This window comes from Zingiber officinale, chromosome 7B (genome assembly GCF_018446385.1).
Source record: "Zingiber officinale cultivar Zhangliang chromosome 7B, Zo_v1.1, whole genome shotgun sequence".
NCBI classification, from domain to species: domain Eukaryota; kingdom Viridiplantae; phylum Streptophyta; class Magnoliopsida; order Zingiberales; family Zingiberaceae; genus Zingiber; species Zingiber officinale.
Window position 1 is genome coordinate 77,234,944 of NC_055999.1, and position 67,758 is coordinate 77,302,701.

General features: G+C 41.8%; 1 protein-coding gene and 1 long non-coding RNA gene across 2 annotated transcripts; both read right to left on the reverse strand.

Annotated features, from left to right (window-relative positions):
- Positions 1-15,483: 15,483 nt before the first annotated feature.
- LOC122006060 (DNA topoisomerase 3-alpha-like) lies at positions 15,484-44,268 on the reverse strand. Its single transcript, XM_042561389.1, has 15 exons — positions 43,859-44,268; positions 42,006-42,184; positions 38,701-38,773; positions 38,326-38,448; positions 38,083-38,204; positions 37,938-38,010; positions 37,744-37,860; positions 36,773-36,856; positions 35,891-36,070; positions 35,671-35,799; positions 33,840-33,914; positions 32,549-32,638; positions 32,333-32,437; positions 18,366-18,400; positions 15,484-16,761 (listed from the first exon to the last, which is right to left on the reverse strand). Exons 1-15 carry the CDS (start codon positions 44,168-44,170, stop codon positions 16,599-16,601), a joined length of 1,860 nt encoding a protein of 619 aa, XP_042417323.1. The 5' UTR covers positions 44,171-44,268; the 3' UTR covers positions 15,484-16,598.
- A 1,502-nt stretch (positions 44,269-45,770) lies between these two features.
- Positions 45,771-46,534, reverse strand: LOC122006062. The gene is made up of 2 exons (XR_006118610.1): positions 46,147-46,534; positions 45,771-46,055 (listed from the first exon to the last, which is right to left on the reverse strand). It is a non-coding gene; the product is annotated as an uncharacterized LOC122006062 (long non-coding RNA).
- Positions 46,535-67,758: the final 21,224 nt, after the last annotated feature.

The window sequence follows — 67,758 nt, forward strand, 5'->3', positions numbered from 1 at the left end:
GTAGACAATCTTACCTTGCTTTTTGCAAGAGGCTATTTCCAGGATTCGAACCCGTGACCTTTTGGTCACAAAGCAACAACTTTACCGTTGCGCCAAGGCTCCCTTCGAAGTAAAATTATTTTTTTAACAGGTGTCTTTAACAAGATATAGAAGTAAAACCACGTGATGTCTTATGCAAAACAAATCCTATCTACAAATAGCTTATTGTAAAATTTCTGTCAAACATGAGATATGTTGTCCAAGGTTTAAAATCTACAGCCATGCCAAAAATTTCAGTTTCTAACTGGAAAACTACAATTTTGGTACTATATTATACCGTATCAGTAAAGTTCTTATTTATCTATATATAAAAGTTTACAGCAATTAAAAGTGATTTGTATTAAAATTTAAGAGCAAACATCCCCTATAAAAAAATAGTAAGTTAAATATTTATATTGTTTACTAGACTTAGTATATCTTTATTTAAACAACTTTATGTAAGTTATAAATAATTATTTATTGTTAATTATGATTAATCATTTACTGATAAGTATTTACTTATAACTATTGTTAACTCATTATTAATTGTAAGACTATTTATATAAATAATACAATAGAAAAAAATAATATTTATGAAAACCATTACACCAATATGATACTAATTATTAATAACTATAAATAAAATTAATTAATATAATACATAAATTAACATATCATTAATATACAATTTAAATAGTACATCACAAATTTTTTATATTCTAGAAATATTTTAATTAGTTAATTATTTATATGTCATACCATTTGAATACAAATTATTTTGGGGTAGTGAATTATAGCAATTTAAACTAGCATGAGTTGTTGCTTGGGTGAACGTAGTGAGCGAGAGGGTGGGTGTTGTTATTTTACAACTTTAGACTTGGAAATTAAGGGTTTGGGAGGAGTTCTTGGTTAGTTTATATTTTAGGGCTTTGTGAAATGTTCCAATTAGTAATTGATCCTGTCCGAGCGCTGAGTCGACGGACGCTGGGGACGTGGCACGCTCCGCTGTCTCCGACTGGTGATGTAGCTCTCCGGCGAACCTGCAAAGAAGCCGAGCCGGGAGGGGTTTTCCGGCGACAACCCTCCGACGCTCAAGTCAGGCAACGAGAGAAGCAGCGTAATGTGGCTACAGTAGAGATGTGCGCATACCTTCGTCGACTTCTGAGGGTCCTTATATAGGACCCCGGGGAAACGCGGGCACGCTTCCTGATGCGTGCACGCTTCCCCAAACATACCTTAACGAGCCTGTGTCAGAAAAGTACCTCTGGCGCCATTCCGCAATCGCCCGAGCATATTCCGGATGTGACGGTGGAAGCTTCCACCATATGATCTTGTGTACGGCTCAGCCGCCAACTTTGCTGCTTGTTGGCGGCAGGCGTCTCTCCTTTGTCCTCTTGCTTCCCCTGTCTGTTCCAGGGCCAAGTGGGTCGGCCGCTCGGCAGGCATATAACTCCTGCCTCAGTCGTATACTCGGATGAGACTGCTCCCGCCTGTGTTGCCTTGTGTACCGGCCGAACGGACTGCCCGTTCGCCTTTGAAACCTTTTTACCTTGAGCATCGAAAACCCGACCCCTAGTCGGGTTGTCTTCCTTCAGTTCGGGAGATTCATGGCTGGTCGGTCTGCATCGCCCGGTCGTTCAGCCCGCTTCGCCGGGTCGTTCAGCCCGCTTCATCCGGTCGGCCGATCTCAAGATTGAATCTCTTGACCTTTGACCTCCACGTGTCGTTGACCCTCCGCCAATGAGGATCCCCCGTCTTTATCACCGGATCACATGCCTCCCCTTCAAGTCTAGTCGAAGGAGGCTCTAAGTCCGACTGACTGGACTATGAATTTGGTCGAGCGACATTCATTTTGCCGCTCCTGAAAGTGTATTTCCGACCGGCTTTAGGAAGCCCCTTAGGCCGCTCGGTGAGTTGATGGCTATGCCTTGGTAGTTTTGATCTCCATTCGTTGCTTGTTGCGCAACTGTTTTGGGGGCGGTCGGCGTTGTCGGGTCTCATCGGAATTCATGCCAATCCTCATTAAGCGGCCCACGCGCGAGTAATGGCGCTCATTAAATGCCGCCCAATCGCTGATTGCCACCTGGCAAGTCCGCCGTCATCGTACGGCGAGGGCACCAGCTTTGATTGGACAGGCGTTGGTTCAAATCTAACGGTCCGATGCTAAAGTGTGTTTCGATGACCTGGATCGAACAGTTGTGGTGGACCAAGCCCGGGGTTTATGAAGCGTCGACGCTGACCCCCCTTCCATCGTTCTTGCCTTCACGTTTTCGGTGATTCCTCTCGCGACCATCTTCTCGACGCTCGCTTGCCTCGGTGTTCCGACGAACTTTCGACCTTCTCCTTCACGCTTTGCTCTCAGTAAGCCTTCTCCTATCTCTATTTTCTTCTGTTTTCTCCCCTCAGGTAGTCTTTGCATTCAGTCGGTGTAGTTTCAGTCTCCTCCGTCAACCCTTTCATTTTCCTTTCCTCGGTTTTTCCTTCCTCGCCACTGTTCCGGCGATGGCTAGCACCTCGCAGCCTTCTGATCCTTCTCGGCCTGTGGTATATGACCTGGTTAGCCGGTTCGACGAGACCGACACGGGACGCTTTCTTAACGAATTTGAACTGCCTCGACCATAGGCTAGTTTTAGCCACCTCTTCCAATCGGCCCCATAATCCGCCGATCGGCACTGTTTGCTTCTTCCGCGACCAATTTGTGGCCGGTCTGCGCTTCCCTTTACACTCTTTTATCCGAGAGGTTTGTAATTATTTCCGCATCCCGCTAGGCCAGCTTGTCCCCAACTCTTTTAGGTTGTTGTGCGGCGTGGTAATCCTTTTCAAGCTGTACGGCATTCCCTTAGTCCCCCGAATATTCCATTACTTTTACTATCCCAAACAGTCCGAGTGGGGTACTTTCCTCTTCCAGTCGCGGATCGGCCTCGTCTTCTTCGATAAGATGCCGACCTCGAATAAGCACTGGAAGGAAAATTATTTTTTCCTTCGCTTTCCCGAACTGCCATCCTTTCGCACCCAGTGGCAGACCACCGTGCCGAGCCAGCCTAACCTCGGTAAATACAAGAGCCAGCCGGATTATCTTCATGTAGCCAATCTACTGGCCGGCCAGAGGTTTAGTATCGATAAACTACTTCATGAGGGGGTCATATTTGGTTTGAGCCCGATCCGAACGAAGCTTCCGAGCCGCATGGGTAAGCACTTTCCCTGTCCTTTTTCCTTTTGGTCATTTATTTTCCTGTTGTGCAGCTGACATCATGTGGCGCGCCAAGGTTGCCGATCGGCTGAAGTTGAAGGCTGCCGAGATTGAGGCGGTGGCAACCAAGGAGATGGCCGATCGAGGCATCGCGCCGGTCGGCTCGCATGAGGGCGAAAGCGGAGGAACTCCAATGGAGGCCCGAGAGTCTGCCGCTCAGGTCGCCGCAACTGGAACGGCAGGGGATGATATCTCTTCGGTCGGTCAGCAGCCTACGTCGGAAGACGCGGAGCGGTCGTCCGGCGATTCCCCATTGATAGTACGCAAGCGACGTCGGACGGTCATTGCGCACGCTGAGCCGGTGATTGGGTCAGTCGACGCCCCCTTAGAGACAATCGACCCGCTACCCGCCGCGCATGAGGTCATTTCGTCTGATCGGACTCCTTCCCAGATCGACCAACCAGCAGGTTCGACTGGAGCGCCACCCGTTAGTTCTGTGCCCCAGGTCCGCCTTCGGCTCAAGCGCTCGGACATTATTTCTGCACCGCTCGACGAGTCATCCAGCCGAGCCGTTTCTTCCCAATCCGATCCAAGCGGTCGCCAGATGATCCAGTTCGTCCTCCGTCTTCCCACCGAGGAATTTCTTTTAGCGACGGACCAGCCTACTGCTCTCGAGCATCAAGTTACCATCCGAGGGCCGCTCGCCAAGACGTGGGAGGATGTGAGGGCTCGAGTTGCTCTGATGACTCCCGGTCAGCTAGCGGACAGCCATATGCAGCAAGCTACCGGGGTATGTTTCTTAATATGCTATTATGACGACTTCACCAGGTTCCTGACATTATCCCCTCCGAACGCAGCAATGGGTAGAGAGCATTGCGGTCAGCAATCGTCTGGCCGAACTGAAGGATGAGTTGAAGAAACTCCAAATTTCTGGAGGGGCGCCGGCTGAAGGGCCCTCGTATGCTACGCTTAAGTCCGAGCTGACCCAGGTAGAAAAGCTGCTAGCGGCCGAGCGGCACAAGTCTTCTGGCCTGGAAACCAGGGTGGCTGGACTCGAAAACCAAATCAAGTCCCATGACCACCAGATCACTGTGGCCACCAACAGAAAAAATAGGGTCGTTGCTGATCTGGCCGCGATGAAGGTGCAGGTCCGAGCGCTGGATCAACGCGTTACAGAATTGACCGACCTGCTATCTGCTGAGAAAGAGAGTCGGTCTGCCGCTGAAGCTAAACTGCAGGCAGATAAGCAAGATCTCCAAGGAGCTCTCGACTCCTCCCGAGCGGCGCTCAAGAAATACCAGGACGGAGAAGCTGACCGCTTCGAGGCGATGAAACAGAACTACCTCCGATCGGACGCATTTGGTGACAAGCTCAGCGATCGGCTAGTTCTGTCCTTCGAAGGGGTCATTCGAGCGACCACTGTCTACCTGAAGGCCAACGGCCATCTCCCTGAGGAGACCTCTATTCCTCCTCGAGATATGGCCGGCCTGCTGGAAGCTGTACCGGAGTCCATCTTTGAGCCCATAGAGTGAGGAGCGTTTATGATTTCCTTCAACGTCTTTTTTGTAACCCTTCCGATCGGCTCTGAGGGCCTGAATTTCAATGGATATGCTATCTTTCTATTAGCCTACTCTGTCAATACTTGTGTCTTCCGCTCGGAGCGCGAATTACTGTCGTCTACGACTCCCCCTTTTCCTTCTCGTTAACCGCTTCTCATCTTGCCTTCCTAGTTTTCCGACGGAATTTTTCACGAAGTATTCTCGCTAACTGGGCCGCTCGTCTAAACACACCCACCTTTTTAAATGGCGTTCCCATTAGACTGTTCGTGAAGTACCTTTGGTAACTTGTCTGATCGGCCATTCACCTCACGAGTCGACCTTTTTATTATCTTTTTCCGGCCGGAAAGTTTATAGTCGCCGGTTCGACTCCAGGGTTTAACGTCGGAGCTTGACGGTCTTCAAGTCAGGGGGTTTATAGTCGTCGGTCCGACTTTAGAGTTTAACGTCGCCGCTCGACGGTCTTCAAGCCGGGGGGTTTATAGTCGCCGGTCCGACTCTAGAGTTTAACGTCACCGCTCGATGGTCTTCAAGCCGGGGGGTTTATAGTCGCCGGTCCGACTCTAGAGTTTAACGTCGCCGCTCGACGGTCTTCAGAAATGAGCTTTTAGCTCAAATAATATACGCCCGGCTGAACGGCACGGGGTCTTCACCATCGAGCATTTGGCTCGGATATTATACTCCCGGCCGAATAACACGGGGTCTTCATCATCGAGCATTTGGCTTGGATATTATACTCCCGGCCAAACGACACGGGGTCTTCATCATCGAGCATTTGGCTCGGATATTATACTCCCGGCCGAACGGCACGGGGTCTTCGCCACGCAATCTTGCAGCTACCCGCTCGATGCGCAATGCTCATGCCTTTGTTTTGTTTTTATAGCTTTGATTCCTGCAACCAAATGATACATTCGCACGGAATATTCATGAAATACATTACATCGGCGCACCTTTCATCCGGCCCGATAGGGCTGGAGGTGGTTTGCGCTCCAGGGTCTCTCTAGCCGTCGTCCATCCTCATCCTCCAAGTAGTAGGCTCCAGATCGAAGATTCTCGACGACCTTGAATGGTCCTGCCCAGGGAGCCTCCAGCTTGCCTACGTTCCCGACCGGCTTCACTTTCTTCCAGACCAAGTCGCCCACCTTGAATGCTCGAGGAATCACGCGGCGGTTGTAGTTCTGCTTCATTCTCTGCCTGTAGGCCATCAGCCGGACGGACGCTTTGGCTCGTTCCTCGTCAATCAAGTCCAATTCTAGCTTCCTCCGCTCGGCATTATCTTCGTCGTAGTTCTGGATCCGGACGGACTCTACGCCGACTTCGACTAGGACGACTGCCTCGCCTCCATACACCAGATGGAAAGGTGTTACTCTCGTTCCCTCTTTAGGGGTCGTGCGGATGGCCCATAAGACTCCTGGCAGCTCGTCCACCCAGCTTCCTCCCATGTGGTCAAACCGAGCCCGAAGAATTCGGAGTATCTCCCGATTGGCTACTTCGGCTTGACCATTGCTTTGGGGATACGCCACATACGTGAAGTGCTGCTCAATGCCGTATCCCTTGCACCATTCTTCGAGCTGATTTCCGACGAACTGTCGTCCATTGTCCGACACGAGCCGACGTGGAATGCCGAACCGGCAGATGATATTTTGCTAGATGAATTTCTTGACCATGTGCTCGGTTATCTTGGCCAATGGCTCCGCCTCCACCCACTTGGAGAAGTAATCTACTGCCACCAATAGAAACTTCCGTTGTCCGGTCGCCATGGGGAACAGTCTTACTATGTCCATGCCCCACTGGTCGAACGGACAAGACACTGCGGACGCTTTCATTTCTTCCGTCGGCTTATGTGAGAAGCTGTGGTACTTCTGACAGGAAAGACACGTTGCGACGGTCCGAGCGGTGTCCTCGTGTAGCGTTGGCCAGAAGTATCCGGCGGATCTTCCTAGCCAAAGATCGGCCGCCCGGATGACCTCCGCAAGATCCTTGGTGTACCTCCAGGAGAATGTATTCTGCGTCTTCTGAGCTGACGCATTTTAGCAGCGGTCGGGAGAAAGCCTTTTTGTAAAGCTGATCTCCGATGAGAGTGAACCGACCAGCTCTCCTCCTCAGCAACTGGGCTTCCTCCCGCTCGGAAGGCGTGGCACCCGAGCACAGAAACTCCGTGATGGTTGTTCTCCAATCGCTCGAGAATGTGAGGGCATCCATCCGGTCCACGTGCGCTACCAAACATACTTGTTCGATTGGTGGCTGGATGACGACCGGCGATATTGAGCTTGCTAGTTTGGCTAACTCATCTGCCGCCTGGTTCTCCGCTCGGGGTATCTTCTGGACCACTACCTTGGTGAAACTGGTCTTGAGTTTTTCAAAGGCGTCCGCGTACAACTTGAGTCTTGCATTGTTTATCTCGAAGGCACCCATGAGTTGTTGAGCGGCTAGTTGGGAATCTGAGTGACTCACCACCCGGCTAGCTCCAACATGCCGTGCGGCCTACAATCCGGCGATGAGGGTTTCGTACTCTGCCTCATTATTTGTTGCCCGACAGTCCAGCCGGACGGACAGATGCATCCGTTCTCCTTGAGGCGAAAGTAGCAGGATCCCAATTCCGCTTCCGAGCCGAGTGGACGATCCGTCCATATATATTTTCCATGTAGCTTCGGGCTCGGGCTTTTGTACCTCGGTCACGAAATCTGCCAAGGACTGTGCTTTGATCGCCGAGCGAGGTTGATATTGGATGTCAAATTCGCTTAACTCCGTCGTCCACTTGATCAGCTGCCCGGATGCTTCAGGGTTCAAGAGTACTCTTGCTAGCGGGCTATTCGTCATCACAATAATGGTGTGCGCCAAAAAGTAAGGGCGCAACCTCCGAGCAACAAGAACCAGGGCGAAAGCCAACTTCTCGAGACCGGTGTAGCGAGACTCAGCATCCTTGAAGATATGACTCAAAAAATACACTGGCTGTTCCTCTCCGCTCGGCCTTACTAGTGCTGAGCCCACAGCATGCTCAGTTGAAGATAAATAAATGTGGAGCGGCTCACCTACAACTGGTTTCGCCAACACGGGTAAGGAATTCAGATAAGTCTTCAATTCCTCGAATGCCCGATCGCACTCCTCGTCCCATTGAAACTTGGTGCTTGTACGGAGAATCTTGAAAAATGGCAGGATCCGGTCGGCGGTCTTAGAGATAAACCTTGACAGCGCCGTTATTCGACCGGTGAGACGCTGAACCTCTCGGAGATTCTTAGGAGGCGGCATGTCCTGCAATGTCTTTATCTTACTGGGGTTCGCCTCTATGCCTCGCTTGGTCACAATGTAACCCAAGAAGCACCCTCCTCTTGCTCCGAACAGGCACTTCTGAGGGTTGAGTATGACGCCATACCTTCTCAATGTTTGGAAGGTCTCCTCCATATCCGCGTAGAGATCTGCCGCCCGGAAGGACTTGATAAGTATGTCGTCCACATACACTTCCAAGTTGCGTCCGATCTGCTCCCTGAAGACCTTGTTCATCAGACGCTGGTAGGTGGCTCCCGCATTCTTCAATCCGAACGGTATTACATTGTAGCAGTAGGTGTCGTCCGCCGTGACAAAGCTGACCTTCTCTTGGTCTTCTCGGGCGAGCGGCACTTGATGATAGCCTTGGTATGCATCCAACATGTATATTAGCTCGCACCCGGCCGTGGAGTCCACCAGCTGATCGATTCGGGGAAGGGGTAGAAGTCCTTCGGGCACGCCTTGTTCAAGTCCCGGAAGTCGATGCAGACTCTCCACTTGTTGCCTGGCTTGGAGACCAGAACCACATTGGCGAGCCAACTCGGGAATTGTACTTCCCTTATGTGGCCGACCTCTAGAAGCTTTTCGACCTCCGCTCGGATGATTACATTTTGCTCCGCGCTGAAGTCCCTCTTCCTTTGCTTCACCGGACGAGCATCCGGCCGGACATGAAGTTCATGTTGCGCTACGCTCGGCGAGACCCCAGGCAGCTCATGGGTCGACCAGGTGAAGACGTCGCAGTTTCGCCGCAAGCACTTGATCAACTTTTCCTTCTGCTTCTCCTCCAGATCGGATGCTATGAACGTGGTGGCCTCCGATCGGGAAGGGTCAATCTGCACTTCCTCCTTTTCTTCATAAACTAAAGAAGGTGGATTTTCAGTAATAGCATGTACCTCGACCCGCGGCACTTTCCGAACGGACTTGATCAATTTGCCACCTCCCCTACTTGATCCTCCACCGGGAATTTGATCTTTTGGCAGAAGGTAGAGACGACCGCCCGGAACTCATTAAGAGCCGATCGCCCCAGGATGACGTTGTATGCAGAAGGAGCATCAAACACGATGAAGGTAGTGGTCCTTGTCCTTCTGAGCGGCTCCTCGCCCAACGAGATAGCCAGCCGAACTTGGCCGACAGGCAAGACTTCGTTCCCCGTGAATCCGTAGAGGGTGATTGTCATTGGCAGTAGTTCGGCTCGATCAATTTGCAGTTAGTCGAAGGCCTTCTTGAATATTATGTTGACCGAGCTGCCTGTGTCAATGAAAATGCGGTGAATAGTATAATTGGCTATTACCGCTCGAATGATCAGGGCATCATCGTGAGGGACTTCAACTCCTTGGAGGTCCCTGGGCCCGAAGCTAATCTCGGGTCCGCTCGCCCTTTTCTCGCTGCAGCCGACCGCATGGATCGTCAACTGCCTTGCATGTGCCTTTCTGGCTCTGTTAGAATCTCCGCCGGTCGGGCCCCCGGCGATGATGTTGATCTCTCCCCGAGATGCGTTGCCCCTATTTTCCTCCTCCCGAGCGGAAGGTCGAGGTCGTTCATTTGACGCTCGGTGGTGGGCTCCGTGCGGCTGACGGTGATGCCGCTCGGGGGATCGCCTTTCTGTCCTTTGCACGGGGCTTCGTTGTCGATGTTGCCGATCTGGTGAAGGCGATCGGCGGCAGTAACTCCTCGGTGCGGGATGAGCGATGGAGGGTAGGCTCCGACAGTCTAGGGTATTGTGAGTGGTCGACTGATGGAGTGAACAAAACATTGGGGTCCATACCTTCCCCTTGGGCTTGGGCCGATCAGCCGCGACCTGCTGGACGGCGTGCGGCCGAGCGTGTGGGTGAGGACGGGCGGCTTCGGCTCGCGGTCCTCTGGGTGGCTGGTGACTGATGGGCGGCTTCCGCTCGCCGGGAGCTGGCTGGTCGCTCTGGGCTTCTTTTCTTCTTGCTGCCTGGGCTTCCTCCACATTGATGTATTCATTGGCTTTATGCAGCATGTGGTCATAGTCCTGAGGCGGCTTCCGGATGAGCGAGCGGAAGAAGTCACCGTCCACGAGTCCTTGCGTGAATGCATTCACCATTGTTTCCGAGGTGACCGTTGGAATGTCCATGGCCACCTGGTTGAAGCGCTGAATGTACGCTCGGAGCGGCTCCCTCGCGCCTTACTTGATGGTAAACAAGCTGACGCTTGTCTTCTGGTGGCACCGGCTGCTTGTAAAATGATGGAGGAACGGCGTTCGGAATTCCTTAAAACTGGTGATGGAGCCGTCCGGCAATCTTCGAAACCACCGATGCGCTGATCCCGAAAGCGTGGTGAGGAACACTCGGCATTTTACACCATCGGTGTACTGATGCAGAGTGGCGGTACTGTCGAACTTACCCAGGTGGTCGTCTGGGTCGGTTGTCCCGTTGTACTCTCCGATCGCAGGAGGCACATAATGCCTCGGCAGTGGATCGCGGAGAATGGCATCTGACAACTGCCGGTTGGTCCGCTCGGGAGACGCGTCTGATCGGGGCGCCTTTCCTTTTCTTACGTCTCGGATGGGTGCTTCGTCCGATGAAGATCCCTTGTCTTGGTTAGCTTGCGCTACCTCCGAGGGTGTCTGGAACAGAGTCCGATGAAAAGGTATCGGGGCGGCGGGCCCCCATCCCCTTGTTTTGCCCCCATATTGAGAGCTGCTCCTGCCTGTCTTCGGGTGGGGCTCGGCCCCCCAAGGTTGATGTCGCTTGTTGTGCTGCCCGCTCGGCCTGAGCTTTTTGCTGCTGCTCCACGATATTTGCTACACGTGCTTGGACGAGTGCCTCGAGCTCTTCGGGAGAGAGCATTACCAGAAGTTGACGTCCATCTTCTTCCATCTTCTCGACTCGGATTCAGGTGCGTTCCCACAGACGGCGCCAATTTGATCCTGTCCGAGCGCTGAGTCGACGAACGCTGGGGACGTGGCACGCTCCGCTGTCTCCGACTGGTGGTGTAGCTCTCCGGCGAACCTGCAAAGAAGCCGAGCCGGGAGGGGTTTCCCGGCGACGGCCCTCCGACGCTCAAGTCAGGCAACTAGAGAAGCAGCATAATGTGGCTACAGTAGAGATGTCCCATACCTTCGTCGACGTCTGGGGGTCCTTATATAGGACCCCGGGGAAACGCGAGCACGCTTCCTGATGCGTGCACGCTTCCCCAAACATACCTTAACGAGCCTGTGTCAGAAAAGTACCTCTGGCGTCATTCCGCAATCGTCCGAGCATATTCCAGATGTGACGGTGGAAGCTTCCACCGTATGATCTTGTGTACGGCTCGGCCGCCAACTCTGCTGCTTGTCGGCGGCAGGCGTCTCGAGGATGATGTTATCCCCTGTCTCCTTTGTCCTCTTGCTTCCCATGTCTGTTCCAGGGCGGCTCGGCGAGCGTATAACTCTGCCTCGATCGTATGCTCGGATGAGATTGCTCCCGCTGTGTTGCCTTGTGTCTTGAACCTTTTTACCTTGAGCGGAAACCCGACCCCGGTCGGGTTGTCTTCCTTCGGTTGGAGATTCATGGCGGTCGGTGCATCGCCCGGTCGTCCAGCCAGCTGCTCGGTCGTTGACCTGCCCGTCCGGTCGACCGGTCGGCCGATCTCGAGGTTGAATCTCTTGACCTTTGACCTCCGCGTGTCGTTGACCCTCCTTGAGGATCCCCGTCCTTAAGAGCTTAATGAAGAAGCATTATAAAGTATAAAAGAACACAACTCAATCAATAAGGGAAAAACATATACTTATGAACATGCAGGAAGGCCATAAGCAACAAATGCAAATTATTTCCAATTATTTAAATTGTAGCCAGGATAGAAGAAGAAGAATCGTGAGGGTAGGAAGACGAGCATTTAACAAATCATACATTTTAAGACACTACAAGGTTTGAAGTAGGAGAAAGGTTTTTGTGATACATCTGAATTTCATAGTCGAAGCTTAATGAGTCAGGGGAAAACTCAATATGGAGATTAATAATATAACATCAGCATCTCAAGCTCAAGTAAAACTAATGTAGAGTCATGCACATAGAGCTATAGAAGTGAAAACAAATGATCCACAGGACAACAGTAAAATTTAAAAATAAAACCAAGATGGAAGATTAGAAAAGTAGTTGCAGGAAAAATAATAGATGATGGGCCAAAATTCTAATTAATAAATTCTGATTCAGTTAAATGCCATCAATTTGAATGGTTAATAACTAATCCACAAACTTAAGTTGTTAAGCGACTGCCTAACTATTAGATTTATGCTTGACAAGTATGATAGCATTACTTTTATCATACTAGGTGACATGACCGAACCCAGTACCAAATCAGAAACAATAGGTTAAACCTCAAAACCACACAGGGCAAAATACTTAGTTCACATTAACATTAGTAATCCAATAAGAAAATTAACCTCACCAAAGTGAGATTCAGCGGGAGGTGCTCATAGTTCCACGTAAGGCTTAAATTCAATGAGTTCGTCGTCAAAGTGTAAAATCCAAGTCATCACCAGAATTCATGGCTGGCTAAGGATATAGGAGTTTTGATCAAATGGTGGCTTTACATTCCCAATTAGACTTTGCTATTGGATGCTCAGCAAGTCTAAACTCAACTTATATACCATGCAGTCTAAAGTGGTTAGTCCTAAGTTAATAGAATTGGACAAATTTAGACATAAAACTCAACATAATTAACTTGACACTTAAATCATTGGAGTAAAAAGAAGTGGATGAAATGTAGTGAAAAAAATTAGGGCAAAATCAAATGGGCGCCCATCATTTGCGTTTTCTTCATATGGGCATTTGATGTGGACGCCAAGGTGGACGCCTTTGTTGAACATCGCTATAGTTGGAAGCAAATTAATTACTACCTAATTAGCTATTAGAAATAAATTAGCTATTGCCTAATTAGTGGAAAATAAATAATGACCTAATTTAACTACTGCTATAGTAGAAAACAAATAATGGTCTAATTAGTTTTTCTATTTTTGATTCCTTGTTTTCCTTTATGATTGGTCTTTCCTAATCTTGTCATGTTTGACTTCTTATATAAGGAGTGTCATTATTAATAAAGGAGAAAAAAAAATTGAGCAATTAGGACTCTGTCTAGGACGAGTCTTTCCCCTTGAGTGATTTGGACTTTGTCTAGGACGAGTCTTTTTCCTCCTCCCTTCCCTCCTTACGTGTTGCATGACCAAGTACGGATCCGGATCTCGACTTGTGACTCGATCCTATACTCGGGACCATATCAACTTGGTATCAGAGCCGGTCATGGGTGACACGGATCCTATCACATCCAAACTCAAGGCCTTCATGAAAAGATTGATGTCACAACAACAAGTTTTCATGGAGCAGATCACTTTCCGCCAGCAAGGACTAGAGGAGCAGATTGCCGAGATTTCTCGTACTGTTCAAGATGCTAGACGACGACCTTTGCACACTGCAGACAACCCTACCAGCGCAGAGTATGGCCCTTTCTAGAGGCTCAGAGGTCAGACCTGAACTGCCAAACAACGGCACCATGGCTCCGCGATACTCAAAGATGGAGTTCCCCACCTATTCTGAAGAAGGGGATCCGTTGAGCTGGGTTAAAAGGTGCGAAAAATTCTTTACCAACCAAAGGACCACAGAGGCTAACAAGGTTGGCCTCACGCCTTCCACTTGGTAGGAGAAGCCCAACTTTGGTTTGACTGGTAGAACAAGAAGAGCCGAGATAACTTAGAAGCGTTCGAGACCACTGACATATCCACTTTGACCCGCCCTAAGCAACAACCCTTTGGGAGAGCTAGCAAATCTGAAGAAGTGAGACAGGCCGATTTCAATCTCACCTCACTCGGACCTCGGACCTCGACCACAACAACAAGTTGACTTATTCACTACAGGGCTAGTCAAAGGTCACTGTATCGACATCAAACTGCAAAAGCCTAAAATCCTAGGCATTGCAATGAATATGGCCAAGGCACTAGAACGGAAGCAGTGCTTCCATCAAGGTGGAGGGTTGCTGTGCACGAATTGGGGTGGGACCACAACCAAGCTCAACACCAGCAGTGGAGGCCCTCCTTTGGCGAAGACCAGGACCCCGGACATCAGCAAGGAGACTCCACCTATTTCATTTTCAAGCGTCTGACTCGCGCCGAGATGGCAGAACGGAGAGTCAAGGGCCTTTGTTTAACTGTGATGAATTCTACTCCACGGGTCACAAGTGTAAACGCCTGTTTTGGATTGAAGTGTCTGATGATGACAAGGAAGGTGAGGAAGAGGGGGAAGTGAATTCAGAAATTTCCCTTCATGCTATTAGTGGCGTTATATCCCGCTTTCGAGCTTGAGGACAAGCTCAGTATCGAGGAGGGGAGTGATGATGTGGACGCCGAGGTGGACACCTTTGTTGAACATCGTTATAGTTGAAGCAAATTAATTACTACCTAATTAGCTATTAGAAATAAATTAGCTATTGCTAATTAGTAAAAATAAATAATAGCCTAATTTAACTCTGCTATATTAGAAAACAAATAATGGCCTAATTAGCTTTTCTATTTTTGATTCCTTGTTTTCCTTTATGGTTGGTCTTTCCTAATCTTGTCATGTTTGACTTCTTATATAAGGAGTGTCATTATTAATAAAGGAAGGAAGAAAAATTGAGCGATTAGGACTCGTCTAGGACAGTCTTTCCCCTCGAGTGATTTGGACTTTGTCTAGGACGAGTCTTTTCTCCTCCTCCCTTACGTGTTGCATGACCAAGCACGGATCCGGATCTCGACATGTTACTCGATCCTATACTCGGGACCATATCAGCATTCCATTTATGATTAAAGTCAAATGAGTGTCTCTCTACGCCCCTTTTAAAATGACCTACCCAAAATACTCTTGCATTAGCTGATCATTCAGCCGTATAGAAGCTAGTGACTAACTTCTACAATTGTAAAAGCTAGCAACTAGATTCGACAATATTCGCTGTATAGAAGCTAGCAACTAGCTTGTACAATTGTAGAAGCTAGATGCTAGCTTCTACAACATGTAGAAGCTAGTTGCTAACTTCTACAACAGTGATTTTATATCATTTTGATTTTGCTTATTTGAGTGATAACCTAATTAAGACAACATTTCAACCAGCAAAATAAATGATTGAGACTCTATGACACTCATTACATTTCGAATGAATATTATCTAATCACGATCGACTGTGTAGAAACTAGAATTTAGCTTCTACAACATGCAGGAACTAGTTGCTAGCTTCTACAACGGTGACTTTATATCATTTTGATTTTGTTTTTTTGAGTAATAGCCTAATTAAAACAACATTTTAACAAGCAAACCAAACGATGAAGACTTCATGACACTCATTACATTTCAAATAAACATAATCTAATCATACTTGAGCGTGTAGAAGTTAACATTTAACTTTTACAACATGTAGCAGCTATCTGCTAGCTTCTATACGTTGTAGAAGCTAGCCGGTAGCTTCTACACCAACTCTGAATCTAGGGGTATTTTCAGGATAAAATCATGAGAGTGACGGTGAGTGAGGGGCACTCATTTGACTTTTTTGTCATTGTAGGGCACCATTTTGATTTTTGCCAAAAAAATGTAATTGCATAATACAAGGACCAATATTTATAGGTTTATATAAGCTGAGACACATAAAAAAATAACTGATGTTACATGAGAAACAAATAGAAAAGTTTTATGACATGTTACTTGGCAGAATTAGGAGGGGAAAGAAAGGTCAAAATGGAGTCCAATGGAATTTAAATCCATCCAATTCTTTATTTATTTCGATCCAAACAAGATATAAGTAGAGGAAAAATGAATTTTGAGCCTCGATAAACACAAGATTAAAAAGTGATAAAAATTCCTTCCATTCAATTTCAACCAAACAAAATGAATGGCATAGAACAAAAATAAGAAAATTTAATTTAATTATTTTAGTTTCACTCATTTAAACTACTTACAATCCTATTTCCTTCTCTCCAAGTAAATAGAACATGAAGATCCTCAAGTATGTCATTAAGTAATGCTTTGATTGTGGCTGTCCTACATTCCTATGAGGTCAATATGAAATAGTTGAAAAGTTCAGTTAATATTGTTAGGAACCTTCCATCAACTAAAACCGCTCTTGTATGGTCTCTTGTTTCTCAGATGTGATTCTTAACCATCTTATGAGTCAAAACTACCTTAAAGAATCTTGGATTACAAAACATCCCATTAGCATAATCTGTTTTGCATGGTTCGTTGACATCATATATGAATCTTAAATACCAATGCAATCATTTTGATTCCAATAAGGAATAATGTTCTACAATGCATAAAGACTCAATTTAGGTAAGTTATGGTCCTTTAAAAGATATTTATGATTTATCTGTATAAAATCTTCTAAATAGTTCAATTGAATATGGGATGCCTTTTCAGAAAAGCAAACACAAAAACAAAATATTTAGGGAAAGTGTCACCCACAATAGCAACTTGTTGAGATTTTTTTTATAAAGTTGACTAGAAGAATAACAGTATACAAATAAACATGGTGAAATATTTTAACACAAGTTCAATGATCTCCTGAATATAATGGTATATCCTACTGTAGAATAATGTAATTAGAAAGCATTAAGATAAGATGTGACAAGTAGCCAGACGCACATCTATAAAGCAAGCTTTCATCTGTTGTAAGCAGCTCTCTAAAACCTCAGATTTCCTCTTTGTACCTATGCTTACTGCTTTCATATCACATTCCATCATTGCTCTGAGATAGGGTTTCCAAAGTTCATATCTGAATGCCATGAACAAAAGCAAGTAATTAGGACTGTCAATTAAAAACTAAAACTAGTTTACACAGCTACAAATGGAAAACTATCATGGTTAATTACCCACTAGGTAGTCCCTTTTACCTATGTTATTCATCATTGAACCTTGTAACATATTTTATTTACAATTGGGCTCCTAATTCAGGTCAGAATACCCTTTTAATAACATCAGATTTGATTGATCAAATAAATTAGAAGAAAAACAGGACCCAATCACATCATCTATTATCAATATAAGGTTGCAGATACACTTGGACGAATGGATCAATTTGTTGCAAACTTGATACAGCCACGGTGAATAAAGATTAGCTACAAATGCAGTTTCGGAGCTACGTAGAGTTCTTACCACCTAATTGCTGATATGATCATGCAGCTTGTATCGTAACTCTCCTCAATGAGCAACAACATATCAGAAATTGTTCAAATTCTTTAACATCAGGGAATGGAGTGCATCTGGATGTCCATTTTGCTGCTACGGTCAGGGATCATTGACAGAATTTATAGGTTATGCAAAGCCTTTGTCTGGACCTCCAAGTAGCCTCTGATCTCATGGGCAAATGTTTGGAAATCAAGAGATGAGGAAGGATATGTGCTACGAGATATGAAAGCCTAGAACAAGCCTTGCTAGCAAAAGTGTCATGACATAAGACAAGCAGGACTCCTTATGGATCAGATGGATACATCACACCTACTTGAGCAAAGCAGATTTTTGGACATGGCAAGTGAAGCATGAGGATTCCTCGCTCATAAAGAAATTATTGCAAATCAAGGATGAGTTATTAAGATCAGAGGGGTCAGCCACAACATCAGCTAAATTGACAGGTTGGTTTACACAGGAGGGGAAAGGAGTAGATACAAGACTTATACCTTTTGCGTAGCGGCAAAGAAGACGCAGGAACATATCTTCTTCGAGTGCACCACCACCAAGGCACTTTGGAGGAGGATCAAAGACTGACTAGACATGAGGTAGGAGATGCCACGCACATAAGGATGTTCTGAGTCTTCAAGAGGGAATTCTGTGGCACCTGACTTTTGAAAAAGGCCTAACACCTAGTCATGTCGTGCATGGTTCGATACACATAGATAGCCAGGAACTGGTGTCTTTTTGAGTGGGGGAGTATGAATGTAGAGAGTATCTATAGGAGGATACATGTATATTTGTATAGGACTTTGGACATCTACTTAGATCTGATACTTTGTCAAATGTGATACATTGTCCAAGGACAGTCTTGTGCATCTTTTTGGAGACTAATATACACATTTACTTATCCTAGAAATATATATATATATATATATATATATATATATATATATATGGTTTCAAGAATGACCTAGTTCACTAATTATCCGTTAGTGATATAAAAAAAAACCATGGACTTCAAATGTGAAGCACTGATAGTCTGATAAAAAAAAAAAAGAAAACTCAACACCTATCTAGAATATGAGTTGTAGGTAAAAAAATGAATGAAACTTATAAGCATTTGTATTTGTCATTCCTAAAGTATACAAGCATTGATTTCATGCTAAATAACTCATGTCACTAAACATAAGATAACAATCATTTGCATACCCCATCTCATCATAGCCCATCACTAATGCTTCGCCCTGTCATTAACAAATCATGTGTTCAGCCAACAATTTATCAAATTTAAGAATTCTTTGATATGGTAAATAAATAAACCTCATTTTGAAATAGTTTGCATTATCTGAATAAGAAGGAAGAAGCAAGATCAAACTAGTCAAAGCATAGAACAAAAAAAAATGACCAACATTAAAGATGGTGCAGATTAAAAAGAGCAGCCCAGTGCAAGAAGCTCCCGCTATGCGGGGTCCTAGGGAATGGTCCATTGTAGACAATCTTACCTTGCTTTTTGCAAGAGGCTATTTCGATTCGAACCCGTGACCTTTTGGTCACAAAGCAACAACTTTACCGTTGCGCCAAGGCTCCCTTCGAAGTAAAATTATTTTTTTAACAGGTGTCTTTAACAAGATATAGAAGTAAAACCACGTGATGTCTTATGCAAAACAAATCCTATCTACAAATAGCTTATTGTAAAATTTCTGTCAAACATGAGATATGTTGTCCAAGGTTTAAAATCTACAGCCATGCCAAAAATTTCAGTTTCTAACTGGAAAACTACAATTTTGGTACTATATTATACCGTATCAGTAAAGTTCTTATTTATCTATATATAAAAGTTTACAGCAATTAAAAGTGATTTGTATTAAAATTTAAGAGCAAACATCCCCTATAAAAAAATAGTAAGTTAAATATTTATATTGTTTACTAGACTTAGTATATCTTTATTTAAACAACTTTATGTAAGTTATAAATAATTATTTATTGTTAATTATGATTAATCATTTACTGATAAGTATTTACTTATAACTATTGTTAACTCATTATTAATTGTAAGACTATTTATATAAATAATACAATAGAAAAAAATAATATTTATGAAAACCATTACACCAATATGATACTAATTATTAATAACTATAAATAAAATTAATTAATATAATACATAAATTAACATATCATTAATATACAATTTAAATAGTACATCACAAATTTTTTATATTCTAGAAATATTTTAATTAGTTAATTATTTATATGTCATACCATTTGAATACAAATTATTTTGGGGTAGTGAATTATAGCAATTTAAACTAGCATGAGTTGTTGCTTGGGTGAACGTAGTGAGCGAGAGGGTGGGTGTTGTTATTTTACAACTTTAGACTTGGAAATTAAGGGTTTGGGAGGAGTTCTTGGTTAGTTTATATTTTAGGGCTTTGTGAAATGTTCCAATTAGTAATTGATCCTGTCCGAGCGCTGAGTCGACGGACGCTGGGGACGTGGCACACTCCGCTGTCTCCGACTGGTGGTGTAGCTCTCCGGCGAACCTGCAAAGAAGCCGAGCCGGGAGGGGTTTCCCGGCGACGGCCCTCCGACGCTCAAGTCAGACAACGAGAGATACAGCGTAATGTGGCTACAGTAGAGATGTGCGCATACCTTCGTCGACATCTGGGGCTCCTTATATAGGACTCTGGGAAAACGCGGGCACGCTTCCTGATGCGTGCACGCTTCCCCAAACATACCTTAACGAGCCTGTGTCAGAAAAGTACCTCTGGCGCCATTCCGCAATCATCCGAACATATCCCGGATGTGACGGTGGAAGCTTCCACTGTATGATCTTGTGTACGGCTCGGCCGCCAACTCTGCTGCTTGTCGGCTGTCTCCTTTGTCCTCTTGCTTCCCTGTCTGTTCCAGGGGCGAGTGGGTCGGCCGCTCGGCAGTATATAACTCTGCCTCGATCGTATACTCGGATGAGACCGCTCCGCCTGTGTTGCCTTGTGTACCGGCCGAACGGACCGCCCGCTCGCCTTTGAAACCTTTACCTTGAGCATCGAAACCCGACCCCTAGTCGGGTTGTCTTTCATTCGGTTCGGGAGATTCACGGCCGGTCGGCCTACGGTGCCCGGTCGGTCGGCCTGCTTCGTCCGGTCGGCCGATCTCAAGATTGAATCTCTTGACCTTTGACCTCCACGTGCCGTTGACCCTCCGCCAACGAGGATCCCGTCTTTATCACCGGATCACATGCCTCCCCTTCAAGTCTAGTCGAAGGAGGCTCTAAGTCCGACTGACTGGACTATGAATTTGGTCGAGCGACATTCATTTTGCCGCTCCTGAAAGTGTATTTCCGACCGGCTTTAGGAAGCCCCTTAGGCCGCTCGGTGAGTTGATGGCTATGCCTTGGTAGTTTTGATCTCCATTCGTTGCTTGTTGCGCAACTGTTTTGGGGGCGGTCGGCGTTGTCGGGTCTCATCGGAATTCATGCCAATCCTCATTAAGCGGCCCACGCGCGAGTAATGGCGCTCATTAAATGCCGCCCAATCGCTGATTGCCACCTGGCAAGTCCGCCGTCATCGTACGGCGAGGGCACCAGCTTTGATTGGACAGGCGTTGGTTCAAATCTAACGGTCCGATGCTAAAGTGTGTTTCGATGACCTGGATCGAACAGTTGTGGTGGACCAAGCCCGGGGTTTATGAAGCGTCGACGCTGACCCCCCTTCCATCGTTCTTGCCTTCACGTTTTCGGTGATTCCTCTCGCGACCATCTTCTCGACGCTCGCTTGCCTCGGTGTTCCGACGAACTTTCGACCTTCTCCTTCACGCTTTGCTCTCAGTAAGCCTTCTCCTATCTCTATTTTCTTCTGTTTTCTCCCCTCAGGTAGTCTTTGCATTCGGTCAGTGTAGTTTCAGTCTCCTCCGTCAACCCTTTCCTTTCCTCGGTTTTTCCTTCCTCGCTACTGTTCCGGCGATGGCTAGCACCCCGCAGCCTTCTGATCCTTCTCCTGGCCTGTGGTATATGACCCTGGTTAGCCGGTTCGACGAGACTGACACGGGACGCTTTCTTAACGAATTTGAACTGCCTCCTGACCATAGGCTAGTTTTAGCCACCTCTTCCAATCGGCCCCATAATCCGCCGATCGGCACTGTTTGCTTCTTCCGCGACCAATTTGTGGCCGGTCTGCGCTTCCCTTTACACTCTTTTATCCGAGAGGTTTGTAATTATTTCCGCATCCCGCTAGGCCAGCTTGTCCCCAACTCTTTTAGGTTGTTGTGCGGCGTGGTAATCCTTTTCAAGCTGTACGGCATTCCCTTAGTCCCCCGAATATTCCATTACTTTTACTATCCCAAACAGTCCGAGTGGGGTACTTTCCTCTTCCAGTCGCGGATCGGCCTCGTCTTCTTCGATAAGATGCCGACCTCGAATAAGCACTGGAAGGAAAATTATTTTTTCCTTCGCTTTCCCGAACTGCCATCCTTTCGCACCCAGTGGCAGACCACCGTGCCGAGCCAGCCTAACCTCGGTAAATACAAGAGCCAGCCGGATTATCTTCATGTAGCCAATCTACTGGCCGGCCAGAGGTTTAGTATCGATAAACTACTTCATGAGGGGGTCATATTTGGTTTGAGCCCGATCCGAACGAAGCTTCCGAGCCGCATGGGTAAGCACTTTCCCTGTCCTTTTTCCTTTTGGTCATTTATTTTCCTGTTGTGCAGCTGACATCATGTGGCGCGCCAAGGTTGCCGATCGGCTGAAGTTGAAGGCTGCCGAGATTGAGGCGGTGGCAACCAAGGAGATGGCCGATCGAGGCATCGCGCCGGTCGGCTCGCATGAGGGCGAAAGCGGAGGAACTCCAATGGAGGCCCGAGAGTCTGCCGCTCAGGTCGCCGCAACTGGAGCGGCAGGGGATGATATCTCTTCGGCTGGTCAGCAGCCTACGTCGGAAGACGCGGAGCGGTCGTCCGGTGATTCCCCATTGATAGTACGCAAGTGACGCCGGACGGCCATTGTGCACGCTGAGCCGGTGATTGGGTCGGTCGACGCCCCCTTAGAGACAATCGACCCGCTACCCGCCGCGCATGAGGTCATTTCGTCTGATCGGACTCCTTCCCAGATCGACCAACTAGCAGCTTCGACTCGAGCGCCACCGATTAGTTCTGTGCCCCAGGTCCGCCTTCGGCTCAGCGCTCGGACATTATTTCGCACCGCTCGACGAGTCATCCAGCCAGCCTTTCTTCCCAATCCGATCCAAGCGGTCGCCGGATGATCGATTCGTCCTCCGTCTTCCCACCGAGGAATTTCTTTTAGCGACGGACCAGCCTACGCTCTCGAGCATCAAGTTACCATCCGAGGGCCGCTCGCCAAGACGTGGGAGGATGTGAGGGCTCGAGTTGCTCGATGACTCCCGGTCGGCTAGCGGACAGCCATATGCAGCAAGCTACCGGGGTATGTTTCTTAATATGCTATTATGACGACTTCACCGGTTCGACATTATCCCCTCCGAACGCAGCAATGGGTAGAGAACATTGCGGTCAGCAATCGTCTGGCCGAACGAAGGATGAGTTGAAGAAACCCAAATTTCGGAGGGGCGCCGGCTGAAGGGCCCTCGTATGCTACGCTAAGTCCGAGCTGACCCAGGTAGAAAAGCTGCTAGCGGCCGAGCGGCACAAGTCTTCGGCCTCGAAACCAGGGTGGTGGACTCGAAAACCAAATCAAGTCCCATGACCACGATCACTGTGGCCACCAACAGAAAAAATAGGGTCGTTGCTGATCCGGCGCGATGAAGGTGCAGGTCCGAGCGCTGGATCAACGCGTTACAGAATTGACCGACCTGCTATCTGCCGAGAAAGAGAGTCGGTGCCACTGAAGCTAAACTGCAGGCAGATAAGCAAGATCTCCAAGGAGCTCTCGACTCCTCCCGAGCGGCGCTCAAGAAATACCAGGACGGAGAAGCTGACCGCTTCGAGGCGATGAAACAGAACTACCTCCGATCGGACGCATTTGGTGACAAGCTCAGCGATCGGCTAGTTCTGTCCTTCGAAGGGGTCATTCGAGCGACCACTGTCTACCTGAAGGCCAACGGCCATCTCCCTGAGGAGACCTCTATTCCTCCTCGAGATATGGCCGGCCTGCTGGAAGCTGTACCGGAGTCCATCTTTGAGCCCATAGAGTGAGGAGCGTTTATGATTTCCTTCAACGTCTTTTTTGTAACCCTTCCGATCGGCTCTGAGGGCCTGAATTTCAATGGATATGCTATCTTTCTATTAGCCTACTCTGTCAATACTTGTGTCTTCCGCTCGGAGCGCAATTACTGTCGTCTACGACTCCCCTTTTCTTCTCGTTAACCGCTTCTCATCTTGCCTTCCTAGTTTTCCGACGGAATTTTTCACGAAGTATTCTCGCTAATGGGCCGCTCGTCTAAACACACCCACCTTTTTAAATGGCGTTCCCATTAGACTGTTCGTGAAGTACCTTTGGTAACTTGTCCGATCGGCCATTCACCTCACGAGTCGACCTTTTTATTATCTTTTTCCGGCCGGAAAGTTTATAGTCGCCGGTTCGACTCGAGGGTTTAACGTCGGAGCTCGACGGTCTTCAAGTCGGGGGGGTTTATAGTCGTCGGTCCGACTTTAGAGTTTAACGTCGCCGCTCGACGGTCTTCAAGCCGGGGGGTTTATAATCGCCGGTCCGACTCTAGAGTTTAACGTCACCGCTCGATGGTCTTCAAGCCGGGGTTTATAGTCGCCGGTCCGACTCTAGAGTTTAACGTCGCCGCTCGACGGTCTTCGAAATGAGCTTTTAGCTCAAATAATATACGCCTGGCTGAACGGCACGGGGTCTTCACCATCGAGCATTTGGCTCGGATATTATACTCCCTACCGAATAACACGGGGTCTTCATCATCGAGCATTTGGCTTGATATTATACTCCGGCCAAACGACACGGAGTCTTCATCGAGCATTTGGCTCGGATATTATACTCCCGGCCGAACGGCACGGGGTCTTCGCCACGCAATCTTGCAGCTACCCGCTCGATGCGCAATGCTCATGCCTTTGTTTTGTTTTTATAGCTTTGATTCCTGCAACCAAATGATACATTCGCACGGAATATTCATGAAATACATTACATCGGCGCACCTTTCATCCGGCCCGATAGGGCTGGAGGTGGTTTGCGCTCCAGGGTCTCTCTAGCCGTCGTCCATCCTCATCCTCCAAGTAGTAGGCTCCAGATCGAAGATTCTCGACGACCTTGAACGGTCCCGCCCAGGGAGCCTCCAACTTGCCTACATCCCCGACCGGCTTCACTTTTTTCCATACCAAGTCACCCACCTGGAATGCTCGAGGAATCACGCGGCGGTTGTAGTTCTGCTTCATCCTCTGCCTGTAGGCCATCAGCCGGACGGACGCTTTGGCTCACTCCTCGTCGATCAAGTCCCATTCTAGCTGCCCTCCGCTCGGCATTATCTTCATCGTAGTTCTGGATCCGGGCGGATTCTATGCCGACTTCGACTAGGATGACCGCTTCGCCTCCATACACCAGATGGAAAGGTGTTACTCCCATTCCCTCTTTAGGGGTCGTGCGGATGGCCCATAAGACTCCTGGCAGCTCGTCCACCCAGCTTCCTCCCATGTGGTCAAACCGAGGCCGAAGAATTCGGAGTATCTCCCGATTGGCTACTTGGCTTGACCATTGCTTTGGGGATACGCCACATACGTGAAGTGCTGCTCAATGCCGTATCCCTTGCACCATTCTTCGAGCTGATTTCCGACGAACTGTCGTCCATTGTCCGACACGAGCCGACGTGGAATGCCGAACCGGCAGATGATATTTTGCTAGATGAATTTCTTGACCATGTGCTCGGTTATCTTGGCCAATGGCTCCGCCTCCACCCACTTGGAGAAGTAATCTACTGCCACCAATAGAAACTTCCGTTGTCCGGTCGCCATGGGGAACAGTCTTACTATGTCCATGCCCCACTGGTCGAACGGACAAGACACTGCGGACGCTTTCATTTCTTCCGTCGGCTTATGTGAGAAGCTGTGGTACTTCTGACAGGAAAGACACGTTGCGACGGTCCGAGCGGTGTCCTCGTGTAGCGTTGGCCAGAAGTATCCGGCGGATCTTCCTAGCCAAAGATCGGCCGCCCGGATGACCTCCGCAAGATCCTTGGTGTACCTCCAGGAGAATGTATTCTGCGTCTTCTGAGCTGACGCATTTTAGCAGCGGTCGGGAGAAAGCCTTTTTGTAAAGCTGATCTCCGATGAGAGTGAACCGACCAGCTCTCCTCCTCAGCAACTGGGCTTCCTCCCGCTCGGAAGGCGTGGCACCCGAGCACAGAAACTCCGTGATGGTTGTTCTCCAATCGCTCGAGAATGTGAGGGCATCCATCCGGTCCACGTGCGCTACCAAACATACTTGTTCGATTGGTGGCTGGATGACGACCGGCGATATTGAGCTTGCTAGTTTGGCTAACTCATCTGCCGCCTGGTTCTCCGCTCGGGGTATCTTCTGGACCACCACCTCCGTGAAGCTAGTCTTGAGTTTTTCAAAGGCGTCCGCGTACAACTTGAGTCTTGCATTGTTTATCTCGAAGGCCCCCACGAGCTGTTGAGCGGCTAGTTGGGAATCTGAGTGAATCACCACCCGGCTAGCTCCAACATGCCGTGCGGCCTGCAATCCGGCTATGAGGGCTTCGTACTCTGCCTCATTATTTGTTGCACGATAGTCCAGCCAGAAGGACAAATGCATCCGCTCTCCTTGAGGCGAAAGTAGCAGGATCCCAATTCCGCTTCCGAGCCGAGTGGACGATCCATCCACATATATTTTCCATGTAACTTCGGGCTCGGGCTTTTGTACCTCGGTCACGAAATCTGCCAAGGACTGTGCTTTGATCGCCGAGCGGGGTTGGTATTGGATGTCAAATTCGCTTAGCTCCGTCGTCCACTTGATGAGTCGTCCGGATGCTTCAGGGTTCAAGAGTACTCTTGCTAGCGGGCTATTCGTCATCACGATAATGGTGTGCGCCAAAAAGTAAGGGCGCAACCTCCGAGCAGCAAGGACCAGGGCGAAAGCCAACTTCTCGAGACCGGTGTAGCGAGACTCAGCATCCTTTAAGATATGACTTAAAAAGTACACTGGTTGTTCCTCTCCGCTCGGCCTTACTAGTGCTAAGCTCACAGCATGCTCAGTTGAAGATAAATAAATGCGGAGCGGCTCACCTACAACTGGTTTCGCCAACACGGGTAGGAAATCCAGATAAGTCTTCAATTCCTTGAATGCCCGATCGCACTCCTCGTCCCATTGAAACTTGGCGGCTTTGCGGAGAATCTTGAAAAATGGCAAGCTCCGGTCGGCGGTCTTAGAGATAAACCTTGACAGCGCCGTTATCCGACCGGTGAAACGCTGTACCTCTCGGAGATTTCTAGGAGGCGGCATGTCCTGCAATGCCTTTATCTTACTGGGGTTTGCCTCTATGCCCCGCTCGGTCACAATGTAACCCAGGAAGCGCCCTCCTCTTGCTCCGAACAGGCACTTCTGAGGGTTGAGTTTGACGTCATACCTTCTCAATGTTTGGAAGGTCTCCTCCATGTCCGCGTAGAGATCGGCCGCCCGGAAGGACTTGATAAGTATGTCGTCCACGTACACTTCCAAGTTGCGTCCGATCTGCTCCCTGAAGACCTTGTTCATCAGACGCTGGTAGGTGGCTCCCGCGTTCTTCAATCCGAACGGCATTACATTGTAACAGTAGGTGCCGTCCGCCGTGACAAAGCTGACCTTCTCTTGGTCTTCTCGGACGAGCGGCACTTGGTGATAGCCTTGGTATGCATCTAGCATGCATATCAGCTCGCACCCGGCCGTGGAGTCTACCAGTTGATCGATCCGGGGCAGGGGGTAGAAGTCCTTCGGGCATGCCTTGTTCAAGTCCCAGAAGTCAATGCAGACTCTCCACTTGTTCCCTGGCTTGGAGACCAGAACCACATTGGCGAGCTAACTCGGGAATTGTACTTCCCTTATATGGCCGGCCTCTAGAAGCTTTTCGACCTCCGCCCGGATGATTACATTTTGCTCCGTGCTGAAGTCCCTCTTCCTTTGCTTTACCGGACGAGCGTCCGGCCGGACATGAAGTTCATGTTGCGCTACGCTCGACGAGACCCCGGGCAACTCATGGGTCGACCAGGCGAAGACGTCGCAATTTCGCCGCAAGCACTTGATCAACTTCTCCTTCTGCTTCTCCTCCAGATCGGATGCTATGAAAGTGGTGGCCTCCGATCGGGAAGGGTCAATCTGCACCTCCTTTTCTTCATAAACTAAAGAAGGTGGATTTTCAGTAATAGCATGTACCTCGACCCGCGGCACTTTCCGAACGGACTTGATCGTCTCCCCGCACCTCCCCTACTTGATCCTCCATCGAGAATTTGATCTTTTGGCAGAAGGTAGAGACGACCGCCCGGAATTCGTTGAGAGTCGATCGCCCTAGGATGACGTTGTATGTAGAAGGAGCATCAACCACGATGAAGGTGGTGGTCCTTGTCCTTCTGAGCGGCTCCTCGCCCAACGGGATAGCCAGCCGGACATGGCCGACCGGCAAGACTTCGTTCCCCGTGAATCCGTAGAGGGGGGTCGTCATTGGCAGTAGTTCGGCTCGGTCAATTTGCAGTTGATCGAAGGCCTTCTTGAATATTATGTTGACCGAGCTGCCTGTGTCAATGAAAATGCGATGGATAGTATAATTGGCTATTACCGCTCGAATGATCAGGGCGTCATCGTGAGGGACTTCAACTCCTTGGAGGTCCCTGGGCCCGAAGCTAATCTCGGGTCCGCTCGCCCTTTCCTTGCTGCAGCCGACCGCATGGATCGTCAACTGCCTTGCATGTGCCTTTTTGGCTCTGTTGAAATCTCCGCCGGTCGGGCCCCAGGCGATGATGTTGATCTCTCCCTGAGATGTGTTGCCCCTATTTTCCTCCTCTCGAGCGAAAGGTCGAGGTCGTTCATTTGACCTCGGTGGTGGGCTCCGTGCTGCTGACGGTGATGTCGCTCGAGGGATCGCCTTTCTGTCCTTTGCATGGGGCTCCGTTGTCGATGTTGCCGATCTGGTGAAGGCGATCGGCGGCGGTAACTCCTCGATGCGGGATGAGCGATGGGGGGTAGGCTCCTACAGTTGCGGGTATTGTAAGTGGTCGACTGATGGAGTAAACAAAACATTGGGGTCCATACCTTCCCCTTGTGCTTGGGTCGATCAACCGCGACTTGTTGGACGGCGTGCGGCCGAGTGTGCTGATGAGGACGGGAGGCTTCGGCCCGCGGTCCTCTGGGTGGCTGGTGACTGATGGGTTGCTTTCGCTCGGCGGGAGCTGGTTGGTCGCTCTGGGCTTCTTTCCTTCTTGCCGCCTGGGCTTCCTCCACATTGATGTATTCGTTGGCTTTATGCAGCATGTGGTCGTAGTCCCAAGGCGGCTTCCGGATGAGCGATCGGAAGAAGTCACCGTCCACGAGCCCTTGCGTGAACGCGTTCACCATTGTTTCCGAGGTGACCGTTGGAATGTCCATGGCCACCTGGTTGAAGCGCTGAATGTATGCTCGGAGCGGCTCCCTCGCACCTTGCTTAATGGCAAACAGGCTAACGCTTGTCTTCTGGTGGCGCCTGCTGCTTGCAAAATGATGGAGGAACGTCGTTCGAAAGTTCTTGAAGCTTGTGATGGAGCCGTCCGGCAATCTTCGAAACCACCGATGCGCTGATCCCGAAAGCGTGGTGAGGAACACTCGGCATTTTACACCATCGGTGTACTGATGCAGAGTGGCGGTACTGTCGAACTTACCCAGGTGGTCGTCTGGGTCGGTTGTCCCGTTGTACTCTCCGATCGCAGGAGGCACATAATGCCTCGGCAGTGGATCGCGGAGAATGGCATCTGACAACTGCCGGTTGGTCCGCTCGGGAGACGCGTCTGATCGGGGCGCCTTTCCTTTTCTTACGTCTCGGATGGGTGCTTCGTCCGATGAAGATCCCTTGTCTTGGTTAGCTTGCGCTACCTCCGAGGGTGTCTGGAACAGAGTCCGATGAAAAGGTATCGGGGCGAGCGGAGCCCCCATCTGAGTGCCAGTCAACCCCTTGTTTTACCCCCATATTGAGAGCTACTCCTGCCTGTCTTCGGGCGGCGCTCGGCCCCCCGAGGCTGATGTCGCCTGTTGCGCTGCCCGCTCGGACTGAGCTTTCTGCTGCTGCTCCACGATTTTTGCTGCACGCGCTTGGACGAGTGCCTCGAGCTCTTCGGGAGAGAGCGTTACCAGAAGTTGACGTCCAGCTTCTTCCATCTTCTCAACTCGGATTCAGGTGTGTTCTCACAGACGGCGCCAATTTGATCCTGTCCGAGTGCTGAGTCGACGGACGCTGGGGACGTGGCACGCTCCGCTGTCTCCGACTAGTGATGTAGCTCTCCGGCGAACCTGCAAAGAAGCCGAGCCGAGAGGGGTTTCCCGGCGACAGCCCTCCGACGCTTAAGTCAGGCAACGAGAGAAGCAGCATAATGTGGCTACAGTAGAGATGTCCCATACCTTCGTCGACGTCTGGGGGTCCTTATATAGGACCCCGGGGAAACGCGAGCACGCTTCCTGATGCGTGCACGCTTCCCCAAACATACCTTAACGAGCCTGTGTCAGAAAAGTACCTCTGGCGTCATTCCGCAATCGTCCGAGCATATTCCAGATGTGACGGTGGAAGCTTCCACCGTATGATCTTGTGTACGGCTCGGCCGCCAACTCTGCTGCTTGTCGGCGGCAGGCGTCTCGAGGATGATGTTATCCCCTGTCTCCTTTGTCCTCTTGCTTCCCCTGTCTGTTCCAGGGCCGAGCGGGTCGGCCGCTCGGCAGGCATATAACTCCTGCCTCAGTCGTATGCTCGGATGAGATTGCTCCCGCCTGTGTTGCCTTGTGTACCGGCCGAACGGACTGCCCGTTCGGCCTTTGAAACCTTTTTACCTTGAGCATCGGAAACCCGACCCCCAGTCGGGTTGTCTTCCTTCGGTTCGGGAGATTCATGGCCGGTCGGTCTGCATCGCCCGGTCGTCCAGCCCGCTTCGCTCGGTCGTTCAGCCTGCTTCATCCGGTCGACCGGTCGGCCGATCTCAAGGTTGAATCTCTTGACCTTTGACCTCCACGTGTCGTTGACCCTCCGCCAATGAGGATCCCCCGTCTTTATCACCGGATCAGTAATCATTAGCATTGTAAAAATAAGAGGAGTTGCAACCAAGAGGAAGCTTCATCCCTTCAGCTTCTCCTTGAGTTGATACTCCAACTCCACACAGGATCTCCCTCTCTTTCGCTCTTCCAAAATAAACCTCTCCTTCCCCTAGGTTTATATCTCCCTCCCCTAGGTTTTATTCTTATACTGAGAACCCTCTTTGCTTGGACCCCTTCTCTCCACCCATATGTTGTTAAGGCCGACCTTAGGGAGTGAGGAAGAAGTGGAGACCTTCTTGGTGTGAGAAACTTCTCTTTGTTTTCCTAGGTTGATGGTGTGAAAATTGTAGGAGGTGATCAGCGGTTCTTGAAGGAGAGACACAGATTGAAATTTCACCTTGGGCTAGGTGCATAGGGTTGCAAAAATCAGGATCTTCTATCCCATTTAAGAGGTTAAATTATGCTCACGTTTTGATGTGCTAAACATAAAATCTAATAAAGCTTTTGTGATCTAAAATTTCTCTAGGGAGGGTATGGAAGGCTAACATGCAAGTTAATGTTTGATAAGGGTTTCATTACTTTATAGGGCATCTTCAATTTGGTTTTGGGGCATTGTTAAAGAGGGAAAAATTACTCTCTTTAGAAGTGTTAAGTCCTCTTTATTTCATAGTTGACTCCTATGCTTTCAGATGGTTACCTAATTCTAGTTTGATGCCTTGTTGGATGCTACAGTGTGGGCAGACTATTGTACGTATAGAGATCCTCTTAGTCGGCTAATCAGCTTGAGGTAGGGTGGCTTGAGGGCATATGTCGTTTGTATATTCATTTATGCTTATGTTGGATAAAAATTTAAACAGAAGGTTGTACTCTATAAAATCATTGTGTTGGCCAGATCACTTATTGCTGCCAGCCACATTGTATCCATTTTATGGTGCAGATCAAACTTTCCTAGCGACATCGGCCAGACAACATTCATATTAAGGCATCAACCTACAGTATGTCGCACTTAGTGTTGGCCAAATGGTGCACACCCGGATTGAGGTGCCAAGCCAGCAAGAATTATTTATCTATATGATTGCATGATTACATCAGTGCATTGGCATGTATACATAGTATGCTCAGGGACTTTTTTTATTCATTTTTGTGAAGTTGATATGGGTGTCCAGTGCAGGTAATAATTGTTGAGTGTACAATTATTACTGGGAGCTTTTAGCTTAGTGATTGAAGCTTTTATTATAGCATCGCAAGAATTTACTCCAATTCATTTATGCTGGATGTTACATATATTATAGACTAACACACTACTTGTAGTTGTGTTGTCCCTAGATTCCTAGGTTGGGAGATTATCACACTCCTGATCAGATCAGAGGGGGGAAGACTATGTTTTCAATCTGCTTCTACTCACACCTGAGGTTATTTTAGCGTGGTTATGCATCTCTTGATTAATGCCCTATAAATTTGTTATTCGGTATAGATTTAAGGAAGTAAGTTGTTTGTATATTCATTTATGCATAGTATAGTGGTTAGCCAATAAAGAACTAGTATTACTGGATCATATAGTACAATGGTTAACTGAACCTAAATAGTTAGGACAATCATGAGGTTTGATGATGATGACGACTACCGCGGTTAATGGGAACTAGGATATGGAACTGCCTGGAATGAGAAACAATATATAGTTGAAAGAACCTTGTAATGGCATGACATATTATCTATCAATGGCATGCACAGATGGACTGAGACAATTATGAACAGTTAACCATTAATTGCAACAAGTAGATTTCTAAAATCCTCCAATACTGGTTCAACATATTATGCATACAGCAAACTATTATCCTCCTATACTGGTAAATTCCACTGAATTTCTAAAATTAAATTTGAATGTTAAGTGGTTTTTATAGAATATTAAAATGCGAAAGACCTTTATCTAGCAAGTCATAGCAGAAGAATTGTATTCTATTTTGGATGAATGTAGTTACTTGGGGCATGTGGAAAAAAGAGATGGAATTACCAGATTTGTTGGTGAGAAACGAGTATTTGAATCTTTTGTTGCATAATGCCGATCAAGCAACTTTTTAATATGTTCATGCATTGTTGCATCTGTGCCAATTCCAGCCTGAATGAGATTGAGATAAGTGACTATAGAAAGAGCACAGGATTTATGCAACCACGTATGCAGATCCACCAAAAACACAAAAGTCAGAATATGGACTGAGTTAGCACTTACCTTGTCCATACAGCTGAGTAGATCAGCTTCACTTAGAAGAGGCGGTGGTCTAGTCACTCCCGAATCAAGAGTCAAACTGGTTGGAACAAACTGAGAACAAATAGCACTTCCACACATCAACACTTTGACATACCACACGAGCAAAAGATGAGAGTTGTATTGATGAAAATGTTAAAGTGGATGTATGAACATACGAGAATCAGAGGATGGATAGGATAAAAAAATGAAAACATCAAAGAGAAAGTAGTTGGGATTGCGCCAATTGAGAAAAAACTTTAAGAGATGCATTTAAAATAGTATGGACACATACTAAGGTATCCAATAAATGTCCTAGTTAAACAATGTGAGATCACAAATACGCACATTAATAAAGGAGAAGAGAGACCAAAAAAAACTTGGTCAGAATGGTCAAATAGATAAAATTCATTTAAATATAGATAAAAATATAATAGGTGATTGAGCTTAATTACATAGGAGGATCGATATAGTCAACCCCACTTAGTAGGTTAAAACTTAGTTAATGTTGTTGGCTTGTTGCTGCTGCATGGTTGAGTCGGGTCTTAAGTAAATCTAACAATTGGTTCAAAGAAGTGGAAGATCAGTAATTTAAGCAAAAGGACCAATAGATTATTATTTTCACCAAGGCACCGAAGATTTTTCCTAGTATTTCACCAGATGAGGCCATGACAAAAATATGGACCGATATTTTATGCATAAATAGAATTGTTAAGTTAGCACTAAACTAAGAACTAATTTTATACACATGAACAGAGACAAAATGCAATGATATCTACTTCTAGTAAAGTAAAAGAAATATCCAATCAAACAATACGACGACAACGACAACAACCAAGTTTTATCTCACTAGGTGGGGTCAAAGTATCCAATCAAACAATACCTTCTAGAAATCTATCCAAAAATTAGTACGAAACTTGAATTTAATAATCACGTTCTTAGAATTTAATTTTAATAGTGTTTACAAAATAATCTTCCTATGAATTTTAACATATAGAAAAGATTTGTATATGTTCTTATCGTTCAACTTGAAATGCATAAACTTCCTGCTTAACATCAACAATAAAGAAACAATTTAGTCAATGTATAGCATACAATTGGCGTGTAGGGAGATGATTAGACACAATTGTAAGAAACAACCACAGGAAAGAAGTAAAAGAAACTGTAAGATTAAACAATAATATTTAAACTGGACAAAGAAACAAATAAAAGAATGAAATGAACAAAGACAACTAACACAATACTATAAATTTGTAAAAATGATGTATAAACCCACCTGTTGGCCAATTGTGTAAGTAGGAAGTATATTCCCTCCCCAAGATTCAAATCGATAAACATCCAAGTAATTTTTCTAACAATTAAAAAAGTGAAGTTCAGATTGCGAGATATATATAAACAATTTTCTTTTATAGTGGCCAAAACTGGAAATTGAAGGATCTATGAACTGAGAATAAGACACATTGCAGTAATATTCAAATTTTTACAGAATAAAAAATACAACCGATGGCATTAAAAGATAACATGTTAATACTTATATCTGAACTAGTTGTTAAGCTTAGATATGCTTCAAAAGTCAACTATGCTTTGTTGGGCAATTAGTTTGTCTTGCAACTGAAGATCAGCTCAATTACAAGAAAATAGTCATAAGAAAGCTTTGTTTGCAAGTCTAATCAAGACCATCTCCATCACTTTCATAATTATCCATGAGGTTTCAGATGGTTATAGAGTTATGTGTATAATATCTATAAGGCTGGCTATTTTGATATTCCTTATTCGTCAATAATACATATAGTAGAAGGGACTACCTAAGGTAAGGAATAATTTCCCCTAATCTCAACATGGTATCAAGAGTGTTTGTTCCTTCGTGACCACAGGAACACATCATCTCCAATGTCTATCATCTATGTTTGTGCAACAGATCTATCATCAGCACACCCTCATCCATCTCCCAAATGTCAGCTCATCTTTGTTGCCTATCAAGGACAACCATGTGAAGCTCCTGAACCACACGCCCTCATCCACGCAAGATCAGTTCATCTTTGAAACCTTTGGTCAGCAGATTTCACTGAGTCTTATTAATTTTGAAATTAAAGAATGAACACCCGATTATGGTAAATTAGTCCACCTGTGGGGCATGGCCAGTTCATTCTATTCTATTATCCTACACATAAGGAAACTATAGGATCGGTGTTTTCCTAATAGCACTTCGTAATAAGTGGACGGTCATCAAACTTAACACTTCCTCCAGGAAAGAATGACATCTCAATTTAATTGTGGTGGACCCTATGTGGCCCAAAGCGCATAGCCACAGACCGTTGTTGCACAAAAAACAATCAACTACTAATTTCACTGTATTATTGCACAAAAGAAAACTTGGATGGTTGTGAACTTATCAACGTCAATCTTCATCATTTACTATTTAAAGTTAGTCACTTGACCTCAACAAAAACAAGAATTAATAATATTAAAGTTAGTTATAAAAAAAAAAAAAAAAAAAACAGCCCGGTGCATGAAGCTCCTGCCATACGGGGTCTCGGGGAAGGATACATTATACGCAGCCTTACCCTGCTTTTTACAAGAGGTTGTTTCCATGATTCGAACCCGTTTTGGTCACAAAGCAACAACTTTACCATTGCGACAAGGCTCCCCTTCATTAAAGTTAATTAAAGAAAAAAATTTAGAGGCATATCTGAATATATGATTAAGATTCCATTAATAAAAAATTGTGTTCTTATATTTGCATTACATTACCGCACCAATTTAAAAAATAATAAAAAAATTTGCACCTCACTTGTTTACAGAACATTTTGGGCAGCTTACAAGTATATTCAAAGTTCAGCCAGTTGATTTCCCAAAAAAATATCAGTTTACAATCTTCTCAAGTAGTCAAGTTACTTAGTCATTGACATTAATCTAGACTATCTGCTATGTCATAAAATAATATGTCAGAAGAGGCATGATCAAAACAAGCAGTTATCCGAATTCAAAATAAAGGGACGGGCAACAATAGGACAAAGAACAGAATCATATTGACCTGTCAACAAGAAAAATATAGCCATACAGAAAAGAATGCAAAACTACAAGTACCACTACCAAAGATGACTTACAGAAATTATAACACGTCCTGAAGCAACAAACTGTTCACCAGCAATGTCAATTTCAACAGAAGTTTCAGCACCTACTGCAGGTTGTGAAACACATGCAAGAAAGTGACGGACAACAAGCTCATACAATCTCTGGATATAACAATTGAGATGAACCATAAGTCTTCAAAGTCATTAGTTCAAAATAAACCAAATCAAAATTTAACATTTGGCTTGAACATACATTATGATCTTGACTCCAACTAGTTTCACCAGCAGAAAATTTTGTTGGATGAATAGGAGGATGAGCCTTGTCATCATGCCCACCACTACTAGGGTTTCTCCAAAGCCTAGCCTCAAAGTCCAAAAGTCTTTGAGCATATGAACCCCAATTCGGATGACCTACTTGCTCTCCAACAATGGCCTAGGACAGAAAATAACAGAATCATTAGAGAATAGTAGGGAAAGGAGTCCTCTTTCACCATAAATGCCTATGATAGCAGTTTGACTATATGTGCAGCAATATGATTACCATCACTAGCAAACAAAAGGATCAAAAACTAAAGACACACAGAAAGAACTTCAAAAAGTGTTGCTTAAGCATAAACTGACTTGTGGTAGCTACAAGAATAACAGCATCTGGAATAGCATAACCATCGCAAGTCTAGATGAGGGATTTATAACAAGTTAGGTGAAACAGAATCATCAAATCCTTCAAAACAAGAATGATGAAACAAAAGAAGCACAGGGAGATTTGATGAGTTTGAAAGAGGTCAGAAAAGAGAAATAAAAAAGAGACAAAACAAAAGAGAGAGCTCATGGCTCACTCAGCACCAACAAGATGCATAAATAAAACAGATAGCAGATGGGATAGGGGAAAGTTTCTTGCAGTTAAGTCACATTGTTTCATCCTTAATCCAACTTTGTCTAACAATTTTCATTGACAATAAAGTTTGATACTCTTACTAAAGTATAATTGTGTGAGCAGGAACAGTTATTTATAATCTCATTATCCATGGAAACTATTAAAACAAAAATAATAATAAAATCTGGAGAAAAACTAAAAGGAATCATTGCACAAGATCAATTGTACTATACAGCAACATAAGAAAAACTAGACACTAACATGCAAGTCTGTGTTAACAGAGAACCCATCAGTCTCAGTGCGTGGATAGCTGATGAATCCAGCCTGATAAAGCTCTTCTGCTATCTGCAAATAAAAGAGTAAGTGCAGAAATTTTGATTATATTTAAAATAGTAACCAAGAAATGAAACAGGCTTACCCTGTATCTTTAACAAAAATAACCAAGGAAAAACATCAACAAGTTTCTAACTAGTTGTTTGGATCTAAAAACTGATAGTTATAATAGATTAAGTTAAAAGAATGCGAAGACTAAAAAACAGTTCTTGCTAATAGTTTGTATTTAGTTCGCCCAATTTTTTTTTAAAAAAAAAGTACCAATAATTAAGTAGAATAAGATAGCATGAAGATACAATGCTATCTTTTACTGCTTGCCTTTGATGAGGGAATTAGTTGACAATGAGTTGCAAAATGATACAATGCAGAGATTGTTTCTTTTCCTGTAAGCTAGCAGATATCTGATGCAAACAACTGGACACTTCAGGAAGAGGGTTCTGCTCAACCATAGCAGCGATGATGCAACATCTGCAACTGCAGTGATAGGTAAATGGAGCCCCAGTAATCATCTAATCTCTCCTCTTCCTCCATGTATTATTATTTCTCCCTTCCCATCCTATACCCTGTGAGTATTCAAGTTTGTCTCTTCGTATGTGTCATTACTTCAAATCAGTATCATGTGGGTAACTGGATGCAGGGGAGCCTACTATGGCACCTATTTTTCCATATTGGTGCATTAAAGTAGTAACATTTATATTCTTGATTGGAATTATATACAAGCAAGAAAGTTATCAAAATGCAGATTGCCATAAAAGGGAAAAGTAGTTCATCTAAACAATAACATGTAATGGAAGACAGAAATAATCAGACCAATCAGCACCACTACATTCAACTTCTTAATAACATCACAGCCTCTAATAGAACAAATTTAAAACCAAAAAGTTGTAGATATCTCTCACCTTCATAGTATGCTCAGAACTCATTCTAAAATATCTGGAGGCACGTTTCTGAAGCTCAACAGTACTTAATGGATATGGAGGATATTTCAGCTTCTCTTGATGTTTGACATTGATGACCTGAAAGAAGGCTAAGAAACATAGTTACACCTCACAATACAAAGGCATTGAGTGAACTAACACAGTTGCAAGCTCACAGTTGCAGTTGATTCTTCAACACACATCTCATAAATTATAACGGCGCTCGTATAGTCAAACAAATGCACACGCCTGTAGAGGACAGGTATTGGTTTCATAATATTGATCAGAATTACCCATATTGAAGGGATTGAAAAATATTACATCCAATTGAAGTTAGCAGTTCCCTCATCAGAAGTATGTGAACAGTTAATTGTCCAAAACTCTTCAGCTTCATGTGATTGTATCTCCCAATATCTTTCCACAATAAAACCCAAAGTAGGGAACTGCACATTACCGAAGACGATCATAATAATTTCAATCTACAGAATGTATGGCTTGAATATCAAACGAAATAATGATCCTTAGTTCTTCAACTTAAATGAAATAAATGAGCAGTGCAAAAACCTGACATGGGCCATAGCTTAGTACAAGATTCCTACCGTCACCAGCAAAATCAAGAACAAATGAATCTTTTATTAGCATAGTCTGAAACCTTGTAAAGGAGGCACCTATTCGAAGATCAATTTCCTGCAAGATATGATGCCATTGTAATTAGTGTTTAGTTAACAAGACAAAATGGGTGGAGGCAACATACCAGGCAATTGCACTAACTATTTAAAATTATATAAAGTGAAGGAAATGAAATAAACGTCAAATTTGTCCACTAACAAATTCAATGATAATTACCTAAATGTTTACCCTAATCATTTGATAACCATGGATGATAAAAGAGCGGAAGCAAACGGAATATCATAACAGCATTTCAAAAGAATTCATCACCTGCCTAGCATCTACAGCATCGGAAAACAATTTGTTAGGTCTTGCAAGGTTTTGCACAGAATAGTGTATTTCCCTGCCAGTTTTGAGAAGTCAGCATTATAACTTAATTAATACAATAGAGAGGAATTGAAAAATATTATTTTATCAGAAAGAGAGCTATTACCTTCACATATCATAGTTCAGACCATTTAACATCTAATTACATCATGCGGGACTAAACCTATCCATATTGACACCTAAATTATTACCCTTTACACTCTCCCTCAAGTTGAAGCATACGTTAATCGATAGCCTGTTTATTACATTTTTATATACTCAATTTGTTTGTATATTTAATAATTGGTAATTAATATTTACCTAATGATATTTATTTGGATTTATCAGAAAAATTTAAGGCTGTTTTAAACTTAAAATGAGATTAAAGGTAGATTTACGAGTGGAAGTTTGTTAAATAACATAAAATGATATTTTTTGAAACATGAGCAGGGTTACAAGAGTGGGAAAATGCTAAGACACCAATTGGGGGTGTTTGATGAGTATTCAAAGGGCAAAATATTCAAATAAATAATTTTTGGAAATCAAAAAATTTGATTAGAATATGGTTAAATTAAAAAGAAAGACAGCAACTTGAAAATTCTAGATGAACTTCATCTTGTGAATTCATTATTCGTCAAGAAGTATCAGTTTTAATTTGATTGTCTTTCCCTACCGCAGTTGAGCATCGTGAATCTTGGCATACGTGAAATATGGATTGAAATATAATCTAATCTTGCCAGTTTAAGTGGAAAATAAGGCAATTTTGAAAGCAAGTAAAAAGTAGGATAGCATAGTTAATTAAATTGTTGGAAAATAGGCCAGAACAAGCAACAATATTCCACATGTTATACTCTAACAATTTAACAAATTTTAAATATATGCAATTAAAGATTATTAGAATTTATTTGGATTAAAACATAGACTTTTGTGGCTGAACCAAATATTTTAATAGCTAATCTAGTGAGCTTTATTTTGGTTTTGATTTTATTTTGACGTTTTATGGGTCATTTAATATTGTAGTTTGGTGTGGTGTGATTTTATTCTTGCTTTTGGCTTAAACCAGGCTCAAATCGAACCTAAATTGAATCATTTATGGTTGAACCAATGGTGAAATGGGCTGAACTGATTGAATTGACCGAGTTTTTTTAGCTTATGATTTTAGATATTATTAAATACCCCTTATTTACTCCCCCAAATCCTGTGAGAAGCTGTAACTTCCCCTTTTCTCTTTTCCGGTGTGCTCGATCCCAAGCCAATTCTTCCTCCTTTAGTCAATGCTACATCAAGCAGTGGTTGAAGCCTCCCTTTCTCCTCTCTTTCCTCACCTGAAAGTCTGCTCACCTAATTCCTCTTCACTGATACCACGACCCCCTCTTCCTCCTTGCTGGAGCCTATAACCACAAGCCCTTTTCTCCTATCCCACACAACAATAGCGTTCAAAGCCTTTTCTTCCTCCTCTTTTCGTACGCAAAGCTACCCATGTGTTGTCTCCTCTCTGTCCACTGTTGCTCCGCCTGTTGCGATGCAATTCCTCTCTCGTCAAGCAGATTAAGTTCTTATTCGCCTAAGAGGAGCTGCAGACAAAATAACTATAACAACAATACTTTTGAGGTTGACAATAACATTAAAGTTATATTAGTTGGATAGTCAATTGATAGAGGTGATTGAGGTGCAGAGGAAGAAAAATATAATATTGGGATGATTTAGTGGAAATTAAGGCTTTTATTGTTGAGGTTGATTGGATCAACCTCAAAAAATAAATTGTAATGGAGTATTAATCAGGTTGTATGATGATGATTGTGCATGGATATGGATCTCTAAGGATTGCTAATTAACCACTTAACGATTAGCAATGACAAGATTAATTATACAGGCATTGAGATGATCTTAAATTAGAGACTTAATCATAATATGAGGTCTTGTGGAATGAGGTTGAGCTTGAGCTTGAGCTTGAGGGTAAATTTGATCAGTAATTGAGGGCTAAATTAGCTTATTTACGAAGTGTGGAATGATGCTGTAACTTCGAGGATTTGAGTCAACTTATTGAGGTTTACTTGTGAAATTAAAAGAGAGTTAATCTTGGATCTTTATAATCTTGGATCTTAATGTGCCAAACCTTTCGAAGAACCCACTTTATTGTGTGGTTGTTATTCTATTGCTCTTGTATTTTTATCCCTCTTTGTCCATAGTATTATTGATTTTCATGATTTACATATATGTGTGTAACTTGGTGATGTATATTCATGCCGTTGTACAGTAGGAACATGTTGAACCTTACATCATACAAGAGTTTGTGAAACTATTCATGCACATCTTCATGCAATGTATATATATGATGCATGTGATATTTATCTTAAATATATCGGGTAATTTATTTTGTTGTTAATTAATGTAGAGTAGAATACTACCACCAAAAATTAGAACACAATAACTTAGAATAAAACATCACAATTACAATTGAATGCTATTTCTTGTGGAATACATAATGGATATTGAATTATTTATGGGTGGAGCCTTTGGCCCATTAGGATAATGATGGACGATTAGCAATTTAATATCAGTTTCCTTTTACCTCGATTGTGCTTGTATTGTGGCAGAGTAAGTCATGGGCTTCATGAGAAGAAGTTAAATTACATGCACATCTAAAGGAAGATGGCAACATCATCATTGTAATGGCAAGTCAGTGCACAACTGGGTGAACAAGGATCCACACCTTAGAAACATGGTTATATTGATGTGGATATGATCCTATTTAATTAGAATTGAACTAGTTCAAGAATCAACAGTAATTGCATGGATAGCTAAATTGAAAACGGACAAGTTCATAATAGGCGTATTTCAGAATGCAATGAACAAAGACTGGATGATGATGGCTAGGGCCAAGCAGAAGAGAGATGGGAGTGCTATGTAGAGTTGAGGATTATTGAAATTACATGGGAGAACATTAATGATAGAACTAAGGAGGGAAGAGGAAGCATTAGAAATGGAACAGTATATGGCACATTAAACATGTGGCTTCCCCTTAAAGGAATTGAAAAGGAGAAAATTGAATCCCAAGGAGTCAACAGTACCAAAATGAGATGGATAGAGTTGTATTAGTCTTACCAAAAAGAGAAACATTACACAATATATAGGACTCAATATAAGACTTGTTGACTAATATATCCCATGTGGCACTAAACATGTGCATACTAACACTCATATGATTATTTAACTCGCAAAAATCCAAAATGAAGTAACACCATATCTACAAATTAAGCATAACATACCTATCAATTAGTGCAGAGAAACGAGCTCTCCAAATGTTGAGATTATCATTTGCAGCAGTGCAGACTTCTATGACTTCAAAAGCAATATTCTCACCCTCTCTATCACAATCAAGCCACAAAACAAGCCACTGGCATTTCCTTGCTTCCTCTTCCAAAGTCTTCTTGATGTCCAACTTATCCTGCACTTCAAAGGAATAAGGAAATTGCAGTGGTAAGTGTAGGATCTAAAGATAGCACAAGAAGGGTAACGTAAGGCATTCGATCAGGTATAAGCAAATGTGACAGACATATTTCACTAGGCTGACGAGAAAGGGAGGATTGAATGAATCTGCTAAGGCATATAGATAGAAGGTTTGTTTATCTCAAAATCCAACTCAGATTTGCATGCACAAACTACTAAAAATTCAGATTGATTGTGAGTTACTAGATATCAATTGTGGTACTAGAACTTAGCTCACTTAGAATCACTTCGCTTAATAGTTACAAATATTAAAGTTAGTTGACCAATTTAAGCTAGAAGTCACAATCTTGTTTTTTTAGAAGACATAATCCAAGAAAAAACAACAAATTCCTTTTTCATTTTGTATATAGCTTTCCCTTTGTATTAAAGCATAAATAGGTATACTTCCACATGCTAAATCAATATAGTATAGTACAATGTATTGACCACCTTTGGAAAGAGTAGGATGATCCAGCATAAAATTCATCATATTACATTGCACTAGACCTGACCATGGGCCAAGTCCGAACCGGACCTGGCTCAGAACCAGTCAACTGGCCTGACCCATAACTGGCCAATGGAAGAAGGTGTTAGCTTTGATTAAACATTGATGCCTTGAAGTAGGCCAATGGAAGAAGGTGTTTCATGTTTAAAGACAAGCTAGTCCACGAGTGGAAGAAGAGGTGACATCATTGTGTCTAAGAGGAAGAAGAACAGTACTTGCACAACATTGTTGTGTAGGCGGAAGAGGAAGAAGAGCATGTTGCTCACATTACATGTTTCAAGAAGAACAAACCATGTTATGAGTTTATGGACAAGTGAGCACACCAGTGGAAGAAGAGTGTAAGTACCCCGAGATAGTTTTGATGTGATCAACTAAGTCAAGTTAGGTTCTGTTATGTTTTAATATCCTGTGTCTAAGTGTGCAGGAACTTAGGAGCACAGGAAGTCGAGCGAAAGACGCGGCTAGCGAGGACGGCACGAGAGAGAGTCGACGGGCTCAGTGCGTCTAAGAAACGAGGTGCTCTGGAAGAGCACACTGACGGATGAGAAGGAGGCGCACGGCATTTTTAAAGGACGAGAAACCGGAACATAAGGTTGCTCAAAAAGGTCGGAAAATGGGTTCAGTGTGCCCTATTCCAGATGGTCAAAATCACCCAAGCGAGCGAAGTACGCTAGCGGACGAGAAAGAAGCGTGCGGCGTTTCAAAGGGACGAGAAACTGGAGCGGAAGGTGGCTAGAGAAGACCGGAAAATGGATTCGGGTGAGCCCTATTCCAAATGGTCGAAATCACTCAAGTGAACGGAGTCGGAGCGGAAGACTCGGATCCAAACGAGTGGAACTGGAGCAGAAGACATTGGCATTTAGCCCAATTATAGCCGAATGGTAGAACTTTGACTACTTCCTTTGATAACTCAAAAAGAGTCAGGGCGCATAGTCGAACAACCATAGGGAACAACATAAGAAGTTGGCATTTACCCTAAGCCATCCTAAAGCATAAATCTCAAGAATACACGAGCCTAACCCTAAGTCGGTGTTCTTCACTTCTTCAAGCTGCGGTAAAATAAGTGTGATGAACTTGAATGATGGCAGAAACTCATAACTAGGATCAAGATTTCCAAAAGAAGGTTACCTCAGGGACGAACTTGCGAACGGGGGCGTTGTAAAGGTCGACGGGGTCGCAAGAATGCCACTTGCGGAAGCGATCTTCGAACTCCAGTTCCATGAGGTGGCCGGTGACGGAGGTGACCAGCATATGGCAAACTTGGGAACCGATGGCATACTCGAACTCGAATACCCGGTTGAACCGCGACCGCCCCTCCCGCGAGCGCATCCCTCCGCTGCGGCGCGACAGGATTTCCGCGACCGCCTTCGCGACCGACGGCTTCTCCGCCACATTCAACACCCGTATCGTGCGGCCGCCGCCGCCGCCGCTCCGCGACATACGATCCGCTCTCTCTCCCTCCCCTGCCGAGGATCGAGGATTCGAATAGCGAGGCGAGCGCGCTCGGGCCGACCGACGGCTACTCGTTTCGATTTAATAAAAGCTTTAAAAGACCATTTTCCTTGAGTTTTTCTTAAATAAAAAACATCTCGATTTTCAAGCTTTGTGTTTTACTTTCTGTGAATTCAAAGTGCGGCAATCATACTGTGTCAATTGGTCAGAGGGTGGCAAGCTTAAGGGTTCAACCATGGTAAACGTAAAAATCCCATCTTCTAATCATTTGGACTGTCAAATCCTATACCTCCCGATGGTCTAATCATTTAAATAGCTGAAAACTTAATTAAAAAATAATATCATGTTAATAATTTCCTTCAAATTATATATATATATATATATATATAAAGATTTTTTTTAACTTAATAATTATTTTTTTTAATGTTAGGAGTAGGATAAATCTATTTTTTAATTATATTTTTTAAATATTATATTAATTTTAATATATTTTTTAATGATAATAATTGAATAGAAAAAAAAAATTATTAGTACAGAAAATATTTGATATTTTAATAGGTATAGGTATGAAGATGGATATTTGATCCTCAAAAAATATGAGAACAGAGGATATAAAATCTAACTTAAATCTAACTCATTATCATTCCTAAATATCGTTCCTCTCAAATGATCTAATATCATTTATCCCATGATAAAATACAAATAGATAAATCACAAGAAATAGTTTATCACCAGCAAACAATTTTGCCAAACACCTTACAAAACAAACATAAGAGCATGAATTTTGTATCATTTTCATTGTTTGCTTGTTATAAAAATAGAAAATTATCTTTAAATCCCCAATCAAAAGTTAAACTTTGCATTTAGTCTTCATGTTAGTATAAATTTATTCCCGATACCTAACCAAACCAATTTATTTGTTTCAACTCCCTACCCCTGATGAAATTATCATATTGCCCTCGTTTGGATTTAAAACACACAATTGCTCATTTCTCTCCCAATGTCCGATGCATCATTCCTCGACTTCGAGACTCCAAACCTCGTCGACGCACTCCGCCTCCGCAACTCCAAACCTTGGCGACGCACTCCGCCTCCGTGACTCTAATCTCAGCGATGCACTCCACCTCCACGACTCCAAACCATCAGCGATGCACTCCCTGACTTCATCCCTAAACCATCTCCATCGACATTAAAGGCAAAAATCAAAAGCGATAGAACCCGACTAAACAATCTTAAACCCTTGAATCATTGATAAGTAAAATTTGTGTGCCCTAGATTTCGACTTGAAACATTCCGATAATTTATACGTTTAAATCTAGTTCACTTTATTTATTTACATCGTATCCTTTTTTTTTTTTTTTTTTTTTTTTTTTTTTTTTTTTTTTACAAATTCTGATTCTTACTCGTAGTTACTATTCATGAGGTACTATTCACATGCATAAAACCTTCACTTCTAATCCAGAAATAAAACTCAAGCTTTAACGTCTAAAAAAAAAAGAAGAAATTTCAAGCAATTACACAAATAAGATAGGAAACATTCTAAATACTAAAACAGAACACACAAAATCCTCAGGAAACATCTCCAGTGTGTCAATAAAATTCCCATCAATTTTACCACCTGAATTATAATGAACCCAACACCAGCATAAGTCTCAAAAAGAAAATAAATTCATAAAGTCTTTGAGCATGCGGAGAAACAATCTAAAAACTACTTGACATCAGAAAAAAAAAACAGAACAGTTAAATTTCTCTCAAACATCGATAGAGTCTAGAAAAGAGAAACGGAAATAACAATCAGAAAGGCCAGAGGGAAGTGCTATGCCCATGCTACGATCCACTCAAGCGTCCTGACCTCTTGTCTCTGCATCATCATCTACAACAATAGAATAAAGTGAGCCTAAAGACTCAACAAGGGCACCAAATTTAACAACAGTTAACAATCACAAAGTCACAATTTAAATTACACAATAGTGCACTTCAAACAGGTGAAATTTGCAACGGCATAAGCATTCTGTTACGGAGCTTCAACCTCAGATTTTTAAAATGTCCTGCAATCATCACGTTATAACTTTCATCTTAACATCTACTTAACGATGCATTTATATTAAATATAGTATGCCCAAGATAGTGCCCCTTTTATTTATTTATTTATCTGATCAAACTGGGCCATAGCGCTAGGCTGGCAAGGCTCCCCGGACTTGTCCAGTTTCCAATACCTTAACTTGGCAAGGCTCCCCGGGACTTGTCCCAGTTTCCAATACCTCAATTTGGCAAGGCTCCCCAGGACTTGTCCCAGTTTCCAATATCTCAAATTGGTAAGTCTCCCCGATTATGTCTCGCCAGCTCTCATACCTGTTTGGACGGCCACAAACAATCACTTTCCTCAACATAAATCCATTCTTGGGTTTTGGTAAGTTTAATATGTATCATATAAAACTTCAAAACCTACAGAAAAGAAAGGTTGACAATGCTGACACCCGAGCCCTTAGACTCAACTCCCTTCCTACACATTCTCTCACACCATGGCACACCTCAAGCCATTCTAAACTTGACCAAATAATAATCCCTAAGTGCAGCAGCAGCCATCCAAAAATTCCAGCATTAAAATATCCTTCAAATCAAAACATCAAAAAAAACTTGGCCAAAAGAAGGAAAACGTCCAGAACCCTCTTACCATACCAGATAAATTCCAAAACTCATAACATGCATCAAGCAGGCATTATATCATACAAAGGACACATAAATAAATGTTAACCCTTGCCTTTGTGTTTAGAACGCTTGGAAAAGAAAATCGAATACAGTTTGTAGGAAGGACAAGGAACGATCGCGGACTCTTCCTCTTCAAAGGAAAATCTCCAACCTTTCACCACAAACTTCCCCCGAACCAGATGGAGAGAGGGGTGCACGACTCCCCCTCCAGGAACCCTAGTTCTCCCCCCTTTATGTGCCAACGAATCAAGGATTTAGGCCCAGATGGTTTGGTTCTTCTTCTTATTACTAATTCCAGCCCATTAAGAGTCAGCATTATAAAATAAATTAAATTATATACAACTTCTCTCCTTATTTGTTCCCTTCTTCATTTCCTTAGAATTGTTCCCTTCTTCATTTCCTTGAAATTCTAAGGAAGTACTCAAAACGTGAAACATCGTATAGCATTATAATCTATCCTCTTAATCAATCTAAATTATTTGCAAATAAATAAATAAACTTAGTTTAAAACATATTTTTATTTTTATTTATGCATGTGGCTTTGGACCCTACACGACTAATTTGTTATTTCTCTACGAAAAAGTAAAACTTTAGTTCATGGGTGTTTTAGTTCATTGGTATTTTAGTTCATTGGTGTTTTCAATTTTGTGAGGTTGAGATTCAATAAAATTAGGTTTAGGTATCCACATTGTAATTTTATGAATGAGTTTGTATTGCATCTTCTTCAATTCAAGGAATGTAAAATATGTGCAAATTTTATAGTGATTATCAATAAACTGAGTAATGTACTCAATTTAAACACTTTGATGCACAAAATCTGTAGGGTTGTTGAAAAGTCCCTGACTCTTTTTTTATTAAAATATTTAGACGTCCTAAATCACAATTGCACTTAAAATCATAACATACTCTCGATTTAACTATGGTACTTAAATAATTTATTAACTATTAACTACTAGCAACATTAGATACTAGCCATATAGTTTCAGAATTTATTCTTTAAGAGAAATATTTAACTAATGCGGAAACTAAAAGTATGCAAAAAGTATGTAGATGATTATACTATTGACCTAATGGTGAGTTCTTAATTTTTGAAGTGCGATTGTAATATATTTCATATTATTGTAATAATCTCTTTGTGTATTCATCTCTGGTTATATGAAAGAATATCTTCATTTGGACATGCATAGTCTTTATGGTGTTTTCCCCGGTTGTTTCGCTGGAAAAGGAGTAAGATTTCCATCCAACGTGATGCTGCCGAGAGATTATTTACTGACATTGATTTAAACAGGGTAAATTGCTATATTTTTAGTATATTTTTTCTAAATATGATTATAGAAGTGATGTTGTTATTTATAATTACAAAAAGGTGTTGGATATAGTATCATTTTCGAATGAGGAGATTTTGATAAGTGATAAACAAGGAAGTTCTTTATATAATGAAATTATTTATATTAAATAATAATATGAAATTATTTATGTTAAATAATGATGATAAGATATTTTTGACTACATTACTCTTATTTTGATGGTAAAAACATTGTGTAAGATGTCATGGATTAGCTAATAAGAAGATGTTAACTGAACCAAGTGGTGAAGAAAAGAGTAATGATGATATGGAGGCAGAACCAGTTGGTGAAAAAAAATAGGTGGTGAGAAAGAAAATTTTAATTTTGAAGAGAATAAGAATATTAAAGTTGAAGTCGATGGTAAAACTAAACTTACCGGGTTATTTGAGTTGAATGTAGACGTGAATGAAGATCTAACTCCTAACTTGGATGATAATATTGATTTGATGGTAAAAGATGTTATTTCTCAATTAAATAAAGAAAACACTGGATTGGTAGGATCTGGTGGTGATGGATTAGAAGTAGAAAAGAATAGTGGTTCAAGTGAAGAGCATGTTTTTAGTAGTGACGATGTTACTTCAAAAATAAAGAAGATCAGTCTTTTTCAATCTTCTATTGTGGATACTGTGAGAACTAGAGCTGATCGTATGGTGAAAATAAAGACATCAATGTTTGTAACTCCCCCTAGCTCAACACCAAAATGCTGGAAGAAGGAAATAAAATAGATAGATGAAGCATAACCTAGAATGACTATTTTGAAGTCTAATAGTTTTTAAGTGTTATTATATATTGTTGCTAAACATGTATGGATTTTAACTTATATTACTAAATATGTTGCCACATAGATAAAATTTATGGTAGATGTTGAGAAGGATGGCAAGAGTCCTGCCAAGAATAAAATGAATGCATATAAAGAAAGAGGTGATTTCTGTGGTCATGAAGAAGGATCAGAAGAAAAGAGAAAGGTATTGATATAATTTCTATCTGGGGATGGATTGGAGTAAGTTTAATTTGAATATGTTAAATTTTTTTCTTAACACTTCTTTCTTAATATTTGTAATGGAAATAATTTTCTCTCCATATAGTGTTGTCATTTGGCAAGATGTCTTCCTAAACTTGATTGGACCTGTATTCTATCCTTTTTTGTTTGGTAAGTTTGTTGATAGTCAAATCATAAACATTTACATGAGTATTATGAAAAAACAGAGTCTGTCTTATGGATTTGAGATATAATGTATGGACACTACTATGCAGGTTCATAACACAATTGATATTTAATTGTACTTCTTATTAGATTAAGATGGATTAAGATAACATTTGTACTCTTATTTTAATTATCTAACAAGAAGTATTGTTGCATTTGGAGATATATAGCAAATACAGGCAGTGACAGAACATGGAATATGGACCTTTTCTTGCCAAGTTGACATCGACCACCAAGGGGAAGACTACAAGATCTAATGAAGATATATTTACAAGATGTAGATATATAATTTTCCCTATTAATGATAGGTGGCATTGATATTTATTGGTTTTTAGAATATCTGAAGGAAAATTCAAACCATGATTCCTTTTCAGCTGGGACAGCCAGAGTATATGTGAGTTTGACAATATTCTGCTCCAATAAGTCTTAAGATCGAGTATTAAGAATTCTCTATTTTGTAGGCACGATTTTTGGTTGGTTGCGTTGTTCATCGTTTAGGTTTAGTCATAGGTAGTCAAGAGGTGATCAGAGCATATTGTCGTAATTAATTAAGGTGTCACTCTTGATTGTGGTATCTATGCCTGTATGTGGGGTCGAGTGTCTATCCTGTGACACTGATGATTTCTGGAGGTTGCCAATGACATGAAGATGAACAATTATCGAGCGCGTGGTGCATCAACAATATTATCAAATAATAATGGATTATTAAAAAATATATTTGGTTAATTTTCTCGTCCTCTGGGTTGTTTATAGAAAAATAAATATGATGGCTAATTCTTCTCGTACTGTTAGTTTTTATGCGGTAATGATGATAGACATATGATTTTTATTCTGTAGAAATTCTGTTGAGTGATGACAACCTGAGCACACAATTTATAAGTACAAAAGGTCAAAAATAAGGTATACCTCCTCCAAAATTTAGGATAATCTATACTAAAATCTAGTATATTTTGTAGCTAATTGAGCACTATCTACAATAGGTCAATCAATAACCTGGGTACTATTGCTCGAAATATTGTTAAGAGACATCATTGATTATAATAGTACATAATGGTCAATGATGACACTATTAATTAGGTTCGAAATATCGGTAAAAAAGTCTAATATGAGGTATACTTTCTTCTAAATTTAGCATAATTGTAACTAAATTTAATATAATTTTTATCAAAATGAGCACCATCTACAATATGACTATCAAAACTTGTTAGAGCCATGTGACAAAATATAGGTACAAAAAGTCTAAAATCAGGTATACTTCCCTCTAAATTTAGCACAATGTTTACTAAATCTAATATAATTTCTATCAAAATGAACACTATCTAAAATATGTGAATATTTTGCATGTGAATATGTGATCACATGATGATACATAATCACTTGGACAATATTTCATAAGTAGAAAAGGAAAATGTATGAGATATTTATTGGTACCCTAAGGTTATTTTGATGTGATCAAACAAGTTAGGTTAGATCCTGTTGTGTTTAATTCTTTGTCTATGTGTGCAGAAACTTAGGAACACATGATGTCAAGCAAAAGACGCAGCTAGCGAGAAGGACGGCACAGGAGAGAGCCGACGGGCTCAGTGCGTATGAGGGACGAGGTGTTGCGGAAGAATACACGGGCGGACGAGAAGGAGACGTGAGACATTTCCGAGGGACGAAAAGCTGGAGCGGAAGCTTGCTCGAGAAGGCCGGAAGTTGGGTTCGAGTGAGCCCTTTTCCGGATGGCCGAAATCACCCAAGCGAGCGAAGCCGGAGTGGAAGACCCGTACTGAAACAAGCAGAGCGAAGCTGGAGGCTCGGAGAGAAAATCAACAAAATGTTGACTTTCCCTTCAGGATGCCTCGGAACCCAAGTTTTGTCAAGATCGACGTAGACTTTGACCAACGCATCAGGGATAAGGTTTTATCCCATTCCAGGCATCCGGAACGCTTCTAGGCGCACCGAGCAAGGCTATATAAGCAGCCCTGCTCCCAGAAGCTAACAACAATGAGAAATACTAAGAAACAACACTTGTATATTTTTAGTTTTTTGTTTAGCTTCTTTTCTGTGTGTTTATTGCTTTAAGAGGCTTCTCCGTCCAGAGGAGATTTTTTAGTGCACTTTTTCACCTTGGATTAACAACCTCCCTAGTTGTAACCAAGTATTTCGCTGTGCCTCTTTCTTTTCAGTTTCTTTATTATTCTTTTATGTAAGTGATTATTTTATTTAAGTTATAAGCCGAGAAAGATTTTTGTCTTGATTTGTGCAGAGGCTATTCACCCCCCTCTAGCCAGCCGCCAAGGGTCCTAACAATATTCACATGATGTGATATATACCCATAACCAAATTATAAAAAAGGTTAAGGTTTGTGAGTTGTTTTAGCCATATCACCTTGTGTACATACTTAATCATATAATATGGATTCAACTTATTTCTTGTAGAAATTCATATATAAATCTACTTTATTAGTATAAGGTACATATAAATCCACAAAAGATCCAAATTCATTATAAATATAGTATAAGGTATATATTCCACTTTATTAGGTAAATTTAATCAAAATAAAATATATATGTACATAATTTCAATACAATTTGTAAAATATCAATTTCAATTAGACGTAATATAGACATTAATTAGAATGTTGTGGAACCTACTACTTCACATTTAGTGTGATTAATAGCATCGTTAGGGGTGATTATTTCCATCAGTAGGGCAAAAGTCATATTAACATAAATATAAACGAACCAATATGAGAGTTAATACTTCATAAGTAAAAGAGGAAAATGTATGGGATATTCACATGATGTGATGTGCACTCATAACCAAATTATAGAAGAGATTAATGTTTGTGAGTTGTTTTGGTCACATAACCTTGTGTACATACTTGATCATATAATGTGGATTACGGTCAATGATACTTTTACTCCACTTTATTAGGTACAAATTTTTCAAAAATAAGTATAATTGTATGTTATTTTGGTATAATTAAATGCCCAAATTTATATGTCATTGATCATATAAATGCAGTTTTATTAGGTACAAAAAATCCAAAAGGAGGTACAATTCCACCTTAATTTAGCACAATTTAAACTAAATCAAGTATATTTTCTATCCAATTAAGCACTATCTACAATAGGTTGATCAATCATCAATATGTACAAATTAGGTACAGTTAATTATGTACAAATTATCCTAAATAAAGTATAAATGTAGTTTAATTGAGTATAATTATACAAGATTTGAGTATCCAGGTATAAAGTCTCTCATCCGAAATATACCCCTATCATGTTGTTAAAACAAAATACTTAACAGTTGTTGTGCACGTGATCCTCACGTGCGTGGGTAAAAAATCTTAAAAGATAAAGCAGAGGTGGTAAAACCCTACCAAACTCTAATCTCTCATCTCCCACCCAACTACCTAAAATTGATCCTCTCTCTCCAAACTCCCTCTCACAAACTTCGATCTGTATCATAAAATCAGCGACGACAATAATAGAGGCGGCGACGACAAGAGAGATTTGAGTGCTAAAATGATGAGCCCTAAGATTTTATTTCAACATACTATTTTAGAAGGAATTTATAGTTGAAATATTTGTTTATTATAAATATAGAGAAAAACGTATGTTGTTTTTATTGGAAGGAACCCCGATGTTTATGATAGTTGGGAAGAAAGTCATGCTCAAGTTAACAAATATAGCGGCGCGTTGCACAAATCGTATATGAGTAAAGAGTAAGCATTGACAACTTTTAATTCATACAAAGAGAAACAACGTGCTTCCTTCACCCCCCCCCCCCCACCAAAAGAGGTTTGAGCTCAACTTTGGCGTCAACTTCAAATGTCTCTTCAAGTTCTAGTAAAAAAAAAGAACCAAACTGAAGAACTATCAAAGTTAATCAATATTTAGCTAGAGTTAGTTGATGAGTGCCATAAAAATATATCTAAGATCGCTGACATATATGAAGAGTTAATAAACAAATTGGATTTTATGCATATTAGTGATTAATTAATAAACTTGTTTAAGTTGGATGAATGTATCTTTTATAAAAAAAATAGTTGGATGAATGTACCCGTAATTATTTTCTGTATGAACTTGTTTCTTGTTCCTTTTTTGCTTGTAGGAGTTGAATATGACCATATCATTTGCTTATAAAGATTTTGTCATACTTAGTAAGCTAATTTAAAATTCATTATCTAAAAAAATTCAAACACAATTGACTCCAATTTAAGTATATATTTTCACAATGTCAATACAATTTATAAACTATCAAGTACATTTGGATGAAGGTTAGATACTCTTGTGGCACCCCACTACAAACACTACTTGATTCGTATAATATATCCAAATTCAAGTTGATTGAGAGATTCTGCATTGTATACCACACATTCTTGGATGTTTTATTGAGGGGACATCATTACATATCATATATCCAATTTATTAATACCAAACATACCTAGGGTACCATATTTCAGTTAATTGACCATTATCATTATATACCTAATTTCTCAATATTTGTATTCATCCTTACACTTCATATATCTAATTTATCAATATTTGTACTCAAGTTTCTGCCGAAATTGGGCATGGTCATTCATAATCCCACCACTTGAACCAAAGTATATAAAATAACACATATCAAATATCAAAACACAAACACATATTATTCATGTTCCTAACATCGTTCACAAATACAACAGTAATTATTACATGATATAAAATCAATATAAATCACAAACACAACTCATATATGTTTACATACAAAAATATAATAAATCATAGTATACTATAGAAACAGACAAACCAAGTCTTGCACAAGGTTTTCAAAAATAGAACCATCATACAATGTGTAAATCACCAATGCTACTATTCGGTATATGCCTTATAGAATGTAAGACCATGCTTGATTCCCTTTCTAGCAAATATCTTTTTCCTGCGAAAGTGTAAAAAAAAATATTAGTCAAGCTACCCATAAATAAACTAAGTTTCATATATTTACTAACAAATGATAAATCAAACACTTGAACACCATTTTAATGAAACAATAACTAGTTTATAGCTTCTTTGCAGTTGCGTCTGTTGTGACCTGTCTGATGACAATGACTACACTTTGACACACATGTTGTAACTTGAGATGATATCCTCTTAGTCCTCCTACGATATGGCTGACTGCGCACATCAGGAGAGTTGATTACATTCCCTTTATCAAGATGTGACTCGTTAATATCAAAAGTTGGGATTGGATCAATAATTCCTTTGTATGCTTGACGATACATTCTAGTCTTGAAATACTTATTGTAAAAATCATACAATGACAATGACCTCAACTCAATAGCGGCACAAGTGTGCTTGCATGTAAGCTTATTGATCTGCCAAGCTCTGCATGAATAATTCTTATCCATTAAATCAACAATAAAGGATTTTTCACCATCAACTACCTCAAACCTCCAATTCCATGATTAATGTACTCTCAAATTTCGGGATTCAAGATATACTCTAGAAATAGCCTTCTACTTTTCTCATACTTAATTCCTTAACCATCGCTAATGTTGATTCATGTCGTCGATGTATTATGTTCATGATCTGCATGCGTATGTGGTCCACCATAGCCACAATAGGGAGATAATAAGCGGGTTTAACCCAATTATTCCAACACTCGACTATATTATATTGGGACTTTCGGGCCGAAAAAATCGCTTTTTGCGTTACGGAAACCCCGAAGTCTTGCCACAGATCCATGCGAAAATATAAAAATTTTACATGTACATGTTTCCTATCCTAGATCTACACTAGATCTACAAGAAAGTGAGTATATCTTTGAAGCGAAGCCCTTCGCAAATCCCGCTCGTCCAAGGTTCTTTGGATCTCAAGTGTGTTCAAGTGTACACACCTCTAGAAGTATCCACATGAATAAGAGATGGAGAGGAAACCTTAGAGTGTGCTAGCACCCCAAGGAGTCTCAGCAAGGATGAGAGGGAGAGCAAGAAAGAAGAGAGGAGGAAGATGATGAAGTGAATGAGCACACAAAAAATTGCTAACTCTTGCACTTATGTGGCCGACCACATTAAGAGGTTATTATACCTCCATGTAATACCAAGAGTCATGACTCTTGGTATTTCTCATGAGGTGGCACACTCTTGATGTAGCCATGATGATGTGGAACACCATCATTGGCCGACCCTATGCCAAGTCACAATGACATGGCATTTGGTCAAGTCAAACTTGGCTTTTCATCTTCCCTCTCATGTCAAGTCAAACTTGACTTAAATCCCCCATGGTTGATCAAATCTAACTATAGATTCAAGTCAATTTGATTTAATGAATCTCTATTCATTAAATTAAATTAATTCAATGAGTCATAATCTAAATTAGACTCATTGGACACATAAATCAAATTGAGTCCAACTCAATTAGTTTAATTTTTGGATTACTCTTAATCCAATTTGGTTCATCACATGAACCTTATCCTCTTGGTTCATCATATAAACCTATTCTCCATCTAATTGTCCTTTGTGTATGACCCTGTAGGTTCTTGTAACGTTGGCAATACTCCTAAACTCATTTAGAAGCATAAGCAATGAGCAGTATCTAGCAACACATCATTACTACCTAAGTTACAAGAATGTTGAGATCCAACATCACCTTGTGACTACTAATTGTGACCATCACAATATATGATAATGTCCTTCTATCCTTGACATCTAGATTAATCAATTTGAGGCATACACCGTGTCATCTTCTAATCAATCTAAATCTTGAACTCCAAGTAGACTCACTCTAATCAAATGAGCTCAATATCTCATATTGACTCATTTGGGCATGACCATGCACTTAGTGATCTCACTCTATCAAGAATAATGATGTCACTCCCGTCATATAGGAGGGATAGATCCCATCTGCATCACTCATATCCCTCCGCATAATTTGTTACATACCCAGTAATCGCCTTTATAGTCCACCCAGTTATGGGTGACGTTTGACGAAGACAAAGCATGCAACTCCTCGTGTAGGGAACCATAGTGACTTCAAGTCCAAGGACTAATAGTCATACTAATAGTCACATGAGAAAGTATATGACACTCATATAACGATCCATGATACTTTCTCATGGCGGGTCATTCAACATATATTCTCCAATGCATACCCATGTGTCAACTTGATATCTCTATATCCATGATTTGTGAGATCAAGTCATCGAGTTGACCTACGTGCTAGTCTCGTCGCATTAACATTGTTCCTGAATGTTAATACTTGACTAGGAATGATTAAGAGTAGTGTTTTTATATCATCTCACTATCGATTCAACCAATCGATTGATATAGATAAGAACCTTCTACTCAAGGACGCTATTATACTTAGTTATTTGGCACCAATACAAGTAAGTATAATAACCATAAAGAAATGTCTTTATAAATATATAGGAATATGATACATCGAGTCCATACAACAATCATCATATGATTGGCTTTAGAGCTCTAACTAATAATCTCCCACTAGTACTAGTGCCAATCAGTGTAGGTTCTAAGGCCCAATGACCTAGTGTGACTATCATGCTTTCTCTGTGCCAAAGTCTTGGTCAAGGGATCACTGACATTAGCTTCTGTGGGTACTCTGCAAATCTTCACATTTCCTCTATCGATTATCTCTCGAATGAGATGGAAGCGCCGTAGTATGTGTTTGGTCCGCTGGTGTGAGCGAGGTTCCTTAGCCTGCGCAATTGCTCCATTGTTGTCACAATAGAGTTCAATAGGATCTGTTATGCTAGGAACCACCCCAAGCTCAGTAATGAACTTGCGGATCCAAACTGCCTCCTTTGTTGTTTCTGATGTAGCAATATACTCGGCCTCTGTTGTAGAATCAGCAACTGTGTCCTGCTTCGAACTCTTCCAGCTCACAATACCACCATTCAAGCAAAACACGAACCCAGACTGCGATCTATAGTCATCCTGGTCAGTTTGGAAGCTGGCATCACTGTAACCCTTTACAGCTAGCTCATCATCGCCTCCATATATCAAGAAATATTCCTTAGTCCTTCTCAAGTACTTAAGAATATTCTTGACCGCTATCTAGTGACGCTCACCTGGATCTGATTGATATCTGCTCGTCATGCTCAAAGCATACGAGACATCAGGACGAATACATAGCATGACGTACACGATAGATCCTATGGCTGAGGCATAAGGGATCTTATCCATGCGGTCTCTCTCCTCTCTATAAGAGGGACTTTGAGTCTTCGAAAGACTCACGCCATGTGACATCGGCAGAAATCCTTTCTTGGAATTCTTCATGGCAAACCGTAGTAATACCTTGTCAACATATGTACTCTGACTTAAGCTAAGCAATCTCTTAGATCTGTCTCTATAGATCTTTATGCCTAGAATGCAGGCTGCTTCACCTAAGTCCTTCATTGAGAAACAATTCCCCAGCCAAGTCTTGACAGACTGCAACAAAGGAATGTCATTCACAATGAGTAGTATGTCATCCACATACAATACAAGGAAGACAACTGTGTTCTCAACAACCTTCTTGTAGACACAGGGTTCATCTTCATTCTTGATGAAATCAAACTATTTGATTGCATCATCGAATCAAAGATTCCAACTCCGAGAAGCTTGCTTTAGTCCATAAATGGACTTATGTAGCTTGCATACTCTGCTAGTATGCTGTGGATTTACAAAACCCTCAGGTTGTGTCATGTATACATCCTCGAGCAAGTTTCCATTCAGAAACGTGGTTTTGACATCCATCTGCCAGATCTCATAATCGTGGTATGCTGCAATAGCAAGCATGATCTGAATGGACTTAAACATCGCTACTAGAGAAAAAGTTTCATCATAGTCAATACCATGAATTTGCTTGAAACCTTTAGCTACCAGACGACCCTTATATATAAGTCCATCCATGTCAGTCTTTCTCTTAAAGACCCACTTACACTCAATGGGTTTGACACCTTCTGGTGGATCAACCAAAGTCCATACTTGGTTGGTGTACATGGATTCCATCTCGGATCTCATGGCCTCTAGCCACTTTTCAGAATCTGGTCTCATCACAGCTTCTTGATAGGAGGTAGGCTCATTCTCAATGAGCATAACGTCATCATGGTCAGACAAGAGAAATGAATATCTCTCAAGCTGACGACGTACCCTATCAGACCTGCGAAGAGGTAGGTCTACTTGAACTGGTTGTTGTTCCTCAACTCCTTGTGGAACAATCTCATCATCCATAACTCTTTATGGCTCCAGTTCAACTTCCATCAAGGCTTCAGTGCTATGGTCCATATCTTGAACTTCTTCAAGATTGAATGTACTCCCACTAGTTTTTCTAGAAACAAAGTCTCTTTCTAGAAACACCTAGTCTTAGCCACAACTATTTTGCGTTGACTAGGAATGTAGAAGTAATATCCCTTCGTTTCCTTGGGATATCCTATAAAATAGCACTTATCAGATTTGGGTCCCAATTTATCCGAGACTTGACGTCGAACGTAAGCCTCACAACCCCAAATCCTCATAAAAGACACCTGGGCATCTCTCCCAGTCCATATCCTATATGGTGTCTTTATCACAGTTTTGGATGAAACACGGTTAAGTATGAAGGCTGCTGTATCTAGAGCATAGCTCCAAAGAGATATAGGAATATATGTGTGACTCATCATAGATCACACCATATCTAATAGGGTACGATTCCTTCTTTCAGATATACCATTCCAGTGTGGTGTTCCAGGAGGAGTGAGTTGGGATAGAATCTCACACTCAGCTAGATAGTCACGAAACTCATGGCTAAGGTATTCACCACCTCGATCTGATCGAAGTATCTTAATACTTTTTCCAAGCTGATTTTGTACTTCATTCTTGAATGCTTTGAACTTTTCAAAGAATTCAGACTTATGTCTCATCAAATACATATAACCATATCTACTGAAGTCATCAGTAAATGTAATGAAGTACCTATAACCACCACTGGCAGCGACATTGAAAGGGTCACATACATCACTATGTATAAGTCCTAGCAAGTCAGTCGCTCTCTCACTGTGTCCACTAAAGGGAGCCTTGGTCATATTTCCCAGTAGGCATGACTCGCATGTCTCATATGATTCAAAATCAAATGAGTCATGTTATAGTGTATACTGAAAGCCTAAGCTTTTGTAAACATTTATTTTGAATAAAAAAAATCACATTTGGTCAAATTATCTACATTTGTTTGTAGTTGTTCAATTAATTTATATTGTAGATAACATAGTATGTGGTGTCACATACAGAAGATAATGTTATCAGTACCTTATAAATTATAAACAGTAGCTCACGACCAAAATGGAAAAGAACAAACCATTGGAAGGTCGTAGTGTAATTAGGTATTAGTTTATCTTAACTATATAATTACACTAGTACACTTAGAGTGTATTGAGTAGGACCATCAGAGGTCATTTCTTTTATACTGACTTTATTAAGGAACAAGACCTTAGTTATTATGGAAGTGTGTGCTCTTAATCCTAATATAATAACAAGCACATATATTTGATATTTATTTCTTTAATTTATCAATGGGTGAGATTTAGTTCGATAAATTAATAAGCCCGATAAGTTGGGAAATGATATCACTTATAGTGTGTGTTGTTGATTATAGAAGGAAACTGTGTCCTAGTGATCTAGGTTGATAATGTTCCCAAGAGGAGCTCATAAGGATTGTCATGTTAAACCCTGCAGGTGGACTGAGTCTGACATGACGATAAGGTTGAGTGGTACTACTCTTGGACTAAGATATTAATTAAATGAGTTGTCAGTAACTCACTTAATTAGTGGACATTCAACATCTTAAACACAGGGAGACTAACACACTCATAATAAGAAGGAGTCCAAAAATGTAATTTGGGATTGGTGCTATAGTTCAATAATAGTTCTCTAGTGGAATAAAGTATTATTGATAAAATTAAGTTGTGTGTTCGGGGCGAACACGGGTTGCTTAATTTTATCGGGAGACCAAAACTAATTCCTCCTCTCGCTCCCTATCGTAGCCTCTTATTTATAGAGTACTATACCCACCTTCATACCATGTTGTAGGGGCCGGCCAAGCTAGCTTGAGGACCAAGCTAGGGTCGGCCAAGCCTTGATCCATGGGTGACCGGCCCTAGCTTGAACCCAAGCTTAGGTGGCTGACCCTATTAAATTAGAAAAGAATTTTAATTTTAAATTTTTCTTATGTGGAAGATATAATTTATTAGAGAGATTAAAAATTAAAATATCTCTTTTAAGTTTCTACAAAAGATTAAGAAAAGAGATTAAATCTCTTTCCTTATTTGTAGATTGAAAGGATATTTTATTTTTCTTCTTTATAAATTATTCACATGTTGAAAAATTAAAATTATAGAAATTTTTTTTTATCAACCATGAAGGGATTTTAAAGGGAAATTTTATTTTTTTAAATTTTCGGATACAAATAAGGAATTTTAATTGGTTGATTGAAAATTGTCTTATTTGTTCTTCCATGAGGTGGCCGACCATGACATGGGTAATTAGGAAATTTTATTTAATTTTTCTTAATTAATTCATGTCAAGGAAAGTTAAGGAAATTTTATTGTAATTAAATTTTCTTATTTTTTAAAGCTAAGGATTATAAAAGAGGGGATTTTGGGTGCCTTCAAGGTGAACAACCTCTATTATTTTTCTCCCTCTTTTCTTCCTTGGTGTGGTCGGCTCTTCCCTTTCTCTTCTCTCCATCCTTGTGGCCGAAACTCTCTTCTCTCTTGGAGATCAAGTGGTGGCCGGATCCTACCTTGGTGAAGAAGGAGAGAAAGCTTGCATCCCTTGGAGCTTGGTTGGTGGAAAAAGATCTTCATCCTTTGGAAGTCTTGCTTGGCCGAAACTTGAAGGAAGAAGAAGAAGGTGCTAGGTGGTCCTCGTCTCGGAAGATCGTTGCCCACACAACGTCTGAGATTAGAAGAGGAATATGGTAGAAGATCAAGAGGTCATTATCTACTAAGTAAGGTATAACTAATATTGTTTTCCGCATCATGTTAGTTTTATCTCCATGTAAAAATACCAAATATAAGAGGCATACGATTCTAGTTTTTCGAATTAGTTTTCGAAATTGTGTTCTTTGTTTTTTCTTTTCCTTGTGATTTGATTGTTCTTAGAGGTTAACCTAGGGTTACTATGGGAAGGTTAAATATTTAATTTCCTTAAAAGGCTTTGTCTAGTCGGTGGTGGTTGCTCCCATATCCAAGAAGGTCATGTGCCTCGCCATGTAATACTGGAAGCCGATTTTGGAAATAGATATTTAATTGTCTTCGTGACCTAGGTGATTTGGATCGAACGTGTTAAGTTCCGCAGGAGATCCAAGTCTAAACCTAAAAGAACAAATAAATTAAACTTAGGATCAAAGTTCCGCAGGCAATCTAAGTTTAATTTAAAAGAACACATGGTAGTTAGGAAAAGGTTTAGACCTTTGTACAAAATTTTTGTACAGTGGAACCGTTAGGTTTTTCGAGTAGCAACCAACAATTGGTATCAGAACTAGGGTTTTGCCTCTGTGTATTTGGTATTAGTTTAATTATGCACATGTCATACATAATTTAGGTAGGTTAATAGTAGGATGTGCTAACTTTGTGGATGCAGGATCCAACTATTATGGCTTATAGTTACTATATGTGTGATTGGACCCTTGGACATGTCAAGGGCATTTATTGTGTGTGCATGATTGTATTATAAAATACAGCAGGAGCTGTATTTAGTTTTATTAGGATTTTATTTTTTGATCTAGATACATGTATATTCCTTCGAGGAATATAGGATCGAAAAATGTAAAATTCTATTTATGTCGCGGATCGAATCTTGCAAGGCGTGTAACCTTTTGAGGACCAGAGGCGCAGCGGAACAAGGAGCAAAATGGATGTGACAACTAGACCCGGTGGCGGTGGCCAAAAATGACAGAAGCTAGGGATGACAACACACGGAGGACAATAGATAAAAGCCATAATAGTTGAAAACTAGTTTTTCTATTTATTACTTTTATACTGTGCTGTGTGTGCATGTTAGTATACATGTTTAGTAGGCTAGCATAGTCAAAATTCCTCACTTTAAATAACTAAGTGGGAGAGGGATTTTAAATAAATTCCACGGTCTCCATTACTGGTTTGTAAGTGATGCAAACAAACTTGCGCGTTGGCTCTGAGTGCCTTCCTCCATATCGGATGAGTTTGTTTGTGGATCACTAGAACAAACTTCCATTTTAGATGACTATAGGAAGTTAATTAAGAGCGTGTGATCTTCCCCATCGGAAGGGGCACAATCTTATTAATGGACTTAGTGTCAAGTAATGGTATACACTTAGGCACATCTAATAGTATCCTCCCCATCAGAGTCACTGCTATTATTCGTGTGACCAAAGGAAACCAACTATTAATTTTATTTGTCAAAAAGTTAGGTTGACAAGATAATAAAATTAATGGGTTAAACCCTCCTTTTACAAATATTGAATTTATATACGTCCACACTATCGTGGCATACAAAATTCATGGTGTTTTGAGGTGTTGGTTAATTTAAAATAGTATTATTTGAGGAATCAATATTATTCTAAATTTAGAGTTTTGACCAAAAGTTATTTATGATTCTTAGGATGACTTTCAACCCACTGGCCATCATACTAAAAGAGAACAGACTTACTGGTCCTAACTACATAGATTGGAAAAGGAACCTGGACATTGTTCTTACTGCTGAAAGCTATAAATTTGTACTGACTGAGCCTTGCCCTGATGCACCCACTGGTGAATCTACCCGACCAAGAGGAGATTAAATATCATAAGAAATGGGTAAAAGCAGATGAGATGACGCGGTGTTACATTTTGGCTTCAATGTCAAATGTATTGCAACATCAGCATCAAGATTTAACAACAGCTTATGATATTATGAACAATCTCAAGGAACTTTTTGGTCACCAGGATCGGGTCTCTAGGCAAGAAGCCATGAGAAAGATAATGACAGCCACCATGCAAGAGGGTACTCCCGTAAGGGATCATATCCTAAAGATGATGGCTTATCTAAATGAAATACAAATCCTTGGAGGAGAAATTGATGGGGAAACCCAGATTGATATGATCCTCCAAATGCTACCTAGAAGTTTTGAGCAATTCCGCCTGAATTACAATATGAATAAAAGGGTATATTCATTGGCGGAACTACTGACAGAACTTCAGGCAGCAGAAGGTTTGTTTCATCACAATTCTCAGATTCACTATGCTGAAAATGGTTCTACTTCTAGACCGAAAGGAAAGAAGAAGAAGAAACAAGTTAGCTCAGCAAAGAAGGTGAATAAATCTCAGAGTACAGGACCTAAAGCTGGAGTGAAGAAGCCGAAGGGCAAGTGCTTCATCTGCAAGCAGTCAGGGCATTGGAAGGCGGACTGTCCTCGTAGGAATCAAAACAACAAAGGTATATCTCATGCTCTGGTTGTTGAAACATGTTTAGCGGTGTTATCTACCAGCACATGGTGTGTAGATACGGGAGCCACTGATCATGTCTGCAATTCTTTGCAGGGGTTCCAGGAAACCCGACGACTATATGAAGGAGAGATAACCGTCTACATGGGCAATGCTACTAAGGTGGCGGCTGTTGCAGGGGGAGATGTCTACTTATCTTTTGATAGAAATAGAAAATTGGTTTTAAGAAATTATCTTTATGTACCCAGTTTTAGAAAAAATTTAATTTCAGTTTCTAAACTATTTTTGGATGGATATTCTGTTTCCTTTAATAACAATGTAGTTATAAAGAGAAATAAAGTGATTATCTGTTCTGGTGCATTAGTTAACAATTTATATACTTTAAATCCAATTTCTCCCACAAAAAAAAATATGGAAATTTATAACACATCTTCTAACACTAATAAGAGAAAACAACCTTCGGAAATGAACCAAGCATATCTTTGGCATCTAAGGCTTGGTCATATTAACTTAAGTAGGATTCAAAGGCTTATAGCCGATGGACTCTTGGGTTCATTAGAGTTGGAAAATTTTCCAACTTGTGAATCTTGCTTGGAAGGTAAAATGACCAAGAGGCCTTTTAAGGCCAAGGGGTATAGAGCCAAAGAAGTGTTAGAATTGGTTCATTCTGATTTGTGTGGTCCTATGTCTATCCAGGCGAGAGGTGTTTTGAATATTTTGTCTCTTTTATAGACGATTATTCAAGATACAGATACATTTACCTAATGCGCCGCAAGTCCGAGTGCTTTGATAAGTTCAAAGAGTACAAGGCTGATGTGGAGAAACGACTAGGTAAAAGTGTCAAGACACTACGATCTGATTGTGGTGGTGAATACCTCTTAGGAGAGTTTAGGAATTACTTATCAGAGGCCGGGATTCAATCCCAATTGTCCCCACCTAGTACACCCCAACAAAATGGTGTGGTAAAATGAAGGAATATGACTCTTATGGAGATGGTTAGATCGATGATGAGTTATTCAGAATTACCAAATTCGTTTTGGGAATACACTCTGGAAACGACAGCGCACATTCTGAACTTAGTACCTTCTAAATCAGTATCTTCTACTCCCACAGAATTGTGGAATGGGTGAAAACCCAGTCTAAGACATATTCGGATTTGGGGTAGTCCAGCACATGTGCTGAAACCAAATGCTGATAAGTTAAAATCTCGTACAGAAGTTCGCGTGTTTGTGGGTTATCCCATAGGAATGAAAGGTGGTTTATTTTATAGTCCTAAAGACCAGAAGGTCATTGTTAGCACCAATGCCCAGTTTTTAGAAGAAGACTATATAATGGATCACAAGCCCAGTAGCAAAGTTGTTCTAGAAGAACTTAGAGAGGACACGTCTACTTTAGTACCAACAGTACAGGATGAAGTACCACAAGAGATGCAACACGTGTTACACATGATACACAACCACAGACAGTGCCTCATCGTAGTGGGAGAGTTGTGAGGGAACCTGAGAGATTCATATTTTTGGGAGAGTCTTCGGACTTGATCCCGGGTAAACATGAACCTGATCCCCGAACATATGACAAAGCACTCCAAGATATAGATGCAGCATCTTGGCAAAAGGCAATGAATTCTGAAATAGAGTTTATGTACTCTAATAAGGTCTGGGAGCTTGTAGAACCACCTGATGGTGTAAAAGTCGTCGGATGCAAGTAGATCTACAAAAGGAAAAGAGGGACAGACGGGAAGATAGAAACCTTCAAAGCTAGGCTTGTTGCGAAAGGGTACACTCAGAAAGAGGGAATCGATTATGAGGAGACCTTTTCACCGGTAGCCATGCTTAAGTCTATCCGGATACTCTTATCCATTGCTGCTCATATGAATTATGAGATTTGGCAAATGGATATTAAGACAGCTTTCCTTAATGGAAGTCTTGAAGAGAACATCCATATGAAGCAACCAGAAGGGTTCATTGAAAAAGGCAAAGAGCATCAAGTGTGCAAGCTGAATCGGTCCATTTATGGACTTAAGCAAGCTTCAAGGTCTTGGAACATCCGGTTTAATGAAGTAATCCAGTCATATGGATTTATTCAGTGTTCGGATGAGTCTTGTGTATACAAGAAGTGTAACGGAAATGTGGTGGTATTTCTTGTACTATACGTAGATGATATTTTGTTAATTGGCAACAATATCAAGGTATTATCGGACGTAAGGGTATGGTTGTCCAAACAATTTGATATTAAGGACTTAGGAGATTGTGCACACATTCTTGAGATCAAAGTTATAAGGGATCGCAAGAAAAGAATGTTGTGTCTGTCCCAAGCTTCATATATAGATACAATTCTTGCTCGTTTTAGCATGCAGAATTCCAAGAAAGGTTTCTTACCTTTTAGGCATGGAGTAGCTCTATCTAAAGAGATGTCTCTGATGACATCAAAGGAGATAGAGGACATGAAAGCAGTTCCTTATGCTTCGACTGTAGGAAGTCTTATGTATGCAATGCTGTGTACGAGACCTGATATCTATTTTGTCGTGGGCATGGTTAGCAGATATCAGAGTAACCCTGGACAAGGACATTGGACTGTGGTAAAGCATATATTAAAGTACTTGAGAAGGACTAGAGATTATATGATAGTTTACCAAGCAGACGATTTGCTCCCAATGGGTTACACGCATTCAGATTTCCAATCAAATAGGACAACAGTAAGTCTATATCAGGTTATGTGTTTACTTTAGGAGGTGGAGCCATTGCATAGAGGAGTGTTAAGCAGAAATGCGTTTCGGACTCAACCATGGAAGCTGAGTATGTAGCAGCCTCTGAGGCAGCTAAAGAAGCAGTATGGCTCAGAAACTTTCTAATGGACTTAGATGTGATTCTGGTTTGCCCAAAATCATCACAATTTATTGTGATAATAGCGGTGCAGTTGCAAACTCGAATGAACCACGAGCCCATAAGGCAAGTAAACATATAGAGTGCAAGTACCACCTGATACGAGATATCGTAAAGCGAGGAGAAGTTGTCATCGACAAGATTGCATCAGCAGAAAACCTGGCAGATCCTTTCACTAAGGCCCTTCCAGCAAAAGCTTTCGATCGACATGTGGAGGGAATGAGAATCAGATGTATGGCAGCAGATATGACAGCTTAGTCATTAGTATAAGTGGGAGATTGTTAGAGTGTATACTGAAAGCCTAAGCTTTTGTAAACATTTATTTTGAATAAAGAATCACATTTGGTCAAATTATCTACATTTGTTTGTAGTTGTTCAATTAATTTATATTATAGATAACATAGTATGTGGTGTCACATACAAAAGATAATGTTATCAGTACCTTATAAATTATAAACAGTAGCTCACGACCAAAATGGAAAGGAACAAACCATTGGAAGGTCGTAGTGTAATTAGGTATTAGTTTATCTTAACTATATAATTACACTAGTATACTTAGAGTGTATTGAGTAGGACCATCAGAGGTCATTTCTTTTATACTAACTTTATAAAGGAACAAGACCTCATTTATTATGAAAGTGTGTGGTCTTAATCCTAATATAATAACAAGCACGTATATTTGATATTTATTTCTTTAATTTATCAATGGGTGAGATTTAGTTCGATAAATCAATAAGCCCGATAAGTTGGGAAATGATATCACTTATAGTGTGTGTTATTAATTATAGAAGGAAACTATGTCCTAGTGATCTAGGTTGATAATGTCTCCAAGAGGAGCTCATAAGGATTGTCATGTTAAACCCTGCAGGTGGACTTAGTCCGACATGATGATAAGGTTGAGTGGTACTACTCTTGGACTAAGATATTAATTAAATGAGTTGTCCGTAACTCACTTAATTAGTGGGCATTCGACATCTTAAACACAGGGAGACTAACACACTCATAATAAGAAGGAGCCCAAAAATG

Coding starts and splice junctions, on each gene's coding strand:
- LOC122006060 (XM_042561389.1), bottom strand. CDS start 44,170: ATGTCGCGGAGCGGCGGCGGCGGCGGCCGCACGATACGGGTGTTGAAT. Junction 36,071..36,772: donor CTGTTAACACAGACTTGCAT/GTTAGTGTCTAG, acceptor TTTCTGTCCTAG/GCCATTGTTGGAGAGCAAGT. Junction 32,639..33,839: donor CTTACACAATTGGCCAACAG/GTGGGTTTATAC, acceptor ATTTGTTCTCAG/TTTGTTCCAACCAGTTTGAC.